Source organism: Pinus tabuliformis, chromosome Q, assembly GCF_031772625.1.
Source record: "Pinus tabuliformis cultivar Carrire ecotype Pingquan chromosome Q, CPIR1, whole genome shotgun sequence".
In the NCBI taxonomy this organism is placed as follows: domain Eukaryota; kingdom Viridiplantae; phylum Streptophyta; class Pinopsida; order Pinales; family Pinaceae; genus Pinus; species Pinus tabuliformis.
In genome coordinates, this window is record NC_142296.1 from 312170482 (window position 1) to 312242570 (window position 72089).

General features: G+C 42.4%; 2 protein-coding genes across 2 annotated transcripts; both read left to right on the forward strand.

Moving 5' to 3' along the window:
• The first annotated feature begins 19461 nt into the window (after positions 1–19461).
• Positions 19462–36208, forward strand: LOC149219457 (uncharacterized). The gene is made up of 3 exons (XM_089386825.1): positions 19462–20101; positions 20184–20290; positions 35936–36208. Exons 1-3 carry the CDS (start codon positions 19462–19464, stop codon positions 36206–36208), a joined length of 1020 nt encoding a protein of 339 aa, XP_089242951.1.
• Positions 36209–40371: 4163 nt separating this feature from the next.
• Positions 40372–41727, forward strand: LOC149219458 (uncharacterized). The gene has a single exon (XM_089386827.1). It carries the CDS (start codon positions 40372–40374, stop codon positions 41725–41727), a length of 1356 nt encoding a protein of 451 aa, XP_089242953.1.
• The last annotated feature ends 30362 nt before the right edge of the window (positions 41728–72089 follow it).

Here is a 72089-nt window from a genome sequence, read left to right on the forward strand (position 1 = left end):
CACTTTAACCGTCTCGAGTGAAGTGAACCCCCCGGAAAATCCAAGTGAGTCTAGCAGATGTCTGCTCCAGGTATAGTGGGATCTTCCCTCCACCGTCACCTCGGTAGAATCCTAAAGATAATGGTCACTAAGGTTACCAACAGCAAAAAATGCACCTGGGGGAACAGTCTACACTCCGACAGCACGTAAGGGCAGAGTATCAAGCTCAATCCCCTTGCCAGATCCTTGAAAATAATCCAAGGTTTACCGACAAGTGACCCCTGGCTCCTCAACAATGGTTAATCCGAGGTTTACCGTTTGTAATACGTGCGTGTCTGGCGTCGTTCCCAACGAGGGAGGATTGATCCCCTCACTGGTTCGGACACGAGCTCGTGCTTCTCCTTTAAGAGGAGCTTTCCCAGAGTACAAATGAAACAGTTGGATTTATCCTACCACAAGATAAGCTACTTGTTTGGTTTTGCTGTCTTGGAGAGTTAATTACTCTCCTACTCCAAGACACTAGCCTGATCTATATTGGTGTTTCAGAGCCCTAGTAAATAAAAGTTACTAAGTTGATTTTACTTTAAGCGTTAATTTTATGGCTTTCTTTAAGACAAAAAGGTAGTGGAGATGAAACTGATGGTGTGTAGACTCGACTGAAATCCACTAAAAAGATGCACTTAGGATGATTTACACTAATTTTTCTTTTTTCAACGAATTTCCTAGCTAAGAGAGTTGGAAAATGCAAACTCAATATAAAAACAACTTTCTTGGCAAGGACAACAAAGAAAGAAACTCTTTATCTTTTCAAAACATACGACACATGACCACTATTCACTTCATGAAAATTCCTTTTTCTTTCAAAGACACAAATGCTACCAAAGCAAACTTTCCTTCAAAAGATATTTTTGTATTTTTTCCTAATTAATAAAGCATGCAAAACTTACTTTAACAAAAATCAAAGTTAAAAAAGCTATGGCAATCAAATCAACTCAATTTCACTCAAAATCAAATCTAAGAGAAATAAATATAAAAGTAAATCTAACGAGTCAAAAGCTTACTAAAGATGATTCCTGGATGTTTTACTCAGTCAAAATGTAACTAAGGACTAGTTAATGCAGAACCAAAAACTAGTAAAAAACAAAAATCGAAATCTTTTTGTTCTTTTCTCAAGAATAAAATTCAAAGTTCAAACAACAAACTTTTTCGAGATTCGCAAAGAGAAGACACAAAGGTAGGTCTCTCACAAGGGTGATTTCTATGACAGGCCCGACTCCTAAGAGGACTGAACAAAACCAAGGAGATCCAAAGTTTGACAACCTCTAACGCCAAAGTCACTACAGGACCAGTTAAAAATCAAACCCTAAGGCAAAATCCCTATGAATTTCACTAAAACCCTCGACACTGACGAAACAAGCTTAGGTGAAGATTTATGGCAGAAAACTAGTGGATATGGGAAGAAAAACAAATTAAAAACAAAAAGTAAAAGGCAAAAAAGAAGAAAAATGAAATTTTCTTAGTTTTGACAGGGGTACGCAGGCGAACTGTTTGCACAGGTGCGGGTACGCTCTGTGCACAAAGCGACAGTGCGTATAGGTACGCACTGTGCTCCACTCAGAGGCTGCGTACTTCTAGCAAAACAAAGAAAAACTAAAATCTAATTTAACCCTAAGCTAGCCCACCCAAACACACAGTCAGACAGCCAAAAACTAGAAAACAAATAACTTTTCTCAGATCAAAAGTTCATACAAAGGAAAAAACATTCACATTAATGGATTCCCCAGTATGGTCGCCATTTTGTCATGCGGAAAGAGTCGTTAGTGCGGACACAACTGACCTCCCTAGAAGCAAAAGCTTTCTAGTGACAAACAAGACAAATAAAGCTACCTTTCTCTAAACATGCATTGCAAATACAAGTAATCAGGGGATCTTTAACATACCTTTAGTCCAACGCTTTGTAGTAGTCCAGCCTCGCCGATCCGGATGAGCTCCTCCTTCTCTTCGAAACCTGCATTCACTAACAAGCCAAAAGATTAAATAGCACCTGATAAACTCATAAAACAATACATATCTATCATATAGACTAAGGAGTATATGAAACAAACCATGAATAATAATCTGTTGAGAAAAATAAGTTCATTTGCATTAATAGGTAACAAAAGGAACCATTACAACCTGAGCCTTGGTGTTGTGCAAGTCCCTCCTAGGGTCCAGCAAGAGTTTTCCTTTACTTTGATCAGCTCACCCACTCTCAAATAAGGCTAGGAAAGGATGGGAATCTCTCCTCTCAAGCTTTACAAGGGAGTCCTAATTCCAGCAACATCTACCCTTAGGAATGTTCAGCTTTCAACCTCTCTCCCTTTGGCCCAATGCCTGTATTTTTAGTGCTCTAGAGGAAGTTATTCAGGTCCACCATCAACGGGATAAACCCCTCTTTGGATGGGATAGCTCCCCTCTTGATGGGATAAGTTCCTCTTTGGTAGGGATACATGAACCATCTGGAGGCGCTTCATACACGTCAAACAAGCTTCTAGAATGCTCTAGAAATGACCACAAGTAACTTTTTTGGAGTGAAACTTGCGTCTTTTGACCTTTACAGGAGTACGCACCCATTGCTTTACATACAGAGCTTACAAGTACGTAGGTATTGTGAACTTGGAGTGCGTACACGCAGGTAAGGCTAAGAGAAACTGCGTACCCAGAGATATATAGATTTTTAATGACTTTCTCTCTTTCTTGAAGTTTGACATGGAGAGCAGAGGTATGAGGCTTGCCAAGGAGGATAGTATGACAGTTGATGGAGCCATACTAACTGCAAATAGTCATGGTGACAAATTTTAGTGTAACAGGTATATGAAACCAACACAAATTTTTTTTTTCAACTTTTGTTTTAATGGAAACAATATTCTTTGGATGAACATGATGGAGACACTATCTCACTGGTTTGACATTGGGATACATTTTAATTTCATGTTCAACTATACTAGAGTCAATACCTGACATCTCCTCATATGACCATTCAAATATATCTCGGAATTCACAAAAAAGGGAACGATAAATATCAAGTTCTGATGGAGAGCAAGATTTGCCAACATGAATGTTTTCTACAACTTTAGGTTTGGTCAAAATATTGAAAGAAATAGCTTCTTCGATATTTGACAAGTTTCGCTCAAAATCTACTGTATTTATAAAAACAGAATTCGAAAGAAAATCAACAACTGAAGGGTGGTTAAGTTCATTTGAAAAATCTTCTATGTGATCTGGAAGATGGGAATGATGATGATAATCTTCCCATGGTTCTTCTTCCGTCATCATTGATTGGATGATTCCTTCATTAGTAGAAAATATATGTGAAAAAGGATCAAAAGAAGTACCATATTATAATGAACGATCTACCCATACAATTGGCAAAGATGGATTTGGGTTCGCTGCGCAAGCTAGAAAGGTTGATTGCTATGCAAGCTCAATGAGGCTTAGAGACATAATTTCATTACGACTATCAACTTTAGGACTATTGGCAATCTTTCTTAAATCAGATGAAGTGAAAGATATCATGTTGCAAGTCTCAACTTTTGCCACTCCCGCCATGTTTGATGGTGACGGTAGTGAAAAAGTACCCATTAGGGAAGAATCCTTGAAGAGACCTACACCAATGTTTTGAAGAGATAGCGGGGGTCCGTGAACTAATGGAATGCTTCTAGTAGCATGTGAACTATACGCGAAGAAGGCAAACTGATCGGTAACTGTGATTCCTCCCTTATGAGGGAATGAAATTGTACAAAAGTATGTCGAAACCATAGCAACCATAGCATAAACCCATGGTCTTCCTAGAAAAATGTTGTACTAAAGGGATCTGTCAAAAACTTCAACTTCAACAATTACTGGTTTTCCCCCTAGTTCAATTTGGAGATTACTCAAGATTCCACAAGGTGTATATGTGCGACCGTCAAAAGATTTTAACGTTGTTGGTGAACGTGACAAAGGCGGTGAACCATTTGTTTTCCAGCAATTCATTGACATAATACAAGTAGATGCCCCCTCATCAATGCATTTACTTGAATTAGGAATGCTAATTGTGCTGGTAATTGTGGCGTATAACCCGCATGGTTGAAAACCACAAGATTGGAATCCGTTGGATCGATTCCACCAATTGCTGATAACAAATCCTGCTTTTGAGAGGGACAATTTTGAAGCACCTCAAGCATCGACATAATAGAAGGTGATTGAGCCAAATATTCTACTATGTTATAGTTTTGTGTTTCTTGAGCTCGAGGGTTAAATGTTGATTTATGTACAACTCCCTTAGGCGGTTTTATTGTTAACTCTAGTGCGATAGGTGGTGGAATAGGATCAAACGAAGTCAAAGTTGAAGGATTAGGTTAATCAGTGGCCTGGTTATTCGATGATGATGGCTTATTTCCATAATATTTACTTCGTGTTGACACAAAAACATCATTTTTAGGCTTAGAGGTGGATAACATAAGCACTTGGGAAGTGGAAGCATGATCTGTAGCAACCATATGTGTCTCCGGGTTCGGAAAAGGATCAGTCAACACTGTGGATGTATTAGAAGTCTTAAGAAGCTTTGAGACTTCAGAGTGGTGAGGACAATCTCACGTAAAGTGCTCATCATTACAGATTAAACATGGGTAGCAAGGTTTCCTAGCCGAAGGAGAGGAAGCAGATGATTTCTCTTAAGGGTGATTATTTTGTTTTTTCTTATTTTTCCCCTTCTTCTTGCTTCCTGGTTGCTTTTCATTCTTGCCTTTATCAGATGAAAAAGCATTAATTTTGGAAGTAAGAGTGTTATCAAATGCATTTGAAGTTTGATTGGAAATGGCAAGTGTTTGACCAGATGGTCTACCTACTATTTGTGTTTTTGAAGAACCAATCACATCGTCAGCGACATGAGAGTCCCTACTCGATGGTAGTGGAGGAATAGTGAAAGCTGGTCTGGGTGTGTTACACAGTAATTTGTCACTACCTTCCTGTCAGTCACCCTACTGTGTCAATCACTAAGCTTCATGCCTTCTGAACTAGCCCAAAAACCCATTTTCCTAAAGTTTTATTCATCAGCGCGTCTGTTTGCAAAATACCCGCGATGACTGGCGCTCCATAGTGTATTCCGCGCGCTGCCATCTCGGAAGGACATCACTTTTCCGCGCTGGTCGCCAGCGCGCCTTTCCCGTGTTCTTCCGCGCTGACGTGACTTGTCCAGTTACTGATATGTGCTGACGGCGCGACAGTTTCCTCATTATCCGCGCTGATCCAGTTTGGGCGAATTCGTTCAAACAACCAGCCTTCCAGATCTCTCCAGGCTTGGTTGTTAGCTTTGTGAATGTCGACTCCTTTTTATGGCATGTCTGTTCGACCCTTTGCAACTACTCCCCTTGAAGATAAGCTCATCCTTCCACCTTTTTAGGAGGCTCCTTCTCCTATATAAACTTCCACCATTACCATGAGCAGCTAGTTTTTTTGATAGTTAGAAACTAGTGGGAACTAGCTAGACTTAGCTTGGATTGCACAGAGCTTGTAGTGCTCAGATTGCTGCTATAGGTTTGGTGTGTTAGGAGTGGAAGTGATTCATTGCTTGGGGAAGTTTGTTTGTGACATTTGTGTGAGAGAGAGAGAGTTGTTTGTCTTGGGAGAACCATCCTCAAAGGTGAATGCTTGAGATACATGCTGACTGATCCCTCCTGAGAAGTTTATCGACGTCAGAACATTTGGTTGTACTCTTCTCTATTCTGATTAATAATAGATGACTGCTATTATTGTTCCATTCTCGTTTGTTTATGCAATGGATAAATGTGAATTATGTCTTTTCTGACTGGCATATAGTTACTTTTACTAGATTTCACGCTTGCGTTTGCCTTCTCTTCGTGTGTGCAGGTGTCCGTTCGCGGGGATCGCGGAGGACTGTGACCAGCCGAAGCGGAGGAGCGAAGGAGACATCTCTTCGTCCAACGACAGTGCAGGAATCCAAGTAGGTGCTCTTTACTTCTTGTTTAAGTGTAACTAGGAACATGCGTGGCAGCATTGTGTGATTGTTGCTAGACCCCTATTGGGCTAGTAGGGATCGCCTCTATCCGTAGAGGGGATTTACCTCTCCAACAATTTGGCGACTCCACTGGGGATCAGCCTTTTTGTCTTTTGAGTCCACTTTTGTGTTTGGCTTTGATTGATCTCTTTGTGGGTTTTTGGGATTGTCTTTTGTGGCTTATGAACTTTCTGGGTGTTTCTGGAAAGCGTCTTTATTATTAAAAAGCTCCTGCCTTTGGTTTGGGAAGTTTTTGTTTTGGCTTTCCTTGTTTTTTACTCCCAGCGCATTTTATTTCGGAACAGTCGCGCTGACATCGCGGCCCTGTTCTTTTGGTTTTCTCTTCATCGCGCCTGTACGTCTAACAGTCGCGCTGACCTGGTTTTCAAGGGCAGCGCGCTTTATTCGTGTTCTTCCGCGCTGACATCGCGCCCCCTCTTCTTTTCGATTTCGGTCATCGCATCTGTGTGTCTTATATCCGCGCTGACCTCGTTTGTCCTAGGGCAGCGCGCTTTTTCCCTGACTTTCCGCGCTGACGTCGCAAAGTTGCTGAAGGCCTCCCCCTGTCAGCGCGAAGTTGCTGAAGGCTACCCGCGCTGAGCCTGAAAAACTCTTTTTGTCCAAATCGACCTCCTGAACCTCTTGCTGTGACTTTCCCTTCTTCTCCCCGCTTGTCTGATGACTTGTTTTTCACTCTCTGAACTTTGAACTGTTTGATTACGGAGCTCAACTCCATAGGGTTTCGTTTTGCTTGGTTTTAAGTTTGCAAACAACTTCCCTTCTAGCTGCTTGGTTCACGTTTTCATCCTTACTTTTGCGATTACTGGATTGTGTTTGGGTCTCTAATTGACTGGTTGCGACTCTGGTCCGTCGGATGTTTGCTTTTCTCTATTTGATTTCACGCTCTGAACCCTAGGACATCTAGCGGCCGTGTGTGTGTCAAGCCTCCCGCAAGGATCCCTGTTTGCTTGATTGACCAGCTCGTTCTAGACTCGCTTTTCGCATTTTTTCAGTGATTGTTAGAGTGTATTGGTTTGTGCTTCCAAGTGATCTTTTCCGCTTCCTCCTTGCTTGCAATCCTTGCTTGTTTTGCAGAGCTTAGATCACATAGCTCGTGCATTGCCTTGTTTCCCTTTGATTTCGAGACTTTGGTTGAGTGTTTTGGGAACTTCGTGTGCTCTCATTAAGTAGTTTACTTGGTGTTCAAGTTCCTCCAAATTCCTTTAGGTGTGTTATGTCACTAAAAGAAAATGAATTAGTAGCTTATTTTAAAATTCGAGAAGGAAAAGAACATTTCATTGATTTCCATTTTCAAAAGAAAAGTTTCCATTCCTCGCTTTAGTTGCATTTAGCTACTTGTTTGTTTGTTTTCGTTTTGTTTAAAAAATTCTTTGCCCTCTCGTAGCTAGAATTCATCGAACGAAACGAAATTCTTTTGCATATAGATTGCATCTAAGTAATTGTGAGCGAACATACGATAGAGCTTGAAATCGAAACTTAATCTCAAGATCAACTATAAAATGAACCAAATGAATCTAAAAACGCATTGGAACTAAACGCAAATATTTAGAGGTCTAGGTTAGAGACGTGTTCCGGCGTCTTAAAACATAGTCACTGTTGTTTCACATTAGGTTGGGTGATTCCTCCTTCTGTGACTCGATAGTGGTCTAATACGGACTGCGCTCCCACGTACCGTCGAGTATATAGGGAGACCCCACTAGGCTTTTATCCTTTATCCATAGGAAGCCGAGTCGGCCGCCCTACAATTCGCAATGCAGTGAACACAGCATTCACGAAGATTGACCACCCGTACCCTAAAAAGTATTCTGTGGTTTTGCGAAGAGTTTGGCACACCCTCTACCTAGAGTTCCAGAGCAGTCACTTTTGATCCTTTTCGGACTCCCTAAATGAAAAGGTGCCTGTGAGCGTCTTGTCACTTCGTTCTCATTAAACATTCGAAGGAGACTGGAGTCATCTTTTCGTCCTTTTCTCGACTCCTGAAACATGAAAAGGTCAAGTTTGGTTCTTGTGTCTTAAAATTAATTCGGCCACGATAACATCACCTGATTAGATCTCGTGTGCGTTAGCTTGAGTAGGTTTCGTTTTCGTTTGCTATGGCAACTTTTCCGGGATTCACTAACCCAGGTTCCCCATCTGATGGGAATCCAGGACAATTCCCTCCTCTTGGGAATGTTGGTGCTCCGTATATGGCGACGTTGTCCCTACCAGGGTTAACTGTCGGGTTGCCTGTGTGGTTGTTTTCAACCTCTTTGGTCCCTACCGTATCGGCTGTTAGTCCATCAGTCCCTCCACCTGAACAACATCATGTTGATCCTAAGGTGGATCTCTCCCCTTCGACGCCTACTTCTACGTCGTCCTCTTGTACTTCGCCTGGTGAAATTCTCGATGAAAGTAACCAGGTGGCTAAGAAGAAGAAGAGGAAGACCAAGAAGAAGAAGTCCCCTAAGGGAGAGCCTACACACACAGTTCCCCTCCTAAGTCCAGCTATTCACTCCAGTACACCTGAAGTTGGGTCACCATCTGCTCCTCCACGGAAGGTTAAGTTTCCTTGTCGATTATGCAGGGAGGACCATCTGCTTCGTGATTGTCCTGGCATTCCCAGGGTATTAGAAGTTTGGTCTCATGATCCGACCCACCCCTCATCGTCCATTGATGATCATGGCGATGCTACCTCATCAGTTGGGAATGGTAAGGAGAAAAGGAAGTTTCGAATCCCCTGTCGACTTTGTGAAGGCAAACATCCCCTTCACCTTTGTCCACTCATGGATAAAGCCTCTGCTGTGTTGGAAAGTCTTGCTGCTCCTCCGAATCCACTTCCCGCTGGTTATCAGCGTCTTTCTACAGCTGTAGATCGCGCCCTTGTTGACAAAGAGATTGTTTCAGATTCCTCTTTTGTCCAAGCCCCTCTTCCCGAACCTGGCTGTTCCCAGTCTGTTCCAGACCCGCCGTTGGTCGGAAAGAGTGTTGATTCGAGTTCACCTCCTCTCAAGCACTCTGTTTCGGAAGAGCAAAATTCTCATGTTCTTCTCGTCTCCTCAGATTCTCCTGAGCTTGATAAAGGTTCTCCTGAAACCTCTCCGGAGAATTTAGATTCGGTTCTTTCGGAGCAGGGGGGCAACCATATGGTTCCCCCACCAAGTAGTTCGGTCATCTCCTTTGACTGGAATCGTTTGACTGCCCCTCCCCTTCCGTCCCATGTGCCTTTCTGGGTCACCGCCTATGCTTGCAGTAAAGCGCTGCCCGGCACTGTGTTAGACGAAGGAGCATCGGTTAGTCTCATGCCCGTTACTACTTGGCGAGCTTTGGGTTCCCCATCGCTCGTACCTGTCGCGCCGCATCTCACCGCGTTTGACGGAGGAACGAGTCAGCCATTAGGGATCCTTCCAAAGTTTCCTATTACTTTGGGGGGCAAGACTGTCTATATAGACATCTCAGTTACCCAAGGTTCTTTAGACTTCAGTCTTCTCCTTGGTCGTGATTATGTGTATGCCATGGGAGCCCTTGTTTCTTCACTTTTCCGTGTGGTTTGTTTTCCACACGATGGAAGAATCGCGACGTTCGATCAATTATCGTTCGTTCGTCCACAAGCCCCTCCGGCGCACTCATCCTTCCCTCCCGTTTTCATCCACAAGTTGCATCTGCCTCGCCGCAAATCAACTACGTGGCCACCTACCCCGTGCCCGTACCCAGTGATGACACCATCGTGCATAGTGTCCTGGGGGCATTAGGTCCTGATTTCCAAGATGTCGGCCTTCCCTCCGGAGCCACTTTCTTGGGGGCCTCCACTTTCCGTTCATTCTGATGAGGTCTGGTCGGAGCATAGTTCTTTTCCGGTGTCAAGCTCCTTAAAAAATGAAACTAGGTCTGGTCGGAGCATAGTTCCTTTCCGGTGTCAAGCTCCTTAAAAAATGAAACTGGGTCTGGTCGGAGCATAGTTCGCTTTCCTGTGTCAAGCTCCTTAAAAAAATGAAACTAGGTGTCGGAGCATAGTTCCTGATCTTGTGTCAAGCTCGTTAAAAAATGAAACACGGGTTATGAGGATAGTTCTTTTACTGTGTCAACCTCATTAAAAAATGAAACACCTCCCTTTCCAGATCGAGTCTTTTGATTAAGATCTCGTAAAATACAAGTCGAGTCTTTCATAGATCTCGAGAGTGAACCTTCATTCCATCCACTTTGTTGAATGCAATGAAGCTTGGGGGGCATGTACCTCGATTTTCATTATTATGCTGGGGGGCATGCAAACTTATAACAAGCATAGTTTTTCGTTTCAAGCTTGTGTAAACATGAAACATAATCCAAGCAGAGTTCTCCATGGTTCAAGCTTGTGTAAAAATGAACCCATACCCGATTTATATCTCGTGATTGCTATCTTCATCCGCTAAATTCTGCTAGATGAGCCTTGGTTGTTTTCATTCCATCGCCACCATCTCTTTGGCCGATCATATGCTTTCACTTGGTTGTTTTACCTTTCCTGAGGGACCGCAGTTATGAGTGGTTTTGTTAGCCAGCCTCTTGACCATTACATGTTTTGAGCAGTTCCACCATTGCCGGAACCAGTTGCTACCTTTTATACCACTCGTTCCTCTAGGACGAGTCGCCTTTAAGCTCTTTTCTGACTCGTAAAATATGAAAAGATTGCCGAGTATTTTTCCCTTTTTGACTCGTTAAAGAGAATAAAAATGGAGGTCTGCTTTCAGCTCTTTTCTGACCGTTTAAAGATGAAAAGATTGCCGAGCCTCCTTTCAGCTCGTTAAAGGGAACGAGAGGCGGTCATTTTAAGCCCTTTTTTCGACCGTATAACTTAAAAAGATTGCCGGGTGTTTGTCGTTTCTCACTCGTTATTGGCTCTAAAACGACGTGTCTTCGACCGCTTTTTTACTTTTTCAGGTCAAAAACACTATTTACGAAAAGTACTCCTCGATCGTAATGGTCGGGCGGTTCTTTCGGGCATTGTTTTATACTTTTTCGGGCTCGAGAGACACAACTGTACGAAAAAGGACCCCCTTGGAGTCTCCTTTTCCGCTGTCTTTTCAGACTCTCTAAATAAGAAAAGACGCCGAGTTTTTCCTTTGTCAGGCTCGTTAAACATTTGATGACATCGGGTATTGTCGAAATGACGCTCCTCAAGCATATGCTATCCCCGTCAAGCTTGTCATCCAAAAATAATCGGGGTACCTGCCAGAAATGGTGGGGAAAATGGAACTGTAACTGTAGTCGTGTAGGCAGTATGTCGCTCTTGAACATGGCACTCTTTTGCTTCGTGTCTGGGTGGGACCATCTCATCTTATCTTTCACTGGCCTCCGTGGGTTTGGGTTATCCTATTTGACCTCTCATCTGCTTATTGCCCTGTCACCATGACCCTTACTCATTTGATGTCAAATACTGCCAAGCCCGCCACAGTGCCGCCGATATGTTCAAGAGAAGTTGACTTCTGTAATAATACAACCTCATCTGATATCTCACACAAATCATTTTTTTTTCCTCTGTCTCGCGTCGATGATGTGGGAAACATTATGGCCCACCCTCGATCAAGGTCACTTCCTGTCGACTTCAACTCATTATCCGGGAAGGCGACTTAGAGACTCCCTTCAGGTGCCTTAGAGCCTGCATGCCTCAATGGCAGGTTCTTCGTGTTCGACGAGAGGTTTTCATCATTGGCCTCCGATCGGATGATTCCGTGGATGTTCGACACCAGCTCATTGATTCACATGCCGCGGATTGTACCTATAGTACCTTGAGGGCCATTGTCATTATTGGTGGTACCTCTCGCGTCTGTTAACAGTTTTCATCATTGACTGGTAATCAGACGATGTTCATGCATGTTCGACTTCAACCCATGTATTCACATGCTTGAACTTGTACTTTGTTCGGATCGGGACGGAGCGCAAGACCCTGGATCCGTGTCTGTTGTGGGCCAGGTTGCGATTTTGTGGATGATCATTACATGACTCATTGATGGATGGCTGCGCCCATACCTGAGTCTTCATGGATGGCTGCGACCATACCTTATCATTATTATGGTCTCTTTAGCTGGGTGGCTGCGTCCATTCCACAGACCTTTTCGCATGTCTTTTGGATGGCTGCGCCCATGCCTAGACTGCATGTACTTGATTATCAGAGATTTTCGGTCCTTCCTGGTGGTGTTCCAGTTCGGCGTGTGTTGTAAAGCATTTCACCCCTCCCACTCTCTCGGACTTCATGCTTTAGGGGGCATCTGTTACACAGTAATTTGTCACTACCTTCCTGTCAGTCACCCTACTGTGTCAATCACTAAGCTTCATGCCTTCTGAACTAGCCCAAAAACCCATTTTCCTAAAGTTTTATTCATCAGCGCGTCTGTTTGCAAAATACCCGCGATGACTGGCGCTCCATAGTGTATTCCGCGCGCTGCCAGCTCGGAAGGACATCACTTTTCCGCGCTGGTCGCCAGCGCGCCTTTCCCGTGTTCTTCCGCGCTGACGTGACTTGTTCAGTTATTGTTATGTGCTGACGGCGCGACAGTTTCCTCATTATCCGCGCTGATCCAGTTTGGGCGAATTCGTTCAAACAACCAGCCTTCCAGATCTCTCCAGGCTTGGTTGTTAGCTTTGTGAATGTCGACTCCTTTTTATGGCATGTCTGTTCGACCCTTTGCAACTACTCCCCTTGAAGATAAGCTCATCCTTCCACCTTTTTAGGAGGCTCCTTCTCCTATATAAACTTCCACCATTACCATGAGCAGCTAGTTTTTTTGATAGTTAGAAACTAGTGGGAACTAGCTAGACTTAGCTTGGATTGCACAGAGCTTGTAGTGCTCAGATTGCTGCTATAGGTTTGGTGTGTTAGGAGTGGAAGTGATTCATTGCTTGGGGAAGTTTGTTTGTGACATTTGTGTGAGAGAGAGAGAGTTGTTTGTCTTGGGAGAACCATCCTCAAAGGTGAATGCTTGAGATACATGCTGACTGATCCCTCCTGAGAAGTTTATCGACGTCAGAACATTTGGTTGTACTCTTCTCTATTCTGATTAATAATAGATGACTGCTATTATTGTTCCATTCTCGTTTGTTTATGCAATGGATAAATGTGAATTATGTCTTTTCTGACTGGCATATAGTTACTTTTACTAGATTTCACGCTTGCGTTTGCCTTCTCTTCGTGTGTGCAGGTGTCCGTTCGTGGGGATCGCGGAGGACTGTGACCAGCCGAAGCGGAGGAGCGAAGGAGACATCTCTTCGTCCAACGACAGCGCAGGAATCCAAGTAGGTGCTCTTTACTTCTTGTTTAAGTGTAACTAGGAACATGCGTGGCAGCATTGTGTGATTGTTGCTAGACCCCTATTGGGCTAGTAGGGATCGCCTCTATCCGTAGAGGGGATTTACCTCTCCAACAGGGTGCATTCAAGATCTTTTCATAGAGCTTGCCAGACTGTGCATAAATCAAGTCCAAATATTGGGCACGAGCAATTAATTACTCTTCAGTGACAACTACACCTTTCGCCACATCTTCAGTGATAGATGGCAACAAGGATTTTATAAACCACTCAGCTAAAAGCTGATTAGGAACATAAGTTTTGACCATTTGACGATGACGACGCCACTCATGAATATGATCAGAGATATGAGTAGCAGTAGTCTATTTAAAGTTGGTCAATAGTTCCGTTCTAGTTTCATATTGTATGGGTAACTGGAAGTGGGTCAAAAATGTGGTAGCTAAATATGTAAAGTTATCAAAATAAGCTTGTGGTAACTCAATGTACCACTTCGCAGACGGACCAGTAAGCATTCTATGGAAAAGACGTAGTCTAACTGAATCATCATTCAGGGAGTTTGATGAGCACCATAAATGAAAATTCATGACATGGTTGGACGGGTCTTCTCCAGGGTTTCCATTCAATTTCAGAATATTGGAAGGTAATTTATGGGGAATCACCGGCCACCAAGGTGCATAAAGAATTGGGTCATTGGTAAGTCGGTTTAGATCTGGTAATTCAAGTGTTGCAACAAAAGGAAACTATCTATTGAGGTCAGGTTGAGCATAACCCGGGTAAGATGGAATTGCCTGGGCAATAGGCCTTTGCATATTAGCATAAGGCATCTGCTGCTAGTAACCTTGATAGGGGTAAGTTTGTTGAGTAAATCCGGTATAAGGTGGTTGTTGAGCAATAGGATACATTTTCTGTTGTCTAAACCCATCATAGGATTGTTGACCAGGACCTGGGTAAACTTCTTGTTGAGCAAACCCAACATAGGCTTGTTGACCAAGTCTAGTATGAGGTTAGTATTGCTGGAATTGCTGTTGTTGATATTGGGGCTTCTAAGGCTGTTGAAGTAACATTTTTTGTTGTTAATACCATGGTTGTTGATTTAATGATTGTTGCCCACCATTGTAATCTTGACCAAGTTGTGAATACACTAAACCGGTGTAAGTCTGATTCATTCTAGTAAAAGGTAAACTGGCCTGAGCTTGTTGGACTCCAGGCACAAGTGGTTGTTGTAAAAATTCCTAAGAAGGCTGAATTTGTAAACTTGAAACTTGGGGGTCTGAGGTTGAAGGACTATCTTGCTTAGGTTGAGATACAATTAACTGAGCTTGTGACTGCGGTAAAGCTGTAACAACAGGCATAGTAGGTATGGATGAGACTGATTGCATAGGTTGTGATGGATACATAATCCTAGGTTGAATGAGCATTGTTGGCTGCCACTAATAGACAATAATTCTAGGTTGACCTAAAGATGATGGAATACCGACATGTGGTTTCTCCCCAGAAAATGGAGGATAAGGAGATTGTGCATATTTTTCTCTGTATGGGGGTAGTCCAATGTAAAGCGGATACATCGGACGGTAACCAGATGAACTAGCTTCATATTGACTTGATGGGTCTAGCTGTTCAGTATCCATTAATGAAGATCCAGATAAAATTGCTGTAGAGGACATAGGTGAAGACCAAGGGCTAGAAGCAACACCTGAGTGGGTTCCAAATAAATATTGGTAACTCGATGGGATAGACGGAACAACATAAAAATGTGACTCAGGTGTCATAGTAAACATCGAAAAGGTTGCGACAAAATATTTTGCCGTAGCTGTAACAGATGGTATAGTCTGGGATGTTGACTTTGCCATAGTCAAATTTCCAAATAAATTTCCTAACGAATCAACCGGTTTTTGAAGGTAATCAAGATCAAAAGGAGTAGTAAAATGAGGAGTATGAGGATATAGATAAATTCCAGTTCCAAAATGGAATGGAGTTCTGGGTGTTTCTTCCTGAGGTCCCTCTTCTATTGAAATCAAACTAGGTGGAAGGATTTCACCGTTAGATCCGTAATAGATTTCTAGTATTTGTTACTGAGGTAAAGGGGAAGTCTCAACAGTTACAGATGTTTGAGGATGTATCAGTTGATCTTCTTCCGTTATGGTAACAATTCCTGATTATTCAACTTCAAGATCCAAGTGTTTTGGGAAAAGAACAACGGGTTCAGGTTGGGATTCTTGAACAACTTCTGGTTCAGAAGTAACTTTTGTTTGAATGGTGATAGGTTCAAGAACAACTTCTGGTTGAACAAATTCAGGTTCAGAAGTAATTTCTTGTTGAACAAATTTTGGTTGAGAATCAACTTCTTGATGGAAAACTTGGGTTATCGTTTCACTAGATTCAGTTCTAGTGTCCTCAAGTAATTGTGGAGATTCTACTTTAGTAACAGATGTACCAGTAATTGTAGGAGTAACTAGAGTCACAATACTTATCGGTATAGGTGTTTCTGGTAATTCAGATGAAGAACTAGAAGTTTACAAAGTATTGGATTCAGTTAAACGAGACCACTTTGACTGGATAGGTGTAGCTTCAGGAAATAAAGGCGGTTTAGTCATTGTTGGAGAGGTAAATCCCCTCTACGGATAGAGGCGATCCCTACTAGCCCAATAGGGGTCTAGCAACAATCACACAATGCTGCCACGCATGTTCCTAGTTACACTTAAACGAGAAGTAAAGAGCACCTACTTGGATTCCTGCGCTGTCGTTGGACGAAGAGATGTCTCCTTCGCTCCTTCGCTTCGGCTGGTCACAGTCCTCCGCGATCCCCGCGAACGGACACCTGCACACACGAAGGGAAGGCAAACGCAAGCGTGAAATCTAGTAAAAGTAACTATATGCCAGTCAGAAAAGACATAATTCACATTTATCCATTGCATAAACAAACGAGAATGGAACAATAATAGCAGTCATCTATTATTAATCAGAATAGAGAAGAGTACAACCAAATGTTCTGACGTCGATAAACTTCTCAGGAGGGATCAGTCAGCATGTATCTCAAGCATTCACCTTTGAGGATGGTTCTCCCAAGACAAACAACTCTCTCTCTCTCACAAAAATGTCACAAACAAACTTCCCCAAGCAATCAATCACTTCCACTCCTAACACACCAAACCTATAGCAGCAATCTGAGCACTACAAGCTCTGTACAATCCAAGCTAAGCCTAGCTAGTTCCCACTAGTTTCTAACTAGCTGCTCATGGTAATGGTGGAAGTTTATATAGGAGAAGGAGTCTCCTAAAAAGGTGGAAGGATGAGCTTATCTTCAAGGGGAGTAGTTGCAAAGGGTCGAACAGACATGCCATAGAAGGGAGTCGATATTCACAAAGCTAACAACCAAGCCTGGAGAGATCTGGAAGGCTGGTTGTTTGAACAAATTCGCCCAAACTGGATCAGCGCGGATTATATGGAGGCTGCCGCGCTCTCAGCACATAACAATAACTGAACAAGTCATGTCAGCGCGGAAGAACACGGGAAAGCCGCGCTGTGCGTCATCGCGGAAAAGTGATGTTCTTCCGCGATGGCAGCGCACGAAATACACTGCGAGGCGCTGGTCATCGCGGTTATTTTAGGAACAGACGCGCTGATGCACAAAACTTTGGAAAAATGGGTTTTAAGCCAGTTCAGGGATCAAACACTTAGTGATTGTGACTTCTGGACACAGCAGGGTGACTGACAGGAAGGCAGTGATAAATTACTGTGTAACAGATGCCCCCTAAAGCATGAAGACCGAGAGAGTGGGAGGGGTGAAATGCTTTACAACACACGCCGAACTGGAACACCACCAGGAAGTACCGAAAAATCTCTGACAATCATATACATGCAGTCTAGGCATGGGCGCAGCCATCCAAAAGACATGCGAGACTGGTCTATGGTATGGACGCAGCCACCCAGCTAAAGAGACCATAATAATGACAAGGTATGGTCGCAGCCATCCATGAAGACTCAGGTATGGGCGCAGCCATCCATCAATGAGTCATGTAATGATTATCCACAAAATCGCAACCTGGACCACAGTGAGCAAGGATCCAGGGTCTTGCGCTCCATCTCGACCCGAACAGAGTACAAGTCCACACATGTGAATACAGGGGTTGGAGTCGAACATGCATGAACATCGTCTGATTACCGGCCAATGATGAGAACCGTTAACAGACGCGAGAGGTACCACCAATAATGACAATGGCCCTCAAGGTACTATAGGTACAATCTGTGGCGTGTGAATCAATGAGCTGGTGTCGAACACCCACGGAATCATTCGATCGTAGGTCAATGATGTAAACCTTGCGTCGAACACGAGGAACCTGCCATTGAGGCATGCAGGCTCCAAGGCACCTGGAAGGAGTCTCTAAGTCACTTTCTCGGATAATGAGTTGAAGTCGACGAGAAGTGGCCTTGATCGAAGGTGGGCCATGATGATTCCCACATCATCGACATGAGACAGAGGTATAATAATTTGTGATGAGATAGTGAACGAGGTTGCATTGTGGCAGAGGACAACTTCTCTTGAACATATAACGGCACTGTAACGGATTTGGCAGTACTTGACATCAAATGAGCAGCGGATAGGATGATGACGGCAATGAACAGATGAGAGGTCAAATAGGATATCCCAAACCCATGGAGGCTAGTGAAAACGAGATGAGATGACCCCACCCAGACACGAAACAGCGGAGTGCCATGTTCAAGAGTGACGTACTGCCGAGACGACTGTAATCAAAGTTCCATTTTCCCCACCTTTGCAGGCAGGTACCCCGATTATTTTTGGATGACAAGCTTGACGGGGATAACATATGCTTGATGTGTGTCATGTTGACAATATCCGATGTCATTGAGTGTTTAACGAGCCTGACAAAGGAAAAACTCGGCTTCTTTTCTTGTTTCGAGAGTCTGAAAAGAATGCGGAAAAGGAGACTCCAGGGGGGTCCTTTTTCGTACAGTTGTGTCTCTCGAGCCCGAAAAAGTATAAAACTATGCTCGAAAGAACCGCCCGGTCATTACAACCGAGGAGTACTTTTCATGAATAGTGTCTCTGACCGGAAAAAGTAAAAAAGTGGTCGAAGACACGTCGTTTTAGAGCCAATATTGAGTGCGAAACGACAAACACCCGGCGATCTTTTTGGTTTAACGGTTGGAAAAAGAGCTTAAAAACGACCGCCTTTCGTTCCCTTTAACGAGCCGAAAGGGAGCTCGGCCATCTTCTCTTGTTTAACATCGGAAAAGAGCTTAGAGACGACACTTTGGGAATCACATGAATTGTGGACTGTCATGACCAAGCTGCGATACCTGTACCTGCACAAGGGCACTACCCGCATAAATCCATTCGATATACGTAAAAAACATATTGAAACATGCTTGAAAACAGAACCAAGGCTAGTTTTATGGCTAAAAATGGTAAAAACCCAAAAAATATGGTAATTTAGGAGTTTTTACTATAAATATGGGGGGGTAATAAGTCATTTTTACCATTTTACTATTTGGAGTGCGAAGAACGTGGAGAAGCCAAAAAGTTGACGGAGCGATTCCCAGCCCATCCGGAGACCATTTTCAGATCTGCTTCTTCCAGGTAGGTTCTCATTCCTTTGCCCTGCATTCTGGTTCATTTTAGGAGTTTTTTAACGGGTGAATGGGCCCAATTGGGCATTTTTTATTTGCATGGGTGCGCCCTCGGTCAGCGCGGAAATTGCCCACGGGGTCGCGCTGACCGAAAAATAGCCAATGTAACCAACTTCGGGTCAGCGCGGAAAAGGCGTGTTCTTCCGCGCTGACCTCGCATTTTTTACACAGAGCCGCCATTGTCATCGCGGCTGTCCCTAAAACAGCCGCGATGGCGCGGAAAAGTTTTGTTTTTTAATAAATGAACGTAAATTTCTCCATGAAAACAATTCTGATTGGTTTTTATTGTTCATGCAGGACATCATGGCCTTTCAATGGCAAGAGAGAGTTCACGATGTAGAGGATGTGGCTGCTTGGGGAGACGTGAATTGCTGCAACGCCATGCGGGCGTGCGGATTCATGAAATTCTTCCTTACGCCGCGTCTGAGGGCCCAACATGATCTGCTGGAGCTGCTGATCAGGGCATGGAACCCGGTGGACCAAAAATTCACCATCCGTGGTCACGACATTGAGTTTGACCACATGGATATCTTTTTCTTGACTGGGTTGTCGCGCCGAGGTGCGAGGCCTATCTTGGAGGGGCAGCGACCTAGCGGCGGTACTCTGGATGACCTGATGGCTGAGGTTTGCCCGGGGGCGGTGAAAACGCGGAGTGGGAAGTGCTCGATCCCCACAGTGAGAGACATAGTGCTGCGCACCATCCTGTTCATGGTGACCCGGGCGGCAGGTAGCATGGCGAATCACGAGGCGTCCAAGACCCATCTCCTACTAGCTCTCGAGTGCCTCGAGCCTACCGTGTTTGATTGGTGCACGGCAGTGGCCAACAACATGAAGAGGCAATTGAGCAACTGCCGTCGTGGGGAGACGAAGCAGTTCGGCTATGGATCGATCCTGGTCCCGCTCATTCTGGAGCGAGTACCAGCCATGCGACTGCAGTCTATGGCTGTGGATGCCCCCAGAGATCCTCGAGAGACGAGGGCCTCACGGTGGGCTCGGATTATGCCACGTGGGGGTGGCGGCCGACCACATAGCTGGGGGGCATTTTTCAGAGACTGGTTGGACCAGCAGGAGATCTTCGTACAGGATTGGCCATATGCGGGGATGGATTTCCGCAATGATCCTGACTTGGTGCTGCCTCCGGGTGAACAGTGGGATGATGCAGGTATGACACTTTTTGTCTTTTGAGTTTTGTATTGTTTTTAAATTTTTTATGTACATGTCCTAATAAATGTCTTGTCATGCAGATGTGGGGCCTACTAGACCGATTGGCCTGGCTGCCACGGCACGGAGAGAGGGCCCGAGAGCCGGAGCTTTGGCCTTAGCCCCTCCAGGGGCCAACACACCAGAGATTGTGGCTCGCAACCTTGAGGGGTTGCTGGAGGGGGTGCCGGACTTCCAGGGGGTTGAGGAGGTTCCTGTGGAGCATCAGATCCACACAGTGGGTGTGGAACCCAGAGTGCACCGCCTTCTGAGGTGGGTGGCACGAGCGGCTGCGTACTACAGAGAGCACCATCCAGCCGATTAGTCACCTAGGTTTTATTTCCACTGTTTATTTTGAGACATTATGACTCAGATGTATTGAGATTTTGGGACATGTACTTCTATTTTTGAGCGCCTCAGTGCGCCACACGATATGTATATATATACATACCGATTTTTGGATGAGTCGTTGTTACATGTGATGATGTGTTATCTTGTGTTATGCGTTTGTTCAGTACAATTTGTGATCTTATGTATGAATTTGCACGACACTTGACTCATGGATTTTATATGTTTAATGCAAGCTTAAAAACACACACGTGCAAACTATGCTTGAAATGATTTATGTATGCTTATTCTTAGATGGATCTTTTACATATGATGATGTGTTTCATATGTTACGCGACTGTTCGACACACATGTTATCTGATGTATCTACTTGCATAACAAACGACCCATCGTGAAATATGCACATATTTTATTTTTATGAAAGCTTGAAAACACACATGATAATCACGTATGCAAACTATGCTTTGAACAATGGATTTTATTTTTGATGCAAGCTTAAAGGCACGTATATACATGCAAACTATGCTTGATAGGAAAGGAACGGGCATGCCCCCAGCATCGTGTCTCAATTCGAGGTACATGCCCCCCAAGCTTCAAGCCATTGAAAATGGGTTGAAGGTTGACAAAATGGTTATTGCGCTCGAATTGCACGAGCTTATGTTTCATTGTTTTAACGAGGTTGACACAGGTAAAAACTATCCTCGGGCCGCCGTGTTTCATTTTTTAGTGAGCTTGACACAGGAAAGCGAACTATGCTCCGACCAGACCCAGTTTCATTTTTTAAGGAGCTTGACACCGGAAAAGAACTGTGCTCCACCAGACCTGGTTTCATTTTTTAAGGAGCTTGACATCGGAAAGGAACTATGCTCCACCCAGACTTCATCATAATGAACGGGAAGTGGAGGCCCCCAAGAAAGTGGCTCCGGAGGGAGGGCCGACATCTTGGAAATCAGGACCTAATGCCCCCAGGACACTATGCACGATGGTGTCATCACTGGGTACGGGCACGGGGTAGGTGGCCACGTAGTTGATTTGCGGTGAGGCAGATGCAACTTGTGGATGAAAACCAGGAGGGAAGGAGGAGTGCGCCGGAGGGGCTTGTGGACGAACGAACGATAATTGATCGAATGTCACGATTCTTCCATCGTGTGGAAAACAAACCACACGGAAAAGTGAAGAAACAAGGGCTCCCATGGCATACACATAATCACGACCAAGGAGAAGACTGAAGTCTAAAGAACCTTGGGTAACCGAGACGTCTATATAGACGATCTTGCCTCCCAAAGTAATAGGAAACTTCGGGAGGATCCCTAATGGCTGACTCGTTCCTCCATCAAACGCGGTGAGATGCGGCGCGACAGGAACAAGCGATGGGGAACCCAAAGCTCGCCAAGTAGTAACGGGCATAAGACTAACCGATGCTCCTTCGTCTAACACAGTGCCGGGCAGCGCCCTATTGCAAGCATAGGCGGTGACCCAGAAAGGCACATGGGATGGAAGGGGAGGGGCAGTCAAACGACTCCAATCAAAGGAGATGACGGAACTACTTGGTGGGGGAACCATATGGTTGCCCCCCTGCTCGGAAAGAACCGAATCTAAATTCTCCGGAGAGGTTTCAGGAGAACTTTTATCAAGCTCAGGAGAATCTGAGGAGACGAGAAGAACATGAGAATTTTTCTCTTCCGAAACAGAGTGCTTGAGAGGAGGTGAACTTGAATCAACACTCTTTCCGACCAACGGCGGGTCAGGAACAGACTGGGAACAGCCAGGTTCGGGAAGAGGGGCTTGGACAAAAGAGGAATCTGAAACAATCTCTTTGTCAACAAGGGCGCGATCTACAGTTGTAGAAAGACGTTGATAACCGGCGGGAAATGGATTCGGAGGAGCAGCAAGACTTTCCAACACAGCAAAGGCTTTATCCATGAGGGGACAAAGGTGAAGGGGATGTTTGCCTTCACAAAGTCGGCAGGGGATTCAAAACTTCCTTTTCTCCTTACCATTCCCGACTGATGAGGTAGCATCGCCATGATCATCAGTGGACGATGAAGGGTGGGCCGGATCGCGAGACCATACTTCTAGTACCCTGGGAATGCCAGGACAATCACGAAGCAGATGGTCCTCCTTGCATAATCGACAAGGAGACTTAACCTTCCGCGGAGGAGCAGAAGGTGACCCGACTTCAGGTGCACTGGAGTGGATAGCTGGACTTGAGAGGGGGACTGTGTGTGTAGGCTCTCCCTTAGGGGACTTCTTCTTCTTGGTCTTCCTCTTCTTCTTCTTAGCCACCTGGTTACTCCCATCGAGAATTTCACCAGGCGAAGTACAAGAGGATGACGTAGAAGTAGGCGTCGAAGGGGAGAGATCCACCTTAGGATCAACACGACGTTGTTCAGGTGGAGGGACTGGCGGACTAACAGCCGATACGGTAGGGACCAAAGAGGTTGAAAACAACCACACAGGCAACCCGACAGTTAACCCTGGTAGGGACAACGTCGCCATATACGGAGCACCAACATTCCCAAGAGGAGGGAATTGTCCTGGGTTCCCATCAGAGGGGGAACCTGGGTTAGTGAATCCTGGAAAAGTTGCCATAGCAAATGAAAACGAAACCTACTCAAGCTAACGCACACAAGATCTAACCAGGTGATGTTATCGTGGCCGAATAAACTTTTAAAACACAGGAACCAAACTTGACCTTTTCATATTTCAGGAGTCGAGAAAAGGACAAAGATGACTCCAGTCTCCTTCGAATGTTTAATGAGCACGAAGTGACAAGACGCTCACAGGCACCTTTTCGTTTAGGGAGTCCGAAAAGGATCAAAAGCGACTGCTCTGGAACTCTAGGTAGAGGGTGTGCCAAACTCTTCGCAAAACCACAGAATACTTTTTAGGGTACGGGTGGTCAATCTTCGTGAATGCTGTGTTCACTGCATTGCGAATTGTAGGGCGGCCGACTCGGCTTCCTATGGATAAAGGATAAAAGCCTAGTGGGGTCTCCCTATATACTCGACGGTACGTGGGAGCGCAGTCCGTATTAGACCACTATCGAGTCACAGAAGGAGGAATCACCCAACCTAATGTGAAACAACAGTGACTATGTTTTAAGACGCCGGAACACGTCTCTAACCTAGACCTCTAAATATTTGCGTTTAGTTCCAATGCGTTTTTAGATTCATTTGGTTCATTTTATAGTTGATCTTGAGATTAAGTTTCGATTTCAAGCTCTATCGTATGTTCGCTCACAATTACTTAGATGCAATCTATATGCAAAAGAATTTCGTTTCGTTCGATGAATTCTAGCTACGAGAGAGCAAAGAATTTTTTAAACAAAACGAATACAAACAAACAAGCAGCTAAATGCAACTAAAGCGAGGAAAGGAAACTTTTCTTTTGAAAATGCAAATCAATGAAATGTTCTTTTCCTTTTCGAATTTTAAAGCAAGCTACTAATTCGTTTTCTTTTTAGTGACATAAAACACCTAAAGGAATTTGGAGGAACCTGAACACCAAGTAAACTACTTAATGAGAGCACACAAAGTTCCCAAAAACACTCAACCGAAGTCTCGAGATCAAAAGGAAACAAGGCAATGCACGAGCTATGTGATCTAAGCTCTGCAAAACAAGCAAGGATCGCAAGCAAGGAGGAAGCGAAAAAGACCACTTGGAAGCACAATCCAATACACTCTGACAATCACTGAAAAAATGTGAAAACGAGTCTAGAACGAGCTGGTCAATCAAGCAAACAGGGATCCTCACGGGAGGCTTGACACACACACGGCCACTAGATGTCCTAGGGTTCAGAGTGCGCAATCAATAGAGAAAAGCAAACATCCGACGGACCAGAGTCGCAACCAGTCAATTAGAGACCCAAACACAATCCAGTAATCGCAAAAGTAAGGATGAAAACACGAACCAAGCAGCTAGAAGGGAAGTTGTTTGCAAACTTAAAACCAAGCAAAACGAAACCCTATGGAGTTGAGCTCCGTAATCAAACAGTTCAAAGTTCAGAGAGTGAAAAACAAGTCATCAGACAAGTGGGGAGAAGAAGGGAAAGTCACAGCAAGAGGTTTAGGAGGTCAATTTGGACAAAAATGAGTTTTTCAGGCTCAGCGCGGGTAGCCTTCAGCAACTTGGCGCTGACAGGGAGAGGCCTTCAGCAACTTTGCGATGTCAGCGCGGAAAGTCAGGGAAAAGGCGCGCTGCCCTAGAAGAAACGAGGTCAGCGCGGATATAAGGCACACAGACGCGACGACCAAAATCACAAAGAAGAGTGGGCGCGATGTCAGCGCGAAAGAACACGAATAAAGCGCGCTGCCCTTGAAAACGAGGTCAGCGCGGCTGTTAGACGTACAGGCGCGATGAAGAGAAAACCAAAGAACAGAGTCGCGATGTCAGCGCGACTGTTCCGAAATAAAACGCGCTGAGAGCAAAAAACAAGGAAAACCGAAATAAAACTTCCCAAACCAAAGGCAGGAGCTTTTCAATGATAAAGACGCTTTCCAGAAACACCCAGAAAGTTCATAAGCAATAAAGACAATCCCAAAAACCCAAAAAGAGATCAATCAAAGCCAAACACAAAAGTGGACTCAAGAGACAAAAAGGCTGATCCCCAGCGGAGTCGCCAAATTGTTGGAGAGGTAAATCCCCTCTACGGATAGAGGCGATCCCTACTAGCCCAATAGGGGTCTAGCAACAATCACACAATGCTGCCACGCATGTTCCTAGTTACACTTAAACGAGAAGTAAAGAGCACCTACTTGGATTCCTGCGCTGTCGTTGGACGAAGAGATGTCTCCTTCGCTCCTTCGCTTCGGCTGGTCACAGTCCTCCGCGATCCCCGCGAACGGACACCTGCACACACGAAGGGAAGGCAAACGCAAGCGTGAAATCTAGTAAAAGTAACTATATGCCAGTCAGAAAAGACATAATTCACATTTATCCATTGCATAAACAAACGAGAATGGAACAATAATAGCAGTCATCTATTATTAATCAGAATAGAGAAGAGTACAACCAAATGTTCTGACGTCGATAAACTTCTCAGGAGGGATCAGTCAGCATGTATCTCAAGCATTCACCTTTGAGGATGGTTCTCCCAAGACAAACAACTCTCTCTCTCTCACACAAATGTCACAAACAAACTTCCCCAAGCAATCAATCACTTCCACTCCTAACACACCAAACCTATAGCAGCAATCTGAGCACTACAAGCTCTGTACAATCCAAGCTAAGCCTAGCTAGTTCCCACTAGTTTCTAACTAGCTGCTCATGGTAATGGTGGAAGTTTATATAGGAGAAGGAGTCTCCTAAAAAGGTGGAAGGATGAGCTTATCTTCAAGGGGAGTAGTTGCAAAGGGTCGAACAGACATGCCATAGAAGGGAGTCGATATTCACAAAGCTAACAACCAAGCCTGGAGAGATCTGGAAGGCTGGTTGTTTGAACAAATTCGCCCAAACTGGATCAGCGCGGATTATATGGAGACTGCCGCGCTGTCAGCACATAACAATAACTGAACAAGTCATGTCAGCGCGGAAGAACACGGGAAAGCCGCGCTGTGCGTCATCGCGGAAAAGTGATGTTCTTCCGCGATGGCAGCGCACGAAATACACTGCGAGGTGCTGGTCATCGCGGTTATTTTAGGAACAGACGCGCTGATGCACAAAACTTTGGAAAAATGGGTTTTAAGCCAGTTCAGGGATCAAACACTTAGTGATTGTGACTTCTGGACACAGCAGGGTGACTGACAGGAAGGCAGTGATAAATTACTGTGTAACAGTCATTGTCCTCCACGAATGATGAGGTAAGGGTTGATGTTCCTCCACAATTGCTAATTGATTTTATTACAAAGAAGAAATAAACAAAAAGGGGTCAGCTAGGCAAAAGGATTACCAAGCAACTGTGAACTACAGAATACCTCCTGACGAACCGAGAAGTACGGACATGCAATCTCCCTGAATGTTGTGTTCAGTGTATCACAATGTACAAGGTGGCCAACTCGGTTACCTAAGGATGGATAGAGACCTACTGTAGTCCTCCCATATATACCCAAAAGTACATGGAGGCCAAATCCTTGTTAGCGCTGTCTAATGCGAAACCGCACAGTGAGAGCATTCCTTTATACTTTACGTACTGTAACACCGCCCTATATACTTGAAGGTACGTGGACGAGCTATGATATACTCATGTACATGGAATGAGGTATCACACTCGGAATGTATCACAGACAAGTTAGCGACAACTGCTATGTTTTACAATGCCAGAACACGTCTCTAGCCTAGAACCTCTAAATGTTTCGCGTTAGGTGACAATGCTCCATTAGGTTAATTGAGATTAATTTTAAGTTGATCTTGATTAAGAATTTTCCTTTCAAGTTCACCATGTGATGTCTTTGAAATTCCATAGAATGAAACTAATATGATAAGAATTATTTTCATTCAATTTGAACAATGAAAGCCTTAGCTAATAGGGATAGAGCAATCAGATTCTTTTAATCAAAGAACAAAGAGCACATCTATGCAATTTCCCTAAACTATTCCTATAAGCACACTCAAACGTTTTCAATGCACAATGCAAGTTTTTCTTTAAACTAATGCACATACAATCAATCAATCTTTTTGCAAGAATGAAGACTTTACGATAGTTCCTTTTCGAAATAAGTGAAGACTTTTACTACACTTTCTTTTTAGCAAAGATTAATTGACTATAAGCTAACTTTGACAGTGAATTGATAATGATAAAGAAATCATTTAAGAAACACTAAGAAATCAAGGAAAAAGTAGGGTTAGGAAGAGAAATACAATTTGATTTCAGAGACACAACAATTATTGATCTTTTAGCAAGCAAAAATAAAAGGAAATTTGGAAAAAAACCAAGCCAAAGGTGGGATTTTTGACCTAAGGAGGATTAGCACAGCCCTGAATGGGAGAATGTTCACTTTAGAGCACTGTCTTGAATCCATGGGTGCTTTGCAATGCTCTATGTCCTAACCAAGCCTGCACTGGTGTCAGAGAGGCCATTCAAGCAAAATTTTTGACCAAAAAACACTTCTACAAGGTTGAAATAAGATCAATGGAGGTAAGCAAAGTCTACTAGGGTATAATAGGATGAAGATAAACTACTTATAATGATGACTATTCCCCAGTATGGTCACCAATTTACTATGTGGAATTTTGCATCTACGGATAAACACAATTTCCCTAGGTGGGTAGCTACACCTAGAACAACAGATTTAAAGAATTTAGCCTTTTCCTATAGAAAATAAATAAGACAAGGGACCTAATTGTTATATTCCACTTCCCTTTGTCTCCTTTGAATAGCTCCCGTTGCTCCTTCTCGAACTAAATCCGCTCGATAAGTACCTGCAATCATAAACATAAGACAAAAACCAATCAAAGCAAGAGATCTATCTACTATAAGCAAATGGAATCGAAAGAATTTACACATATAATCATCATACATAAAGAAAAGAATATGGGAAAATGTGTAAACAACTTTATTAAGTAGAAGGAAGAGTTATAAACAAATAAGTCTAATCCCATGTCACTCATCCAGCTTGAGTTCCATCCTTCATCACACCAAAAGCACAACACTCTGGCAACATAACAATACTTGGTTAAAATTTCGAACCTCAAACCAATAGTATCTCCTTACAAATTCTCGAAGTCCAACCCCTGATCACTATGATGAGTGCTTAATTTATAGGGAAATGGAGGTGGTTTTGTCATAAATTAGGCATTGAATGGATTTCCAATTTGGGGGTTAGTTTCCATGGAGGAAGGGATGAGAGGATAGGAGGTTATTCGATTCATTCCCTATCCAATTTCGATCTCATAGGAGAGGATAAGAGGTGGGAATATTCTATAATGGTCTAGAATGAAAGAATACTCCCAGAACCTTATGAAGATTTCGCTCAATCTCACCCAACGCAGGTCAAAGTGGGCCTAGGTGCTCTGCAGTGCATTTACCCCTGACCAGGCTGGGCTAGTCCCTCAAGGATTCAATTCAAGATGTATTCATGCCATGAAACTCTTAGGGCATCCATTGTGATGTAGAAACAAAATTTGGGTTTGATGAGCCCTAAAAGTACTAATCTGAATGATAGGAGTGATGTGCCCAAATAGACCCCTAAAAATATTTCTTTGTCATGCGAGTGTTGGGATATCCAAACCTCAATTTCATCATTCATTGGTATTCCTTCCACTCAACGAAGTTTTTCTTATGCATACCCCACCAGTGGGTAGGCGTAGTGCCAGATCTAATGCCTAGAACCGATGTTCTTCTGGCACCTCCCTTTCGAACTTATCCAAAACAAATTAACATCATCTAAACCATCATAATGAGGTAGATTTCGTACCTCCGTGGACACGCAGCGAAGCGATTTTGTCAACATGTTGTGGCGCAATGAGGAGACTTCATGTAATCTGTTCTGCTAATGCTCAAGCTCTTCATCAAAATCTAAGGTGCAAGAACTATCTCTATCCCATTAAGTCATCCATCTTCTATGGGATTAATCCAATCCTCATCAAGCGCGATGATCTTATATATCTGATGCAGATTGTCTTCTTCTTCATACTTGCGAACTGGTTCTATGTATCACACACCTTCATTTGGATTGAATTGAACAATAACTCAGAGAGCCTTTCTCTCAAACATCATTCTACGATTTTTAATATTAATGACCACATCCATGTCAAAGGCCCAATAGCATAGGGTAATGATTACTATCATCTAGTATCTCGATTACTTCAAAGTCAGCCAGGGCAGCGACTCCTTCAATATCCACCGTAACACCATAAATGCACCCCATAGGAATAATCTTTTGTTGATTTTCCATACGTATCTGGATAGGATACCACTGTAGCGCAGGCCTTCCCATTCTTTCCCAAGTTTGTTTTGGTAACACATTCACATCAGATCCTAGGTCAAGAATTACCTGATCCATTTCGTATTCTCCAATCTGCGTAGTTAGCCTCATTTTGCGAATCGTTCGTTTCTTGTTTTTGCCCACTTTTCATACAACACACTATTCTGGAGGAGTCTTGAACTTACCTGTACAATTATCAATCAACTCTTGGAGCCCTTCTACCATATTTCTATCCCATAATAGATTCATACAAGTCTTTAGAACGGTAGCTAATAGCGAAGGATCTACGTCCCGTGCTTAATCGGTTTTGCCCATATTCTCTTGACTTTTAGAGGTAGAGACCTCAACGAAGCTATCTTTGGCTTCCATAAAGGTTTCCTTAGCTCAAGTTAGATCAAATCCAAGTTCCTTCTCAGTAGACTTGCATACGCATCTGTCAGTCTTTGACTACTTTCCTTTATCTTCTCCTATGGCAATACCACTTTGCGTTACGATATTAATACTAGGCTCTTCTTCACGAGGCTCCACTCTCATAATTTGAATATTCTACGTAGTTGTTTGGGCCTTATTATCATGCATATTAGTTATTAGTATCGAGCAATATTCTATAACATGATCAAACTATCGACAATATTGACAAGATGGATGCGTCAGGTTCTGACAGTCACATGAAAAATGGATGACTTCTCCACAGTTATAACAAATGATTTGTCCGCGACCCCTTCAAGCCCCTCCTTCTCATCCTCTTCCTCGGCCCTTGGATTTCTCCACACGCTGCACCCGCGCCCTAATCCTGAGGCTGATTTTCCATCTGCATTCTATACATAGGGGTCCGTTCCATCATCAGTTCGTAGCTTCGACAATTGCGCTCATCATGCCCAACTGACTTACATAAAGTACAAAATAACCACTGCGGTGTCTACACAAAATTTTGTAGGAGATGTCAGTTATTAGTCGCATGCTTCCTAGCTATCTAACAAATAATGCACCATAAGGCTACCACTACGCTCAGTCCAACGATGTTTTTGGGTTTTAAAGGGACATGACCCTCCCCCAATGAGGTAGTTATTAGAAACAGGGCAGTGGTCCTTGTCATGATTTTGCTTGGGTTCCTATTTTCTGTTGTGACAATGGTAATCTCAGATGCGGTAGGAGTGAAGCAATGTACCAGTCTCTATGTTGAGTATCTGTAATGGTCATATTAGCCTACTAAATTAGACATTTTAATCTTTGATCAAAGTCCCACGCAGACTCGTTTACCCTCTACTAGATTTCCTTGAGCTCTGTTACAGACTAGGCCTGATATTTGGGCTTCTTGAACTCACTATTCATCGCTTGTTGGGTCTCTAACATAGTCGTGTTGGGATTATCTGTGCAGAATTTGATGTACCAACTTAGCACTCTATCCTACAGTGCTGTGACTAGTTGTTCTTTCTTCATATTGTCGTCAGTGATCTGCTGTGCCGTTCATACAACATTTGCGACAAACCAAAATTGTTCAGGGTCTTCAGTTCCCACACCCTTAAACACAGGCATATTCATTATATTCACCATATTAAATGATGGAAGGGGAGGTGGAGGTGGAGGCAGAGATTGAGGTGGAGGTGGAGTGGGTGGATGAGGTATCTCCGTGATACCCCAACCTACGATCTGTAGTGTGGTTCACGGTGTTCTTAGAATATTACCTTCATCGTCACTATCAGAGGATCCTAACATCGGATTGTATTCAGAGCCTGATTCTTCATTCCTCCTGAATGCTCTCCCACTTTGCGTAGTCCCAAACATCAATTTAAAGGCATAACCAGCTTTTCACACAATAGAATTTTAATCCAGGTCTTCAAAGATTTCAGGTACTTACCTCTTGGTCCTTTGAAGAACCTATGATATGCTTCACTGTAGCTGGTGAATGTATTGATCGCAAACTCAGTAATGAATCCTCCCAGAATACGATTGATCTAGTGGTCAAAAACCTGTGAAATGTTATTCTTTGAAGCCTCTAAGCACTTTACCAGTTCTGGGGTCCATACAATAGGGTCGTCAAGCTTCCACGTACCCTGACTATCTACTAACTTGGAAATCCACTCATGTAATTCACATGGGAAAGAGCAGAAGAATATTTCGTGTTCGTCTGTGAATAGGTATCTATTCAACCAATCTTCCTTCTATAAGGGAGGATTTCTATTCTCCTAAGCTGCAAACACGTGCAACTTCCAATCGATCCACTTTTCAATCTCTTTCTTAGTGGGGAACCATTTATCACACATCCCTTAGCAAGATCCCGGTCCCGACAACGGAACCATTTGTTGGCTTGTGGGGGCTTGACCCAGGTTCAAAGTTAGCTGCGAAAACCAACAAAACCCTAAACTAATGGCCCTTTCAGAAACAAACCATGCAACGCAGGCTGTAGTCTCACTCAAAGTAGTATTGGGGAATGACAGAACTAGGTTTCTACATCCAGAGGTCTGTGTGATAGGTTCCTGCGTTTCCTAGGGTTTAGTTTTGTCTTCTCGAACCCTAACCCTTCCGAAACAGATAATTATAGTAACTCACTTACACAACATCTATACCTTCGTGTAGGCCTTTAATTATTCATAACATGTATAAATTACACTGATCTACCACTTTCGTGCATAAGATAAACAATCATTCCTATAAATTGCATTACAGAGTGAAAATACAAAAAACAATAGAAGTAAAAATAAATACATAGATGCACAATTGTTGCATCAAAACTGCCTTTTTAGATATATTTGTTCAAGTACATATCTTTTTCCCTGTGCACTCAAGTGCAGGGGCCCGCGCACTTAGCCTGCAGAATTACCAAGGTCTCTGCACACTCAGCTACAAGAGCCTTCCCCTTCGCCTAAGTACAAGAAACAAACTTTTCTTGCCTTAACTTACTTGCCCTTAAAATGATTTATATCAATTTATTACCTCCTAGACTCACTATGACTCTTCTATTTATACCCTTTGCTTTTACAATACCATGGTCAGTGGACCATAGGCAGGTTTCAAAACCTTCTTATCACCTAACCATCTAAGGGAATAAAGCCCCTTTGACTCTTGCTATCTTCATGCTTCGCTTCCACAAATCGTAGAGACTTTACATCTTTACAAAAAGGACTTACAAAATTTGTCAAAATTTAACCCCCGGGACCCCCAGGGACCCGATCCCAACAATTTTTTATATAATGTTAAAACTCACATTACTTATTTTTATAATTAATAATAGTAATATTAATTCAAAGAAAAGTTATTTTTTAGTTAATTTTTATGTTTTTATGTTTTTTTGTAATAACTTGGCAATGAAAAATGTATCATGAAGTAAGTGTTTTGATATTTATTATGGATTGATGTCTATTAGTGTTTAGCAACTATTTAATGATAAAATATGTTATTGTGAAATATCTTGGAAGGTGTACCAAAAACACTTCACTTAAGTCACTAGGTGACAAGTGACCCTAACAACAAGTTGATGGCTGTTAGCGATTCAGATCTGCAATGAAAATGGAAAACCTCCAACAAAAGTATAGAAAATCTAGAACAGAAAGTAACAATATAAAATATCCAATGCGATAACCACTTTGGAAAGAATTTGAATGAATAAATCTTTTATTAATAGCACCTGGTGAAGGAGATCTACAGATAGGTCTGCAAGTCCCCCTCTGTGGGATGGGTCCTTTGATGTCCTTGATGCTTCAGAAAATGATTCTCCCTCTTAATATGTGAAAAACCCAGACAAAATGTGGAGAAATCAAATGGGAGCTCAAAGAAAAAGGCAATAATGTTGACGATGATTATGATCATGGTGAAGAATGAATGAAAAACCCTCCCATTTATAACAAAGTATGGAGTTAATCTTGAAAATGGAGAATAATAAAATGATATTAACCAAATTTAGATCTAACCACTTGGAATGCTTTATTATATTTACTGGAGAGGGAAAATATATTTAAAATGGTTAAATATCTTTATTTATAAATAATTAACAAATAAAATGATTTATTAATTATTTTGCGAGAATTAAGAATGGTGTGAAAACAAAATAATTATTAAATAGTGATTTAATAATTATTCTAATAACAAAAATAAGGAAAATTAAATAAATAATGATTTATCTAATTATTCTAATGGGGGTTTTTTGGATTTAAATCAGAAAATAATTTAATAAAAGTGGTTTACTAAATTATTTTCCACAATGAAAGTTATTTTACTATGGTAAAATTAAATCTACATGGTGTATTTCGATCCACCTAGCTAGAAATGGCTAGGTGATCATTTTTTGGTGATAACAGATTGCCTCCACACGTATGAGTGTTAGGAAAAAATTGTATGACTGAAATATGTTGTAGATTACACTTCCACAAGATACCAAAAGGGGAGTCAAAGAGAGAGAGAGCTGAAGCAAGTCAAGGAGAAGAAAATAATGGAGGGGACGAGACCTACTAAACTGATAGAAGTGTCCTTTTATGTGGTAGTACATGATCTCAAATGAAGTGGGGGAGGCACACACATACCTATCGATATAATTGCGTACAAGGAATAATGATGAGCCCAACAATGTGGGACTGAGCTACAAAGTACATGACACATGATACATGATACGCTGGTGTTAATGGATTAGAAAATAATACAATGGGTCCCATATACATAATGCTCCTGGAAGAAGATAGGCCATGACTGAATACAATAACATCTGAGTACATGAGACATAATGCCCCTCAATCTGACATGGGGAGAGGAGATCACAAAGAAGGAATCCCTGCTGAACAATAAAGGGCTCTGAAGATCTAGATGTATCTTCTGAAGGAGGCATGCATGCTATGGGTGCTATAAGCGGCGGAAACTGAACCCATGACATTTGCGGGACTGCATCTGAGGCTGGATCAACATCTATGGTCATTCCGGCATGTGGGGGGCTTCTTGAAGGGCCATCCCCCATGAGATTTGAATCATATCACACACACCTGGGAATCACTGGGACAATCATCTAGAGCACAAAATCATCAAGTGTACGAATCTCAATCATGCGACAAGGCGCTGATGTTGAGCACGTGAGAAACAACCAAGTCAAAGGGAAATAATGAGTCCCTTTTCTTTATCCGAGGCATCAAACAAAGATGGAAACTGAGACCAAGGTACACCACCATGCAGGCTACTCTTATGGAATAAATGTGCAGAGGTCGATAGAAGAGAGCCTTCCAGAGTTAAGGCAATGATGAATCCTCAAAAAAGGCACGAGGGAACATAGTAGAGTAACTGATGGAATAACCCTAGGGATGATGATGGAATGAAGCAAGATGGGTAGCAGACATATGACTTCACTTGTTAGAGCATAATAAAAATGGATGACTTGGTAGCGAATGAATTGAATTTGGAGGGGATGGTTGATGATGAAAATGGGGGTTCGACAAAGATAGAGTAGACTTGCAGATGGAGGAAAAATATGAGTCAAATGGGAGGAATGCGACACGATGACAAATGAAAAAATTTAATGGGAATCAAGGGGACTCATAGCAGAATCCATAAGTACAAGGGTGACGTATCTTGGATGCTCTGAACAAGAGTGACTCGATGAAGCTGCCACATGGGGGAGGCCTGGAGGGAACCATGAAATCATGATTAAATGATGGTTACCCATGGTGAAAATTGAGACATCAGTCAACCGGTTGAAAGGTAAAGTGGTACCAGAGTATGGGTGGATCAAATGAAGAGATTCAAAATTAAGAGATGGCAAAGTGAGACCTTGTGGAAAAAATGGCTTCCAAGTGAAGTTTCAAATTGCAAAAAAAAAATAGATACCCATTATAGAAATCAGTGAGAGATTTCCAACTGTGCTGACAATTTGTCAAATGAAGCTACGATTTGGTTACAATGGGTGAGGGAAAAACTAGGCTTTTTCCTATAGAAGGGATTTTTGCCTCCAAATCCAATTCATTTGCTATGTATAATTTGGAGAGGAGTAAAAGGCCCTAAATCTTATGGAGATCTCAGCAGACAAACTGACCATTGGAATCAAGATCTGCAAGTTGGAGGTAGGTGGCCTAACCATACTCACCATTTTTTGTGGATTAGATTTTCAGATTAATGCTTCATCTATTCGTGGGGGGCCCTTGCTCATCCTCACAATCACAACGCACTTTTGGGGGCTTGATATGTGCTTTTGAGTGCAGAAATGGGGCCCACAAGTGCGTCTAGTGCAGTTTTGAGGGAAAAACTACATTCTGGGCTAAGAGGATGGGTAGGACTAGTGGTGTGATGAAAGCTGAAGAAAAGTACTGGTCATGAATGCCTTTGACTATTGAATGAAAAAAAATAATGGTATTTTTCAAATATGGTAGAGTTAAAGATATTATGGCGAGAATGAGATTTGGATTCCCTTCATGCTGAGATTCATGGGAATCAAGTAGTGAGAGGGATGTTGGCATGAAATAGTATGCTGAAGTTCTTAGAGAACCCCATGGTGAGGGCTCGTGAGACCTTGTTGTAGAGGATAGTGAGTTACTAGGACCTAGATCAGGAGGCCTTTGTAGTACAGGGGCACATGATTGAGATCATGATCCAAGACATATATTTTTTGACAGGACTGCCCCCTTGGGGAGGTAGAGGAGATACATCCAGTGCTGCCTCATGGGAGGCATATAGATGAGTTTGTTGATCACCACTGTGTACTGGGGAGTCATGAAAAGGGCATGTCCATACATATAAATGAATTGGAGAGGCTTGAGACACGAGCTAGAGCCGTAGCGGTGCTACAAATATGTGGTAGCCATGCCTTCCACCATATCATTGGAGGGCAGATGACGCTGGTGGAGAGTGTACTGGGAGGGACCTACTATGGGTGGCTCTATCTATAGAGTGTATTACGTCCAGGGAACGGGGTATGGCTCCGATACCAGAATAGGGGTGACCGTTCAATAGAGACTAATAATAAAGATGAGCAGACAATATAATAAAGCCTTGGTGCATTCGAACTTACTTCTGATTAAATTCGAAGTTTCCTAAACAACAGATCTGAGATAGGTGACTTCTCCTCAACCGAACATGCACGCACAACATGACCTCTCTCTCTCCACGGGTCTTCAAAACGCCTTCGCCTTACATCTCAAGGTTCTTTTGGATACAGAAACTATCCTCAGACAGGCGGCCCAGTAGGCTTCGATATTAACAAAAACAAGCAGAGTACATAAAGCTTATTACAACAAGAGATCTCAGAGTTCTCTATCAAGCGATGATCTTGAACTTCTATAGACCCTTTCTTATATAGACTTCCTAGCGAATCTAATCCTAGCTAAGAGATGACGTAAAAGCGGAAATTATTGAGGGTCCTGTCGGTATTTCTTTCACCGACGGTGTCTACTCAATCTTTTCCAGTACAATGATTTTAGCTACAACATGTGACCACATTATCACATTGCTAGCTAAAGATTCTACCATGGTCCCATCGGACTCCTATCTGAATCATAGTCATTGTCATGATCAGAAGGATCATGTGCTGGCTCATACTCATCGAGTATCTTCTGGTAGTGGCGTTCTATCAGCCAGTTGTATTCTTCATCGATATCTGCTGCTGGGTCCTAGGCATCTGCCAAATCTTCTGGGAAAGTAGATGATGTTAATTTTTCTTTGGCATCTTCATCTAACATTATTGTCCTCCTTGATGCTGCTTTTGAAGATTCTTCCTTTTCCGTATTTGTCTTTATCCTGTGGAGGCCCAGTTGTTGAGGTGTGTACATGGCTTCTTGTTTCTCCCACTTGTTAAGAAAAGGTAAAGCACTGATCTCAATGTCTAGAAAAGAATCTTTAAAGACATTTCTTACTATGGGTGACCTTTGCACTGCCAATTCGATGCCATTTAAGAGTTCCCATTTAAAAATTTGAAACATATTAGTTGAACTCTCGATTGCATATGAGACCCATTGTTTGCAATTATTACTCATAAAATCTTTGTGTTGCCAGCCTAATTCGAAAATCATTGATGTGCAGATCCTTTTAGAAATCATCAAAATTATTATATGGATGACATTGTTATTCCAATTAGGTGAGAGAACACTGATGGTTACCAAAGCCTTTTGATTAACCACAAATTTTAGTACTTTGGGTTCTCCTTGTAAATCATCCATTTTTTGCAGAATCTGTAGTTTTTCTTCCAGCTTTAAATTTCCAAATTCATGGAACCAACCAGCATGCTGCTTAATCATTTCTTCATTGTTGTTGGTTTCAATTTCTCCTATCCTTTCATGGCTGAAAACCTATGCAAACGGATTGGGATCAATACTTTCTCTTCATCTGAGGCTGTGAAAATCCCAAGGGGATGAGAAAGTTCTGAGATATTGCATCGTCCGTTGAATGCACTGACATATCCTGGTAGTTGGCTTTTTCTACAGAAGCCCTCTTTTATCTCCCAATCAGCAAATCCTTCAAATATCTTGTATTGAGGAAAAGTGTCATTTGCTGCATAATTCTCATCAAACCTTTGTAAGAAAGAGGCTTCCAATTCTTCAAAAGTGTTGGGAATTCTTAAAGATAAAATAAATTTTCCTAATTCAGGTTTTATAGGAATTTCTTCAAGATCTAGAAGTTTTGCTCCTGTAAAAATGCTTAGAGAAAAATCAAGTCCTCCAATGAGCTGATAAAAATTTAATACTTGGAGGGTCTAGATCATTTTGTCAATGTATATGCTAGACCATAGATCAGATAAACTTCTGAAAAAGAGTTTTATCTTCATATTAGGCAAAGGATATACCTTTACCAGAGTATCGTCTAGGCCCAGAGAAGTACCTATATTCTTTGATTGCCATGCTTGGAATTTTCTTATCCAAGTATTTCTTTTCAGTCTCATTCCTACAAATTTTTTTATTTCTTCTGCAAGGTGGTGTGCATGTCCTTCAAAAATTCTGAATCTATCAACAAATGTAGAAAAAGTGTCGTCCTGTGGACCTTTACCTGGAATGGTAAAGCATGAACCTGTACAAGTCATGAATGCTTTATTCATATCCCTGGTTAATGAATCTGTTAGGAAATTTGAATTACCTGGGATCCACTCAACTTCAAAATCGAACTGTTGGAACCAAATTTGCCAAGCAAGAATTCTTCCCTTTGCAATTTGTCTTGATATTTTTGCAGATAGAAAATATTTGAAATTCTTAGAGTCTGTTTTGATCAAAAAATTTACGGGAGTAAGATATAACTCAAATCGTTGTATCCCGTTGAATATAGCCAATGTTTCTTTTTCGGCTATGAAATAATTCTTTTGACTGGGTGTAAATTCACCCAAAGCATAAGCACAAAGTTTTTCTTCACTGTTTTCTCTCTGTTCTAAAAGAGCAGCTGCCCAAAAATCTAAAGAAGCATCAATTTGGAGTATAAGCAAACCATCACCTGGTGGCTGGAGCTTTGGCAGTTGTTGGCATTCTGCTTTCAATTGTTTAACAACTGTTGTTGCTTCTTGTGACCATCCCTGTTTGAGATGTTTCCTGATCGGCGCTGTTTTCTCTGTCAGATTTGGGATATACTTGTGAAGATAATTCAAAACTCCTAAGAATCTTTGAATCGTCTTGGTATCCTTCAATTCATCGGGAAACTGTGTCAATTTGGTTAATACATGAGGTTGCATTTGAATTGCACCATTGACAACATTAATTCCCAGAAAATCAATACTATCTTGGAATAAAGACATTTTTCTTTCTGACAAAACTATACCATGTTGCTGAACTTCTTTTAGAAAAATTTCTAAATGCTCTAGATGGGTTTTTACATCTGGACTGTGAATGAGAATATCGTCTATATATGTAACAATGAAATCATATTTAGCAAAAATAAAATCCATTCTTCGCTGGAAGAATGCAGGGGCGTTTTTCAAACCGAAGGGAACAACCTTCCACTGGTAAAATCCGGCTGGACAAATAAAAGAAGTTTTATGCTAGTCCTCTGGCTGGATCTGAATCTGATAATACCCAGACTTCATGTCAAATTTACTGAATACCTTGCTATGCTGGATTTTTTTCATTATTATCTCAGGTCTTGGCAATGGATAGTTAAAGCTCTGATATAGTCTATGATTGGTGGATACCCCTGAGTTGAAGAAGACCTGTAAGCAGCTAATATGAGTGGCTATATCTTAGATCTAGACAATTCTTCAAACCCTGGAGAGTTAATCCGGATTTGGATAGGAGATTTGTATCAAATGCAGGTTAATACAAAATTGGATAATGTATCCATCATGGTCCTAGCATAAAAACGCATGACTGGTATAGTCTATGATTGGTGGATGGGACCGTCAGAAGCAGAAAGAAGAGCCGTTATGGAAGTCAGACTATCCACATTGGAATTTTTGTTAAAAACACAGTTCGTGCCAGAACCAATTCATGAGAAGAAGCAGTGAATAACTGATCTTAGTCGGATGGAATTAAAAGATTTGAAATATCTTGATCAATTCAGTAAAGATTTCATGGCTAAGGTTTTTAAGGCTAATCTCTCAAATGATGTGGCTCAAAAAATTTCATTTTTGTCAAAATTACCAGGCAATCTAGGAGACCTCATTATGAAAGATCTAGATGTATAGAACAAAAGCCTAGATCAAGTTTATTGGGTTGACCTTCTTTTTCGAGTTACAGAGAAAGTTAAATACTTATGCTGGCAGAAGAGGGCGCATGACATCACACCCAGTTCAGATGTCTGCAAAATAATGCTAACATGGACACCTTTCAGAAAGAAGAAGAAAACAAAAAGGTATGGTAGATTTAAACCCAAGCGAGTCTCAAATCCAAGAAATCCTTTCCATAGATATAAATTTTTGAAGAAAAGATCAAGACCCAGAAACAACAACTGTTGTTTCATCTGTAAAAAAGGACATTTTGCACGTAAGTGCCCACAAAATTCATCAAGTAAGCTTAAATCTTGTATAGATATAGAAGAATTTCAGGATGATTGGTCAATTGTAGATTCAAAGGATGATATTTCAGATGTATATATTCTAACTGAAATATCAGATGCAGAAGAGGAAGAAAATGTTCAGAAAATGAATATTTATCCATCATGTTCTGATGATGAATTTTCAGAAGAAAACCATTACAGTGAAGAAGAGAGTGACACTGACATTGAAGTCACAAGTGAAACAACAGATGACTCAGATGATGAATCTGCAAGTGCAGTATCATTGTCAGTAAAACAAGGTAAGCGCCCTGTGTTACCTTTGCCAGAAATAAATGCTTTTTTCCCATTTGAGAAAAGAACAACAGCGTCAACCAGTCTGCCACAACCAGAGATCAAGAGAACAGAAGAAAATACATTGTTAAAAAAGATAGTCAAGACTAATAGCCTTATTTATATCCTGGTTCAAGTTCAAGTAAGAAATGAGTGGATATCTGTAGATGCATTTATTGATACCGGTGGATCTAATAATTTGGCTAGACCATCTTTATTTAAATCTCTATGGAAACCACTGCAAAATATACTGGTTTCAGAAACCATTGGAGGATCTGTTAGTTTAACTCATTATGTAGACAATATTTCTTTGAAAGTTGGGGGGAGTATTGTTAAGATCTCTGCAATACAGCATTTTGATCCCTCAGCTAGTTTAATGTTGGGAATGCCATTTTTAAACTCTGTGCTTCCAGTGACAATTAGCCAAGATAAGCTGATTATCAATTTGAAAAAGAAAGCTATTTCTGTCCCTAGGTTGTTTATTGCAAACTCAGAAGCAAGACATGAAAATAGCCAGAAAAGAATAGGAGCCAGAAAGCCAGTAAAAGATTCTGATGATTGGCAGGAAGTCCTGCAGTTCTATGAAGCAAGAGCAGAATCTAAAACAAAACAATTGGCATGCATAGATCCCAATTGGTCTACAGAACAAGATGATATCCACAAAATACTTCTAAAAAGTTGCTCGGAAAACCCACAACAGTTTTGGGAAACAGAAAGTCCGATGCAAGAAATTATAACCTTGCATGACAATGGAGTCAAAGGAAAACTGATTCCCTGCACTCCCTCAGATGAGCAGGAAATAAAGAAACAGATAAACGAATTGCTACAAATGCAGCTCATTGAGCCAAGCGAGTCCCATTATGCTTGCTCAACATTTCTGGTAAGGAATCATTCTGAGATAGTTAGGGGTAAACCGAGAATGGTGATAAACTATAAACCCCTCAACGCCATCACTCAGAGCTTTAACTATCCATTGCCAAGACCTGAGACAATAATGCAAAAAATCCAGCATAGCAAGGTATTCAGTAAATTTGACATGAAGTCTGGGTATTATCAGATTCAGATCCAGCTAGAGGACCGGCATAAAACTGCTTTTATTTGTCCAGCCGGATTTTACCAGTGGAAGGTTGTTCCCTTCAGTTTGAAAAACGCCCCTGCATTCTTCCAGTGAAGAATGGATTTTATTTTTGCTAAATATGATTTCATTGTTACATATATAGACAATATTCTCATTCACAGTCCAGATGTAAAAACCCATCTAGAGCATTTAGAAATTTTTCTAAAGGAAGTTCAACAACATGGTATAGTTTTGTCAGAAAGAAAAATGTCTTTATTCCACGATAGTATTGATTTTCTAGGAATTAATGTTGTCAATGGTGCAATTCAAATGCAACCTCATGTATTAACCAAATTGACACAGTTTCCCGATGAATTGAAGGATACCAAGACGATTCAAAGATTCTTAGGAGTTCTGAATTATCTTCACAAGTATATCCCAAATCTGACAGAGAAAACAGCGCCGATCAGGAAACATCTCAAATAGGGATGGTCACAAGAAGCAACAACAGCTGTTAAACAATTGAAAGTAGAATGCCAACAACTGCCAAAGCTCCAGCCACCAGGTGATGGTTTGCTTATACTTCAAACTGATGCTTCTTTAGATTTTTGGGCAGTTGTTCTTTTAGAACGGAGAGAAAACGGTGAAGAAAAAAGTGAAGAAAAACTTTGTGCTTATGCTTCGGGTGAATTTACACCCAGTCAAAAGAATTATTTCATAGCTGAAAAAGAAACATTGGCTATATTCAACGGGATACAACGATTTGAGTTATATATTACTCCCATAAAATTCTTGATCAGAACAGACTCTAAGAATTTCAAATATTTTCTATCTGCCAAAATATCAAGACAAATTGCAAAGGGAAGAATTCTTGCTTGGCAGATTTGGTTCCAACAGTTCGATTTTGAAGTTGAGTGGATCCCAGGTAATTCAAATTTCCTAACAGATTCATTAACCAGGGATATGAATAAAGCATTCATGACTTGTACAGGTTCATGCTTTACCATTCCAGGTAAAGGTCCACAGGATGACAGTTTTTCTACATTTGTTGATAGATTCAGAATTTTTGAAGGACATGCACGCCACCTTGCAGAAGAAATAAAAAAGGTTGTAGGAATGAGACTGAAAAGAAATACTTGGATAAGAAAATGCCAAGCATGGCAGTCAAAGAATATAGGTACTTCTCTGGGCCTAGACGATACTCTGGTAAAGGTATATCCTTTGCCTAATATGAAGATAAAACTCTTTTTCAGAAGTTTATCTGATCTATGGTCTAGCGTATACACTGACAAAATGATCTGGACCCTCCAAGTTTTAAATTTTTATCAGCTCATTGGAGGACTTGATTTTGCTCTAAGCATTTTTACAGGAGCAAAACTTCTAGATCTTGAAGAAATTCCTATAAAACCTGAATTAGAAAAATTTATTTTATCTTTAAGAATTCCTGACATTTTTGAAGAATTGGAAGCCTCTTTCTTACAAAGGTTTGATGAGAATTATGCAGCAAATGACATTTTTCCTCAATACGAGATATTTGAAGGATTTGCTGATTAGGAGATAAAAGAGGGCTTCTGCAGAAAAAAGCCAACTATTAGGATATCTCAGTGCATTCAACGAACGATGCAATATCTCAGAACTTTCTCATCCCCTTGGGATTTTCATAGCCTCAGATTAAGAGAAAGTATTTATCCCAATCCGTTTGCACAGGTTTTCAGCCATGAAAGGATAGGAGAAATTGAAACTAGCAACAATGAAGAAATGATTAAGCAGCATGCTGGTTGGTTCCATGAATTTGGAAATTTAAAGTTGGCAGAAAAACTACAGATTCCGAAAAAAATGGATGATTTACAAGGAGAACCCAAAGTACTAAAATTTGTGGTTAATCAAAAGGCTTTGGTAACCATCACTGTTCTCTCACCTAATTGGAATAAAAATTTCATCCATATAATAAGTTTGATGATTTCTAAAAGGATCTGCACATCAATGATTTTCGAATTAGGCTGGCAACACAAAGATTTTATGAGTAATAATTGCAAACAATGGGTCTCATATGCAATTGAGAGTTCAACAAATATGTTTCAAATTTTTAAATGGGAACTCTTAAATGGCATCGAATTGGCAGTGTAAAGGTCACTGACAGTAAGAAATGTCTTTAAAGATTCTTTTCTAGACATTGAGATTAGTGCTTTACCTTTTCTTAACAAGTGGGAGAAACAAGAAGCCATGTACACACCTCAACAACTGGGTCTCCACAGGATAAAGACAAATACAGAAAAGGGAGAATCTTCAAAAGCAGCATCAAGGAGGACAATAATGTTAGATGAAGATGCCAAAGAAAAATTAATAGCATCTACTTTCCCAAAATATTTGACAGATGCCCAGGACCCAGCAGCAGATATCGATGAAGAATACAACCGGCTGATAAAACGCCACTAGCAGAAGATACTCAATGAGTACGAGCCAGCACATGATCCTTCCGATCATGACAATGACTATGATTTAGATAGGATTCTGATGGGACCATGGTAGAATCTTTAGCTAGAAATGTGATAATGTGGTCACATGTTGTAGATAAAATCATTGTACTGGAAAAGATTGAGTAGACACCGCCGGTGAAAGAAATACCGACAGGACCCTAAATAATTTCCGCTTTTACGTCATCTCTTAGCTAGGATTAGATTTGCTAGGAAGTCTATATAAGAAAGGGTCTGCAGAAGTTCAATATCATCACTTGACAGAGAACTCTGAGATCTCTTGTTGTAATAAGCTTTATGTACTCTGCTTGTTTTTGTTAATATCGAAGCCTACTAGGCCGCCTGTCTGAGGACAGGGGAGTAGATGATGTTGTCATCATTGAAATGAAAGTTGACATTATGCAGATGAAATACCAATGGTAGTTGTTCATTTTGGATAAATTTATGTTCACTCTTCTTTAAGAAGATCCCCACTACGTGACCTCATGTTCAGATCTGTGATGGGGGCCCACAAGAGCCCAGTCAGGGAAACTACTAAGACGAGGAGTAGGAGGGGTGTTACAGGGAAAAGTGTCTATGCAGAACTGCTAATCCCACTAAGGTGTGGTAGCTACCTTAGAAACAAACAAAGTAAAGCTACTTTCATTTTTCCTTTATGAAAGATAGATGAGAGAAGAATAAAGGAGACCAAACTCTGTCTTGCGCTTAGCTCCTAGTTCGATTCCTCTCTCTTCTGATAGTCCTTTGCTACTTGCTTCCTTGTACACCCAGCTTCACAGAGTACCTGTAGAATCAAAGCATCATAACACTATACAAGAACATGGATCTATTATCATAAACAATCTAGGATCAGATGTAAATTGACCATACAAATGTATAAAACATAAACGACACAAGAGTATGGAGGAAAACTTGAATAGCTTTTATTGATAATCAAGAAAGAGCCAAGAGAGTTACAACCAGTTGTTCTGACCCAGCATCATCCTATCAGCAAGTAAGCCCTTCTTCACCTCATGCAAAGCTTAGATCACTCAACACTATGATGTTGCCTCAAGAAACTAACAACAATTCCTTACAAGATGCAAAATTCCCGTCCCTGGATCTCTGGGATGAGGGATCCATATATAGATATCTGTAAGGGAGATGAGTCAGCTTGTGATTTGATTAGTGTCTTCCCTCTGATAGTTCTTGCTTCCACTTGGAGATTGATGATCTCTTACTCATCCTTGGTCGAATTCAGAGAGGCAAGTGTCACAGGAGAAGTTTCTGGAAGATTCCATGCCTCTCCACCTCGCGGATTGACACTGCCATTTGTCACTTCTCGCCCATCGCACCCCATAGAAGGGATTTTTGAAATTCAACGCACCCACAGAGTGTACTTAGGTGAGATGCAACACACTTTGCCTATGGAGCAGGTGAAATGATCCTGTTTTGACCAGTTCTGAGCAGTTTCTCATGGAGAACTTCTGGGAGAAGCTGTAATCAGTTGACCTTGTTCCTTTAGGGGTTGGAACAACACTTTTAGGGACTTGTGAGCCCTTGTTTTATGGACATTTTATGCTTGGTGTTGCAGTGCCCAAAAGTGTCTATAACAGTTGCCCCCTAAAGCATGAGGTCATTAATCTTTTTTGATGTCGGGTGAAATGCTTTATCATGAGGATCCAAAGTTCTTTCAAGCTAGGAGGAGACCTGTAATAAGATACAATACAATACATTATCTACATAATATTTTCATGATCTAGCTGAGGCGGGCATTCCCATGCTCAACTTTATAAATTCATTTTCATGTACATAGGACAGACAATCGTCTGAGTGTAGACTGATGATTCGGGTAGAGCCATCATCCCTTTGATTGGATGATTATCTGTGCAGCAATGATGTACATTTGATGTATTTATTTCCCTGAATATATATCGCAGCCCGGATGGATAAAACTAGATCCGGGGTCTTCAATCTCGTTCGATCTTCACTCGAAGTACAAGTCTATCCATGTGAGAGATGTTCTGGAGTTGAACATGGAAAGACATCGCCTGATTACCAGCCAATGATGTACGCTGTTAACAGGTGCGAGAGGAATCACCGATAATGATAATGACCCTCAAGGTACTGCAGTACAATTCATGTGGTGTGAATAAAGGACTTGGCATCGAACACCACGCAAAATCTTTCGGTCGAAGGCCATTGATGTAAACTTATCACCGGAAGTGAGAAACTTGCCATTGAGGCATGCAAGCTTCAAAGTACTGGAAGGGGTGTTCCTAGATCGACTTCTTGGATAATGAGTTGATGTCGACAAGAAGCGATCCGTCATAGGAGGGCCTTAATGAATCCCACATAAATGAAACGAAACGGAGCAAATGATTTTAATGGAGGTGAAAACGATCTGGTGATATAAGGTTCAGGGTGGCGGTCATGAAAGAATGGAGCGTAAATGTATTACAGCGGGTGAGACACAGGTGAATTCTCTAATTGACTTCTCTTGAACATATCGGCGACACTAACGTGATGGATTGGTAGCATTAACCCCAAATGTGGATGGTGTGATGGGACCATGGTGATGTGACCGGTGAATGAAACAACCCAACCTGACTTGGATGTGGAGTGAAAGTGTCATGTTCAAGAGCGACTTGCTACCAACAAAGTTTCTTCAAGTTTTCTTCCCAATTTTTCCCCAGTCATTGCTGACTAGTACCTCTTTATTTTTTTCAAGCTTGAGGAGGATAACATATGCTTGTTCTATAATTTTCCCTTTGGGGAAACCCATCGCTATGTTTTAACGAGCCTAGCGATAGTGAAACTCGTTCTTGTCTGCTATGGACAAGTTTGTCGCTATTAGGTTTTAACGAGTTTAACGACAAAGATAACTCGGTCCTTTTCAATTTTAGAGAGTTTGAAAAGGGTCGTAAAGGAAACTCCAAAATTCCTTTTTCGTCATCTAATCCCTTTAGTCCGAAAAAGTATAAAACAATACAGAAGGGATGAATTTTTGATACTTTTAACGAGCCGAACAAAACAAGTGCTCGATCTTTTTGTGTAATAATCCCTCAGGTCCAAAAATATTAAAATCTAAAGGAGGGATAGCACTTCCGGTCCCTTTAACGAGCTGGAGAGGCCAATGGCTCGGCAATCTTTTCATATTTTACGAGTCAGTTGAAAAGATCTTAAAGGAGACTCGTCTTTGAGGAACGAGTGATAAAATGGGGTAGCAGCTGATTCCAGGTAAGGTTTGGAATTTTCCAATCACGGCAGTGTTACAAGGATGGCTAGCGGGATCACTCTTCACAGCTGTTCCTCAAAAGGGGTAAACAATCAAATGGAGGTGAATGATCGGCCAATACAAAGTGGAGGTGATGATGGGAACACGACCAAGGCTTTAAAGTCTGAAGTACTACATTCATGATGATTATTTACCGAGAATTGTTCATTTTTTAATGAGGTTAAACGTAGGGAGAAACATTTGCTCATGACTTATGTTTAATTTTTAACGAGCTTGAACTATGTGCTAAAATTGCTCGATTAATCCAGTCGTATAATAAGAATGTCTCATATATGAAAATGACAATTTTTAGAGTTTTTCCCCATATCCTTTCTTTATGCAAGTTAGGAAACGACCAATCCTACGAGTTTAAAGGGTTAGAGGACCTACAAATTTAAAAAATAAATGGTTGCTCTCCTCTTGCATGCCAAAAGGTTTGCATGCCCCCAGGTATAAAATAAAGTTTCAAGGTCACCTTTTATTCTAGCGACAAAACATTTGTTTTATCAAGAAAGGTCTACCTCTTTCAGGTTACCAAAGATTGTTCTATTCATAGTGCAAACAAAACACTTCTTCGGTGATGTCTAGCGAAATAGACAAAGGTGAGACAATCCACTCACATAACTTTGACGAGGGAATCTTATTCCAGCCTAACCCCCTTTCCAATCACAGATGGGAGTACAGACTAGTCATATATCTCTCATGGAAACCTACCCTATACCCAAAGTTTTCTTGCCGAAGCAGACCAGGGTGCATGCCCCCTGGGTTTCATTCATGTCCCCTGAATCACTCGCGCTCATTGGGTGGACAAATTGGGGATTGATGAGACATTCTTTGTGTGAAAAGACCATTTAGGGATGGTATATGACTATTTGCTATGTGTGATCTGGGAAATGAAATTTGGTCTACGTGCTTGACCACTCTTCCTTCGTGCGGAAAACACATTACTCTAAAGAGTGATGAGACAATGGCTCCCATGCAATAAATATAGTCTCGTCCAAGGAGTAGATTATAATCCAGGGGTCCTTGGACTACCATTACGTTCATGTGAACGGTTTTCCCTCTCAATGTTATGGGCACATTGGGAAGGATCCCTAACGGTCGACTGGTTCCTTTGTGAAAGCTTGTTAGATTTCTCATCTCAGGCAAAAGCGATGGCAAACCAAGCGCTTTCCAAGCAGTTGAGGAAAGGATACTCACAGAAGCCCCTTCATCTATGATGGTACCGACCATAACCATTCTATATATTTGAGCAATGATTTGGAATGGTACACTAGCTGGTAAACGGGGTCTGCCTAGTTGATTCCAGTCAAAGGAAACAACTAGGTTGCTTGGAGGTGGGACTGAATAGACGGCTGGGTACGATTCTGACGAACTTCCTTCCTGCGGTAAAGGAATGGGTAAATTTCCCCCATGTTCATCGGAGTCTGTGCTTATGAAAAGAATTTGGACGGTGTCATCCTTATTCTCTTCTGTGACTGTATCATCTGAAGATGGAACCTCTGAAGGCAAGACCGGGTCAACTGCCGCCTCGACCTTTTGACTTTCGTCTGGTATGGGTTCAGATGGTTTGTCTTCAATGATAGATGCTTCGGCCGACCACCTGGGTGGGTCAGCCAGATTTTCAACTAGCGACGGACTCGGCAAGAGTTTTTTATATCCAGGAGGAAGTCGTAACGGTGAAACCGGATGATCGTCCAAAACTCTTTTAGCCTCGTCTAAGAAGGGACAACGGTGGACGGCATGATCGCCTTCGCACAGTTTACAAGGAAATCTATATTTTCCTTTTTGTCCTGGGGCTTCACTTTCACTAGTCGACGGTGTGTTTTCAACATGATCATCAGAGGTTGATGACACCGGGTTGTGCAAACGAGGAGACTAGTCCCTTAAGATCCAAGGGATGCAGGGACAATCTCGATGATAGTGGTCTCCTTTGCAAATGACACATGACGATTTAGGCTTGGTCGGTGGAGTATGTGGATTTTTGCTAGACGACGCTTGGTTGCCCCCTTTCGCTTTTGGCTCCTTCTTCTTCTTCTCTTTCTTCTTCTTTTCCTTCTTCTTCTCAGGTACTTGATTTTTGGCTTTACCATCCCCATCAAGCGAAGAGGAAGGAGGAGAGGAAGAATTGGAGGAAGTAGAAGGTTGGTGGGTAACTCTGGAATTGTCTAGTTGCTGACTTGATTGTTCAGGAATTGCAGTGTTCTGAACGACAGAGGTTGAGAAGAGCCATACGGGCAAGCCGATTGTCAATCCTGGAAGCGACAATGTGGCCATATGGGGTGCACCAACATCTCCCCAAGAGGAGAAGGTACTAGGATCTCCTCCAAGGGGAATTCCTTGGTTGGTGGACTCCATTCTCTCAACCTAAGACCAACGTAGGAAAGGTGATGATTATTCCATTTAAAATAAATTTTATACGCTTTGACACAACTTGTTATTTCAATTTTAAAGAGTCGAGAAAAAACAAAAGATGACTCTAGTCGCCTTCGATTTTTAATGAGCCTGAAGTGACATGTGCTCAGATGGAACTTTTCCGTTAAGGAGTCTGAAAAGGAATGAAAGGGACTGCTCTGGAAATCTAGGCAGAGGGATTACCAAACCAATCACAAAACTGCAGAATACTTTTTACGGTACGGCAGTCAATCTTCCCGAATGCTGTGTTCAGTGCATTGCGATCGATAGGGTGGCAGACACGACTTCCTATGGATAAAGGATTAAGCCTATTATGGTCTCCGAAAATATACTCGACGGTACATGGGAGCACAAGTCTGTACTGGCACTTATCGTCTCAAAGTGGAGGAATCACCCAACCAACAGTGAGAACAACAGTTACCAGGCTTTACGACGCCGGAATACGTCTCTAGCCTAGACTTCTAGATGTTGTGCGTTAAGTTCCAAAGCGTTGTTAGATTCATTAAATTTATTTTATAGTTGATCTTGCTTAAGAAATTTTCCTTTTAGGTTCACCGAGTGATGTAGATGTACAATTCCTAAAATGCAATCTAAGATGATAAACAGTCTTTTATCTTCTTTGTGCAATGAAAATCCTAGCTACTAAGGAAAGAAAGACAAAATTCTTTCAACAAAGAGCAGAGAGCACACACTATATGCACTGTCCTAAATCAAACCAATCAAACAGTATAAATGCAAATGCACATGCATGTATTTGTTTTCAGCCTTCTTAATATGTGAATGATAAAAAGAAAGCTAATGCGCAAATCTGAATTACTTTTCAAGCGACAATTACTAACAAGTTTCTTTTCAAAATAAAAAATGAAGACAATCACAACACTTTGCGATTTGGAAATGAATACTTGCTTTCGACACTAGGAAAACTACAAATTCAGATCAAATACAATAGTAACAGGGTAATCGACTACCAAGAGCAATCAGACTCTCTTCTATGACTGAAAACGACACTTGCGACACTTTCAAATCAAGAAACGACGGTACAATTACGTTACTTTTTTGCAAATGAGAACTGAAAATGACTCAACAAATACACAAAAACATTTACAGTTCTTTTCAAAATGGAGGTGGAATATCAGCAAGGAAAAGGGGTTTCAAATAGAGGTGTACTGACCATAGGCAGCAAAATTCATGAATAGAACTGAAAAGAATGAACACAGAAACCAAAATTGAGGAACAATGCCTAGTCTGATCAGCGCACCTGTAACACAGTGAACTTGAAATGCAACGCACCTACTACACTCGGGAAGTGTGCTGAATTTCAGATTCATAGAATAGAGACTGCGTTGGGCCAGAGACGAGACTTTGCTTGGGTTCCGGGTCACAGTTTGCGGTTCAGTTCAGGGATTTTGGCTGAGCAAGTGGTAATCAGTAAATCAACAACATGGGTAGATCTAAGGAGGTTAATAGAGCCACCACAAGGGCAATTAGAGAGTTTGTAAATCAGTTGTTTAATTCATAAAAAAAACCCGGAGATTGACTGAAGCGACATTTATCTACTTTGCATTTGCATAGCAAATGCAGTTCGAAAGCTACCTGGCTCAACTTCAGGCTCCGTCTGTAAGTTTATAAAGTAAACAACAAGGTAGATAAACAAACAACCTAGCCACTCCCCAGCGGAGTCGCCATTTTGTTACAGGGAAAAGTGTCTATGCAGAACTGCTAATCCCACTAAGGTGTGGTCGCTACCTTAGAAACAAACAAAGTAAAGCTACTTTCGTTTTTCCTTTATGAAAGATAGATGAGAGAAGAATAAAGGAGACCAACCTCTGTCTTGCGCTTAGCTCCTATTTCGATTCCTCTCTCTTCTGATAGTCCTTTGCTACTTGCTTCCTTGTACACCCAGCTTCACAGAGTACCTGTAGAATCAAAGCAGCATAACACTATACAAGAACATGGATCTATTATCATAAACAATCTAGGATCAGATGTAAATTGACCATACAAATGCATAAAACATAAACGACACAAGAGTATGGAGGAAAACTTGAATAGCTTTTATTGATAATCAAGAAAGAGCCAAGAGAGTTACAACCAGTTGTTCTGACCCAGCATCATCCTATCAGCAAGTAAGCCCTTCTTCGCCTTATGCAAAGCTTAGATCACCCAACACTATGATGTTGCCTCAAGAGACTAACAACAATTCCTTACAAGATGCAAAATTCCCGCCCCTGGATCTATGGGATGAGGGATCCATATATAGATATCTGTAAGGGAGATGAGTCAGCTTGTGATTTGATTAGTGTATTCCCTCTGATAGTTCTTGCTTCCACTTGGAGATTGATGATCTCTTACTCATCCTTGGTCGAATTCAGAGAGGCAAGTGTCACAAGAGAAGTTTTTGGAAGATTCCATGCCTCTCCACCTCACGGATTGACACTGCCATTTGTCACTTCTCGCCCATCGCACCCCATAGAAGGGCTTTTTGAAATACAACGCACCCACAGAGTGTACTTAGGTGAGATGCAATGCACTTTGCCTATGGAGCAAGTGAAATGATCCTGTTTTGACAAGTTCTGAGCAGTTTTTCATGGAGAACTTCTGGGAGAAGCTGTAATCAGTTGACCTTGTTCCTTTAGGGGCTGGAACAACACTTTTAGGGACTTAGAAGCCCTTGGTTTATGGACATTTTATGCTTGGGGTTGCAGTGCCCAAAAATGTCTATAACAAGGGGGAGTCAAGCGAGTGTTCTGACCTGAGTTTTTCACTCATTGGGATTAGATGCCACTATACACAGATGAATATCCATATAGTGGCATGAACTATCAAGGCGATCTTGACTTCCACTTCCACTAGGAAGAGCATGGGACCCATATGGTAAGTGAAAGTTGCTATACATTGGATGCATTTATAGTTTAAGAAATATTTAGTGTGGTACTGATTTCTAAACTTTGTAGTATATATATATATATAGCACCTGTGAGGCTGGCAGGATACACGAGACGAGCCGCAGCGCCTGGTGCTATAGATCAGGGTGATACGTCGTCAGAACAAAGACTAAGTGATGGTGTCTATTGGAGGATCTCCAATGCAGATATGACATGCTACTACCTGGGGTTTCAGACCATGGCTGGCATGATCTGGAAGATTGATATATAAATGAGTGCACAAGTCTTCCCCTTGAGTGGTGAGGAATCACACGACGACTTGCGATGGCTGGTCAAGCAGTATGAGATCTATGGGTTGGGGGAATGTAGCCATTGGCTTGGGAGCCTCTAGATGATAGTGATTAGGCATAGGGACATGTGGGTCCCCATTTTTTTTTGTTGATAACATGCGAGTGAGCATGTTAGATGTATTTAGAGTAGTGGACTAAAAACACTGTATTACGATACATATTTATGATTATGCATCTTTTTGTGACGATTGTGGTTCGCCATTTGTTTGATAAATGACAATTTAGAATGTTATTAGCAATGTTATCTACATAGTGATTCTGGGCTCTAGGAACATGATTGAATGAAATGGATTCAAATTCATACGCCAAAAGATTAACTCATAGATATTTTCTAAATAAGACAGGATTATGCACATGATAAACACCATTCAATTGCATGATAGGTAGCAAGGAATTGAGACAAACATGAAGGTGAAGGATGCAACGGTCAAAGGAATCAGCTAAAATACCTATCACAACATCATATTCAACCTGGTTATTGGTGGAAGATCCAATGCAAATGTCGTTAGAGTGGACTAACAAATGAAAGGGGGTAAAAATGGCACAAGTTTCCGAGGCAAGATTCTTAGTGAAGTGACTCACATCATTGAAAAAAATGATATAAGGTGTGGATGATGGATCCATTTGAAAGACACAAGAAGTCAATATGTAAGAATGTGGGGGATGCAAAATACCTAAATGCAAGAATAAATAAATAGATACACACATTTGAATGGGAAACTTTCTTAAGGTAGAGTGCATTTATAGGATTGGGAAGGATTTCTCCTTATGGATCCTCTAACGGGTATGTCCCTATTGTAGCGACTATAGCCACCCTCCAAAATTTTGCCTTAGCCTGTTTTGGAGCCTCCCTACCAATCTTCACAACAGCTTGCCTTTCTTTGTCAAGTCCTCAAGCTTCAGTGTCTTTCTTTCTCAGTGGCAGCCTGTCAATCACAGTTTGACCTTTTCCCCTCATAGGCTACTCATTTGGACTTGGTCCAACTACAGTCTGCGTAGCTTCCTAGTGAAATTTACACATTTCTGGAGGGAAACCAACCATTCCCTATAACAGCCTTCTGGGTTCTAGGATTGTGCAATCTTGCCAGCCAGCCCTCCCAGCAGGAATTGTGCAATTTTTCCCATCAATAGGCAGTTCAGCCCAGGATTTGTGTAAATCTGGGCAACAGTCAACTATTGGGCCCAGAAATTGTGCAATCCCCTTGGGCAGTCAACCCAACTTACAGTTAGCATTGCACATTTTTCTCTAGCAGTCAAACAGTCTCTTGTATCTGTAGCTGAGTTGATCGGTTCCCTCCGGGACTAAGCAAAACTAAATTTCATGCATAGGCTACTTCTCCCAAGGCAACATGCAAAGGAATACCTTGTTTTAGGGATCTATGTTTAGTATTTGGAGGTTACATGCAAGGAGTAATTTCAAAACCTCCCTCCAAGTTTTGTTTCCCCTAGATTTGTGGCATGCACGTCATAACCTTGATGTTATCAAAACTCATCAACTAGAAACTACAGAGCTCATTCCTCACATCAACCTAGTAGCTCTGACATCCCACATCACATATAGGAGTAATTGGCACATTCAACTTAGCTGTTTTGGGGTAAGCTCGCTTCCCATGCCTTGTGCTGCATTTCTATTGCTTTTTATGTATTCACTTGTGCGAGTGCTGTTTTATTGATTTCTTTGAAAGTATACTACCATTTACATGTATACTAGCTGCATCTAGATTTGTTTCATTTTTCATTGCTATCTCACTGTTGTCGCATGCATGAAACTATTTTGCATAGATATTTTCCCAACCAGTGAACTGCCTCACCCACATGCATGTTGATTTATTTGCTCAATCCTCCATTCATGTTTTTCATGCACTATTTATCACTTCTGCTATCACTTAGTGCCGCCATGAATTTCATCAACTTACTTGCTTTCAATTTCCTGTCGGCGAGTCGGTCCAACCTTGGCCTGGTCTCTGCCTTCACCAAGGCTGCATTGTTCAATCTGGATAAGGAAGGCTCACCTTCCCCTCCAAATTTGTGCATTCTGGCCCAACACTAGCCTCCTGGACTGAATTGTGCATTTCTGGAGGTCAATGGCTGCTTGACCCAATAATTTGTGCAAATCTGTCCCTGGGCCAACAGTCTTTCCCAGCTAGAATCGCGCATTCTGCAATCCTAGCAGCCAACTGCCCAACTGAATTGTGCATTTTACAGTTCCAGTTATTTAGTCTCCCAGCACCCTAAACTGTGCCTTGTGCAGTCTTGGTAGTCGGTCTCCTGACCTCCCACCCGAAATTGCACAACCTTCACTATCATTCACCTAGGTATGTTGCAGGTCAATTCTCATGTTCATTTTGGTTTTCGACTGACATATTTCTTGCTATGAGTGTTTCCATGTGTCTAGGTATCACAAGTGTTCATCTACCTCTCAGCAGTACAGGTACATTGGTTTCCAAGAGAGTAGAGATGAAGACACCATTCATAGCACACTTGGGGATGCAATCGATCAAGTGTCCATGGGCTTACCTACTCACGAAGACATAAAGTTTTTCATGGACAAGGAAATTAAGAAACAAAATCACAACAAGCAACATCATGAAAAATAGTTGAAGGCAACATACTGAATGTAGCGAATGCAGTTAACGCAGCAGATGTAAGAGGAACGTTGTTGAAAACATAGAGACGGAGCAAAGATGCAAGATCAAGTAGATTGACTGATAATGAAAGCAAATTTGGAGACTCAAACTATGAAGTGAGTGTTGGCTTGATGGGCCCTGACCCAGGTTCAATGTTAGTCAGTCAAGAAAATCCCTACACTACTGGCCCTTTCAGCATCAGCCCGTGGGGTGCGGACTGAAATCTCACCCAAAGCAGTATGGGGGGATGCAAGAACCAAGTTTCTGCACCTTGAGATGGTCATGATGTTGATCTACACTTCCTGATCCTACCTTCATGTAGATCGATAAGCCTTTAGGGATTATCAATGTTCCTTCTCTTCTGTCCTTCAGTACCTCCGCGAAGGTACCCGATTGATCTTCGCACAGCCCTAACTAGAGGTCTAGGCATTTATGCACCTCTGTGGCTACGTTACTGTGTAAGTTCCCAAGTTATCCTAAGTGTTACCTACTCTACCATGCATTTACAATTATCTTCACGTAAACCTATATTCTTGCTTGCATTCAATTAACAGATATAATCAAATACATTCGCGCATCAAATAAGCATTATAATGTAAACCTAGATCGTAACATAATATAATCAGATGCATTAAACAGAGACAAAATACACAGTGATTGTAGAATACTTCTCTTTATTGATATCTCAAGTTTAGTACAGACTCTATCCACCCTGTGCACACAACTGCAGGGGTCTGCACACTCAGCTGCGGACTTCCACCCTAAGCCTCTACACACTTAGCTGCAGAGCCTCTACCTATGCTAAGACCCTAGAATGCTTAGAACTTCTTACCCTTTTCTTCTTACTTCCCCTTCCTCCCTTTTTATACAATCCCATGCTCTGCGGACCATGGGTAGATCTTTACAGCCGACATGAAACTTTACAAAACAAGGGTGGACAACCCTTTATGACTATTGACATATTTGCGCTCCATGAACAAAAAATGCAGAGAGTTTACTTCTTTATTACAAAATTTGGGCCTTCTGCCCCAAAACATGGGATTTTAGCCTGAAAAATGACTCTTGGGGGAACCCGTTCCCAATAGGCCCCCAACACAAACATGGTGACTCGCCCTCGAGTCACTCTGCAGGCGTGGAGATCTTGGCATGAAGACCCCCCAGCTTGACCTGTACGACTGCTACCTCCGCAGTGCACTACGTGACCGCCTGCTTTATCTCCTTGACCACTTGCTCTGTCACTAGCTCGACACTTTCATCCTAAAGCTTCTGCTGAGTCTCCTACAGACGAGCCAACTTGAATTCAATGGTGGTCGTGATGAAGTAAGCCTCATCCAACCAAGGCTTCAAATGCGCCTTCAGCACTGCCTCTTTGTGCTGAGCTACATCTACCTATTCCTTCAATGACTTGGCCTCCTACAACTTTGCAAGTCTCTGCGTGATGGCGACAATACATGTTGTCCCTTTTACTTCGTCGTAGCACTGCTGCAGCTCTCACGCCTCTATTTCTAGCCTATGCACAGTAGGGTCTTCTTGTAAGCTGGTTAGTACTTCGAATCACTGTTCGAAAAGCATTGTGTAGTCTGCCACTGCACTTTCTACTGCTGCTATTGCCTCTGTTATAGCAGTCGCATGCTGCTCCTTGAATTCCGGCGGAGTTGAAGGCTGGGCCTTCAAATGCAACTCTGTAGTTTGGAGGTTCAACTCCAACTGAACCTTTTCCAACTCTTTGTTGGCGTCACGCACCCCCGTAGTGAGTTTGGAAATGTGCACATTTACGAACTCATCTTCAGGAATGGCCAACTTCGGGACCATTTAGCATGCTTCCTCCACGACCTGGACTATGCGCTTGTTCTTGTTGGTCATGTCGTTTGTAGTGGCGATGGAAGAATCTCGCTATACGTCCATCTAAGCATTGTAAATATTCTCCTCACTGATCACCTGCAAAGAGCGCTGTTCGCGGGCCCTCAGTTCCCGATAACTCCATCTTGCAGCAGGTAGAGCGCCTCACTAGGAAGCACTGCCAAGTTCAGCCCTACTCCCTTGAGGGCACTGACTGCGGCCTATCAACTTTGGTCTCTATTTTTAGTGCTCCATCTGGCAGCACTATGGCTTGGGAGTCCCTCAAATGCAGCATCTCGGTGGCTTCTGAAGTACCAATGGCCAAACTGGTGGATGCTGTGCTAGTCTGTGATGCCCGGATTTGTAGTTCTCGCAGATTCACCTGAATGGCCCCCAACACCTACTGCTACTGCTGCTACTCAGACTATTACAGTAGTTTAGCGGTGACATCCCGCACTGTATCTCCAATGTCATTTAGATCCCCCTCTATTAGGGTGATCGAATCTACATACATCTTGCTAGCCTTAGACTTCTTCCGCGGCCCTACTTTTTCTTGTCCCCTTGGATGCCTGATATGGAATGAAGGAATTTGTGGGTTCACTCCTCCATGCTCTATATAGTCGTCCTCTTCTTCCTCTGCCTATGGGGAGGGTGACTTCTCTTTGTCAGAGCTGCACTCCTCTCCTCCTGTCTGTCTGCCTGTCTCCTACGTGGCAGCACAGTCTGCCTTAGCCTTACCCTCAACCTCATTTCTCATTTTCTCAGCCAGCTGCTCCATCTTGAGCTTGGCTTCTTCCTTCTTCCACTGCGTGACTGTCTTGGTAGATCCTGCAGTTAGGTCTGAGGCAGTGTGCCATTGTGCTGGTTAGATGTCAATGATCACTTGAATCACATCGTCCGTCGCCAAGTAGCACAAGTTGTGCCACTCCTGCTCGGGGTCCTTCCACACCCTTATTGATACATGGTGGAAATCAGCCTTGAATTCTTCGTACACCTGCAATTTATCAAAGATAGTAGTCAACAACCGTACCTTACATTTGATGGCCATGTGCACGTTCATCTCCATCAAGATCCAAAATATCTTGCTGTCTTTGATCCTGTGAGGATCCTTAGTCACCCACAACAAAGCGTACTTTGTGGCCTCAGGTAGGTTCAGTGCAACCAAGGGAAATTGACTATCTTTAGGTAGCTCCCAGGCTACTAGCACGATGGACAGTAAGAGCCACGCATAGTGGAAGGTCTTACTGAGATCCTACACCTTGCGACAGTTCACGAGGAACTCACCGCAGAGGTAGGGCACCCAATTAAACTGAACCCCCTCTGCGCATTGGGCTGCTAGAGCCACGACGGGTGCCAGTAATTCATTAGAGAGACACTTCTGCATGATCTTCCCTGCCAAAAATATGTGTGGCCACTTTGACCGCAGGGTCAGAAATACTTGTAATAGCATAGCCGCATGGCTTCTTTACTAATCTGAACTTCTTCTTCATTGCCTCCACAAGGGTTTTCTCGCTTGACTTTCCATCAAACATCATGGCCAAATTCTCCCTTGAGTATGGCAACCTCGTGATCTGATGGATCAGTCTATCAGTGATGGGTATTGGCTCCTCTATCCACAAACACCCATCATGCACCAAGCAAAACAACTGCTTGATTACCAACAAGGTAAGGGGTGTGTGATTATAATGCGACACCCATAGCAGGTTGAGTAGGCCTACCTTATCCACGACTTTGAGCCACTTCCATGGTTCCAACGCCATGATCCCGGTGGTCTTATGGAAAACGTGGTGCATTAGATGGTCTGTCACCAAGTGAGGGAATTGCTTGTTGTCAGCTATGTCCCACTCCTCCAATTTCAAGAGTGGAATCCACCCCAAGCACGGTCCTTCAAAAACAATCTGGTCTGGCAGCAGAGGTGTGTATAAGGTGATCTTTCTCTTGTCAATGTCCTTAGGCACCTTGGCCTTTCCCCTATGCGGAGGGACGTACTCAAGAAATTTAGTAATGGGGTCAGACCCCTCAACTTCAACGTCCTCCATTTCCACCCCAAGATCCTCATCATCCATTGGGATATCCTCAATTTCATCCTCCTCCGGTTCTAGGTTAATTGTTTTTCCCTTTTATTGTGCGGTGGGCTTGTCCTTCGGCAGGTTTCTCCTAGGTGACGCGTGCACCGGCTGCGGTGTCGCGACCTTCTTTCCTTTATTTCTTTTCGCACTCTCCTAGGTCAGAGTAGGCCTTGGTCTAGGTGACTGTGGTGACTTGGGGACTTCAACTAGTATCTCTGCAACCTCTGGAGTAGCTCCCTCTGCTTCCATAACAACCTCTAGCACAACCCCTTCAGCTGTCACTGCTTCCCCAATATCTATGGTTTCTGCCAGTGTCGACATGATGCTATTCAATAGTTCTTGTGTCTCCTTTGGCAATTTCTCAAATGCTAAACTCACTATCAAGGATTCAAATAATTCACGGTTCATACGTGCTTGAGAGCTCAACAACTCAATGCTAAAAATGCCAAGTGTTCTTTGTTGGGAAGCCACATGTAATTTATAGGCCATTTTGAATTCAAATCAGACCGTTCCCCTCAAAATCGGTTCATTAATGCTAGATTGGTGGTAGATTTTTAAGGATCTTTCCCATAAATTTTGTCTTAAATGCCGCCCCCTCTCCATTTGGGCGTTTTTTTGTTATCAAATCATGAATAGTGACTTTAACGGTCACTTTCTGGTTGATCTGTATGGTTTTTTCCTAGGTAGCACAACCTTTTGTGCGCTTGTTCCCTCATCACACAGTTCCCTCATCGCACAGTTCCCCAACTCGAGTAGTGTAGTTTATAGTCCCGCGCCTCCTTTCAGCTGCCTGGAGCACTAAGAATGTGCTACCTTCATATAGTCACCTAGCTAGATCACCAGTGTTTGGCTTCAATCAGCTATCATTCAGCTTTCCTGGGAAGGGATCCCCATTTAACTTAACCAACTGAAGTGCTCCACTGTCAGTAATCTCTTTGATGACAAAGGGCCCCAACCAGTGCATCCTAAATTTCCCTGGAAATTTATCAAACTTTCTATCATATAATAAAACCAACTCATTTACCTTGAAGGTGCGCAGTTTAATGTGGCGATCATGCCATGCCTCTTCACCCTCCTTTTGAACTTGTTGATGAAATCCAGCTGGAAATCGATCTTCCTCAAGCTCTGCTAGCTGTGCGAACCTCTCTTCCAAGGCTCCATGGTCTGCCATTCCTGTGGGTGCTGCTATGCGTAGACTAGGTACAATGTATTTCATTGGCATCAAAACTTCTACGCCATACATGAGTCTGAAACGTGTTTGCCCAGTGAACTTCTTGCAAGTTGTTCTGTAGGCCCATAGTACCGCTAGTACGTGCAGATCCCAGTCACTTCTCTGATTATTACAGACCTTTGTTAGTGCGTTCTGCAGTATCTTATTGAAGGCTTCCACCATCCCATTGGCCTGTGGGTGATAAGGTGTGCTCTTCTGATGATACACCTGAAATTCTTCTATCAACGTGCTGATTGTTTCATTAAGAAAGTGTATACCGTGATCGCTCATCAAGATCTTTGGACAGCCAAATCTTGTCAATACGTATTAAAAAAGAAACTTTGCTACTATTGCACTAGTACAGTCCTTCACAGGTTGCACCTCTGCCCACCTAGTCAAGTATTCCATCGCGGTGATGATGTACCATGCACCTGTCTTCTTTCCCGGAGGCTGAATTGGGCCCACAAAGTCGATCGCCCATTTCTCAAATGGTTGTAATGTCACCTGTAGAATCAAAGTCAGTTCATCCCTCCGTGATGGCCTGCCAGTCCTTTGGCATGTGTCACAGGCCCTACAATATGCTTTCACATCATTATGCAAAGTTGGCCACCACAATCCAGCACGTAAGAACCTTCTGCGCTGTTGCTTTTCTTGCATAATGTCCTCCTGCAGCTCCTCCATGAGCCTCTGCGAGGATGCTGCTTCTCTCAAAGTTAGGTACATAACATCTCAATATCTCTTCTGACCCCATTTTTTACAAGTGTCCTATAATGATGAAGAAGTCTGATGTGCGCACTACTAACTCCTTCTTCCACTAGCTTGTATACCCTTCTGGAGCAGTCCCCATTGTCAGGAAATGTATGATATCTTCAAAGTGACTGTTTGCGACGTGCACTGCAAAGAGCTACGCATCAGGTAGTCCTTCCTCCAAATTAGTGGGCTCCTCTCCCATTTCGATGTGCGACAAATGATCTGGTCCCATGTTCAATCATCCAAGCTTCACAATAACTTCAAAATCATACTCCTAGAACAACAAAAAGAATTTGTAGATATGCCCCCACAACACAGGATTATTGACTAGGTATTTCAAAGCATAATGATCTGTATACATCTTAAAGTGTCCACCTAGCAAATAGTGCTTGAAATTTTGGAGCGCGTATACCATGGCTAGTCCTTCGTGCTCTGTAGTGGAATAGTTCTTCTCAGCCTTGGACAACTTCCTGCTCGCGAATGCTATAGGATGTTCTAGTTTCCCCCTCGCCCGCCTATGTCAGCACGACCCCAAGTGCAATATATGAGGCGTCCATGTGCACATGAAATTCCTTCTTCCAGTCCGGGAAGACTAGGATTGGTGTGATGACCATTTTCTCTTTCAACACGTCCAATCTCTTTGGCATTCATCACACCAACAGAACGTATCATCCTTTTTCAACAACTTCTCCATGGGTGCGGTGATCTGGGCATAGCTCTTAATGAACCTCCTATAGTACCCGGTATGCCTTAGGGTTTCGTGCAACTGTTTTACATTCCTTGGAGCCTCCAAGTTTATTATCACCACGATCTTCGTGAGGATCTACCATCAATCCATGTCTGCATACCACATGCCCCAATAGGATCTCGAAAGGGACACAAAACAGACACTTATTTAGATTGAGCATGATCTGATATCTCTGACATGTATCTAACATTAAGGGCAGACTTGCCACATGACGCTTGACCAATCCAAACACTGTCCAATTGTCAAAGTACACCTCCAGAAACTTATGAATGAAGTCTTTGAATGCCGCAATGACTACGCGCGAAAAGCTTGCTAGCACATTCTTCAGCCCAAAAGGCATTACAGTATACTGAAAACATCCCCATTTCATCACAAAGGTCATCTTGCTTCTATCCTCAGGCATTATTTTGATCTGATGATACCCATTAGTGAAAGAGTATGCTTCTCGATCGCCTACATTATCTAGGACCTTGTTAGTGAATGGGGTTGGGAAGGGGTCATGCACACAAGCATCATTTAGTTTTCGTAGATCCACGCATATCCTTATTTCCTCTTTCTGTTTCTTTTCCTGAACCACTATCGGGCTTACCCAATTGGATTCTTCCACTGGTTCAATAGTTCCTGCCGCAAGTATCTTATCTAACTCAGCGCAAATCCTTTCCTTATACTTAGGATTAAGGCAGTAAGGTATTTTTTTTATAGGCTTCACGTTTGGTTTTAGGGTGATCTTCATGACACCCAGATCTCCTATTATCCCTTTGTTGGGTGCGAGATCCCTCAAGGGAAGTTTTGGGGCTAATAGCCCAGATTTTGGCTAAAAAGTGTAAATCTTATGTAAAGACTCCACATTTTGTGGGTGCGGAGAGCGAAGTTGTAAATGAGTCATAGAGTTGTCTGCCCTCAGTTTTGTAATGTAATGTCAGCTTTAGAGATCTACCCATGGTCTGTGGACCATGGGATTGTATAAATAGAGCGAGGCTCTAAGTTGTAAATCATGGAGTTAGTAATAGAAGGGGAATGATGATGGAATAGAAGGATAGCGGAAGATCTACGTGTAGAGTCGAGTCTTTGGGTCGTAGAGTAGGAGAAGGCTCTACAACTGAGTGCGTAGGGTAGGTTGAGTCTATAACTATTGAAGCATTAATAAAGAGAATTTTTGTACCATTCCTGTGTATTTATTTAACTATTTTCCGCATTGAATGTATTGGGTATAAATTACATTTCTACTGTTTATATGATGCACGAACATATATGATTGTGTTGATTAAGTAAATGTGAGATAAGGTATCTGTTTAATAGAAGATAACTAATAAATGTAAGAAATTAAGTAAGATACATGGTGTAAATTGGGGAAATAGCGCAGATCGCTGCCCTAACAGTGCAAAAGCATCTCAACCCCTCGTTAGGGCTGTGCAAAAGGCGATCCTAGTAGATCGTGAAGGTCTCGCAGGTCAAGATAGTGCGCTAAGTGACCTACGCAAAGGTATTCACAATTGGAATAAATCGACCCCTTAGACATCTCGAGGGAGTGGAAACTTAGTGCCAACATCCCCCCATACTACTTCGGGTGAGACTTCAGTCTGCGCATTGTGTGCTAATGCCGAAAGGGCCAGTAGTGTAGGGATTTTTTTGGCTAATTAACTCTGAACCTAGGTCAGGCCCCATCAAGCCAACAAATGGTTCTGTTGTCGGGACCGAAATCTGCATAGAGATGTCTGATGTCGTCTCATTGGAATCCAACTAAGAAAAAAATTGAAGGGTGGTTGGACAGGAGGATTCATGAGTTTGTGGCGTAGGAGAACATGAATCTGTGATTGACAAAAGAAGAGTGGTTAGACTGCTACTTGTACATAGAAATCCATGAGACCTTTTTCACATCTTTCCCTACTGAGTTGTATGAGTGGATCACGAAGCTAGCAGATAGCCAAGGAAGGTGGAAGCTCGATGGTCCTATTGTGTGGACCCTAGAGTTGGTGCGCAGATTGGAAGCATCAGAGGATCAGATCGTGCATGTTGTTGATCACTGGCTCGATTGGATTATAGGAGGATTCATTACTGAGTTCGCAGTAGATACTTTAGTCAGCTATAGCGAGGCAGAGTGACACTTTCTCAAGGGACCACGAGGTAAGTAGGTAAAGTCTCTGAATTACTTGGATTAAAATGCTATTATGTGAAAAGAGGGTTATGCAATTACCTTAATGTTTGGAGCTACGCAAAGTGGAAAAACCTACTGAAACGAAGGAAGTAAGGGACCAGAGAATAGTCCTTTGATTTCACCTCCACAAGGGGACGAGGAAGATCTCGTGAAAGTCTCTCCATGAAGTGCGATCCATTTGATAAGGTAGAGGATTCTACGCATACCACCCCCACCCACACTGCCACCAGCTTCACCACCATCACCTCTATCTTCACCCGTACCACCTCCGCCACCACCGCGACTCAATATGGCAAGCACACTAAAATTTCCTGTGTTCAAGGGATTGGGAAATGGAGATCTAGACTAGTTTTGGTTCATGGTAAGAGCCGTATGCGAAGCGTAGAGAGTTATAGATGATAATATAAAGAAAGCGATGCTGGTTAGTGCTTTGCAGGATCGCTCTATGACTTGGTATATTAAGCACTCCAATGATAATCCAAATGTGGGAATCGTGGATATCCAAGAAGTGCTAAACAGAGGATTTAGCAAGCCAAAGTTTGAAGCATAGTCGATCATTGGGTTCAAAGAAATCATGATGCTACCAGGAAAAAATCTTTGGGAGTTGGATCAGAGGTTGAAGTGTATGATTCACAAAGCTAGTATGAATATGATGGATGGACAACATTGCGAATGGTTTGTGGCATCGCTAACACTGCATTTAAGGAGTGTGCTATCGTCGCAGAAGTTAACGACTCAGGCAGAGGCCTTAGAGATCGCGATGAGGCTGCATGAGACCTCGATGTAGGATCCTAACTTGGGAGTTCAACAGATCCACACACAGTTGAAAAACTTATGCCTTGAGATGCAGAGTCTAAAACAGGACAGGACAGCTCGCCCGGAAGTGCGCGAAGAGGTGTGGTGTGTAAAATGCAAGGGTCAGGGTCATGATAAGGACCATTGCCCGATGTTCACAAATTACCTCATTGGAGGAGGACTGATGCTGTTAAAATCAGAGGCACAAGCAAGACCTAGCATGACACCTACTTTGTGGTGCGTGATTTGTTAAATAGGAGGGAAACATGCTACAGACAACTGCCATTTGTTACAAAAGTATACACAAAATTCACAGCAATTGTTCTGTAACTTTTGTAGATCAGTGGGACATGATGAGCACACTTGTAGAAGCTATGAGTTAATGATGGATAGAACTCCCACGTATAGTTCAGGCTGAAATGCGACCCCTAGACCATAACATAGGAGTGGTGCGAAAAATATTTCAGAGGCGCGGACGAGGCCGAGGTGGAGGAGGGCCTGGAAGAGGTCGCGGACAGCTGATATGCTACAATTGCGGAGGGCTAGGACATTATTCCCATGATTGTACGAACCCAATGCATCCATCGTGTCTGTATTCTACCTTGTTTGATCATGAGATAGAAGATTGTCCTACGCTGATAGATTTCATACGCGACAAGGGAGCGCTACCGCCTCCCCTGACTCAGAACCTGTAGATGATGAGGTCTGAGCCGTGCGAGGAAGATCCGAATTTTAACATTGTGCTCCGAAGTGGAATCACGATGGGAGATGACAAAGGAAAAAAACCGAAAGAGAGTACTTAGGTTCGTAAAGCTCCGGCAAAAGAAGCAGAGTTTGATTTGGAGCACGCTAAGGAAACCTTCATAGAAGCTAAGAAGAGCTTTGCTGGTGCCTACACTTCAGGAAGTAAAGATAGACTAGAGCCAGAGATGGACCCATCTATGCTCATGACGTTCCTGGAAACATGCATGAAGTTACTGCGTGATAGTAAGGCTGTAAAGGGACTACAGGAACTCATTAACATATGCTTTGGGACCACGCTAGGAGAACTGCGCGTAGTCCAAAAGATTGGACAGCATAAGACGAGGACGGGGAGAGAAATGAGGTTAACCATAGAGATTGGAGAATATGAGATGGACCAAGTAACTCTAGATTTAGGATCAGACACGAATGTTCTGTCAAAGCATACATGGGAGTGCATGGGGAGGCCTACGCTGCAATGGTCTCTTATTCAGCTGCGAATGACGAACCAACAGAAAATAATACCCATGGGGCGATTGCAGGGAATCACTGTGTATATTAAGGGAGTGAGCATGCTAGTAGACTTTGAAGTAATAGAGATTGTTGATGACAGAAATCCCTATCTCGCGCCCTTAGGAATTGATTGGGCCACTTACATGAATGGGGTGATTAATCTAAAGAAGCGCAAGATGATTTTTGAGAAGAAGTCTCTGCGCATAGTTATAGCCTTGAACCCTGCTGAAGGATCATGCTATACAGGGCCGGTGCACAACTATGAAAGTGACGATGATTTGGACTACATCTACAAAATAACCGCATGAGAGCAAGATTTGGTAAATCCCACAGTGGACGGCCGGATCTCATGGGAGCACGAAAGCTCCTATATGTCAGATTTTGATGAGGAGATAGAGTGATGGCAGAATTAGTTACATGAGGTAACCAAACTGAACTGTAATATGATGACAAGATCGCTGCGCTGCATATTGATGGAAGTAAGGGATCTACCTACTTATGATGGGTTAAGTGAGGTAGATACTTTCCTAGATAAGTTTGAAAGGGAGGTGCCGGAAAAGCAACGTTTCCAGGCCTTGAATTGGGTATAGGACGCTATACCCATGAGATGGTGGGGTACGCACAAAGGGAGCTTTGAGGACTGGCGTGAATGCAGGAGAATGATGCGCATGCATTTTGGGAAGCCTAAGATGTGACTAACAAACATGTATGATGGACAAGATGATCTGCACACACACCTGGCCAAGTGGATGAAGGTCTATGGAGAAAAGCCACAACCTAAGTGGGTGCATCTGTTCTGTCATACCCTAGTTGTTATACCCATGAATTGGTATATAGAGATAGAGCTCCACCATGGGACAGGTGAATGGGATATCCTACATGAAGGGTTCATGATGACCTTCAATTTTGAGGATGGATGGTGGGACAACATTGATGAAGCACTACAAGAGGTAAAAGCAGCTATCTTTAGGATACCACAAGAGCCGGTAGAATCGATTAAGCCTGAATGGGCTACTTATCTGAGCTATGCTCTGGAATGTTAGAATGTAACTGCTGAAGAAGAAGACAAAGATCTGTGGAAAATTAACATTCCAAAAATAGAAGGCCATCGCAAGGTTGAAGGACCACAGATTGAGAACCCTCACATAACCGCGCAGGTAAAAACGAAGCAGGTGAACATTGATACCGAGGACGAACCTAAGTTTGCAATGCTCGACGACTACTAGGATGATGCGACGGTGGATAAGGTTGCTGAGTTACTTCGCGAGTACCAAGACTTATTCCCAACCAAGTTTACAGATTTAAAGGGAATCATTGGAGATATAGGAATGATGAGGATCACGTTAAAACCTAACATGAAGCCAGTTAAGTATAGGCCTTACCACTTAAATCCGAAATACAAGGAGAAGGTTCACATAGAACTAGACAAAATGCTCGCAGCAGGAATCATTGAGCCGGTGGAAGAATCCAATTGGGTAAGTCCAATGGTGGTGCAGGAAAAGAAGTAGAAGGACGAGATAAGAATATGCGTGGATCTCAGAAAATTGAATGACGCTTGTGTGCATGATCCATTCCCAACTCCATTCATAGATGAGGTGTTGGACAATGTCAGTGGGCAGGAAGCATATTCTTTCACTGACAGGTTCTCAGGGTACCACCAGATCAAAATCGCACCAGAAGATAGGAGCAAGAAAACCTTCGTGACTGAGTGGGGTTTCTTTCAATACACTATCATGTTGTTTGGGTTGAAGAATGCGCCAACCATATTTTCACGCGTGGTTGTTGCAGCATTCAAGGAATATATTCACAAATTCTTGGAGGTTTATTTTGATGATTAGACTGTATTTGGGCTGGTTAAGCACCATGTAGTGAGCTTACACTTGATGCTGGATACTTTCCGAAGATACCAAATCGTGCTTAAACTCAAGAAGTGTATGTTCCTCGTTCATTTTGGGAACCTGTTGCGACATGTGGTTTGTAGACATGGACTGATGGTAGATCTCGCGAAGATTGCGGTGATTCTGAATTTGGAAGCGCCGTGAAGTGTGAAACAACTGGGTGCTAGTCTAGGACATACAGGGTACTACAGGAAGTTCATCAAAAGCTATGCCCAGATCACCGTGCCGATGGAAAAGCTGTTGAAAAAATATGTCACGTTATGCTAGAATGATGAATGTAAAAAAATTCTAGATGTATTGAAAGAAAATATGGTCACTGCGCCGATTTTGGTCTTCCCAAACTGGGAGGAAGAGTTTCATGTCCAGGTTGACACATCGAGTATAACGCTGGGGGCAGTATTAACATAGGAGGGTGGAGAAGGCTTGGATCACCCTATAGCATTCACAAGTCGCAAATTATCTAAAGCAGAAAATAATTATTCCAGCACTGAATGCGAGGGAGTAGCTATGGTATATGCGCTACAGAAATATCGTCACTACTTGCTAGCGGGACACTTCAAAATGTATACAGATCCTTCTGCGCTGAAATACTTGGTCAATAAGCCTGTGTTGGAGGGTTGGGGGCGCATATGAAGATGGCTTTTATTGTTCCAAGAATATGATTTTGAAGTTGTTGTGAAACCTGGAAGATTGAACGTAGGACCAGATCACTTGTTGCACATTGAGACATGATAGGAATCTACTAGTCTGGAGGAAGGATTACCAGACACACAACTCTTTGTTGTGTTCATAGAGGATGGAAATTTTGAAGATATAATCCACTTTCTTACTACTGGAACTGCGCCAAAAGAGTACTCCATCTCGCAGAAGAAGAAACTAGTGGTGCGTGCGACAGATTTCTTTATCATTGTGGGGCACCTATATAATATGGGGAATGATGAGACATTACAAAGGTATGTACCTGAATTTGAACGAAGCAATATCCTCGCAGACGCTCATGGGGGTGCTGCAGGAGGACATTATGCAGGGAGAACGACCGCGCAGAAGATTCTCCGTGTAGGGTTGTGGTGGCCGACCCTTCATTAGGATTCAAAAGCACATTGCAAGGCCTGTGATGTATGTGAAAAAATAGGTAAACCATCGTGAAGGGATGAGATTCCTTTGAGAAGTGGGTGATAGACTTCGTAAGACCTATCAAACCTCAAGTAAAAATGGGCACGAGATATATTATCACTGTGACAAAATACTTAACTCGTTAGGAAGAATCACAACCAGTAAAAGATTAAACAGCTATGAAGTTTCTGCTTGAACATGTATTGACATGATTCAGATGTCCGAAGATCTTGATGAGCGATTGCTGTACACATTTCCTGAATGAGACGATCAACGCACTGACAAAAGAGTTTCAGGTGTATCATTAGAAAAGCACACCATATCACCCACATGCTAACAAGACAGTAGAAGCATTTAACAAAGTACTGGCGACTGCGCTGACCAAGGTATGTAATGCATAATGAAGTGATTGGGACCTGCGCATACTTGCATTATTATGGGCTTATAGGACGACATGCAAGAAACTGACAGGACAAACACCTTTCTGGCTAGTATATGGAGTGGAAGCTGTAATGCCAATGGAATACATCATGCCTAGTCTATGCATAGAAGCACTCACTGGTATGACAAACCACAAAGCCCTGGAGGAGAGGCTCGCGCAGTTGGAGGAACTCGAGGAAGAATGATTGTTGGCAAGATTTCACCAACAGGTACAAAAGCAGCGCAAAAAGGTCTGGCACGATCGACATATTAAGTTGCGCACCTTTAAGGTGAATGATTGGGTGTTACTGTATGATAGTAAGTTTGATGAATTCCCAGGAAAATTCAGAATGCATTGGCTGGGACCGTATGTTATTAAGGAGGTCATAAACAGAAGCACGGTGTAATTGTTAAAGTTAAATGGAGAACATTTCCCAGTAAAAGTGAATGGCAATTGGTTGAAGCCATACACAAGTGGCCCGACTATTTGACTAGCAGATAGAAGCATAGTCTTAGCGCTCCAGGAAGCTGAAAGGAGGCGTGGGACTGTAAACAGGTTCAGGGAAGCTGTTAAGCTACAACAGTCTATGAACAACACGTCTAGGAAGTGCAACGGTCAACTGCTCAGTGCACTTCTGATCTTGCAGCAGTCTAGGCAGAGTTGGGATGTCTCCATGCGAAGATCTCTACACTAACAGAGTGACTTGAGGGTGAGTCACGATGTTTATGTTGGGGGCCTGTTGGGCGAGGATCCCCCAAGGGAAGTTTTGGGGCTAAAAACCTAGATTTTGGCTAAAAAGTGTAAATATGATGTAAAGACTCCACATTTTGTGGGTGCAGAGCACGAAGTTGTAAATGAGTCGTAGGGTTGTCTGCCCTCAATTCTGTAATGTGATGTCGACTTTAGAGATCTACCCATGGTTCACGGACCATGAGATTGTATAAATAGAGCGAGGCTCTAAGTTGTAAATCATGGAGTTAGTAATATAAGGAGAATGATGATGGAATAGGAAGATATTGGAAGATCTAAGTGTGGAGTCGAGTCTTTGGGTCATAGAGTAGGAGAAGGCTCTGCAGTTGAGTGCGTAGAGGCCTAGTAGTCTGCAGCTGAGTGCGCGGACCCCTGCAGCTGAGTATGCAGGGCAGGTTGAGTCTGTAACCATTGAAGCATTAATAAAGAGAAGTTTTATACCTTTCCTATGTATTTATTTACTGTTTTTTGCATTGAATGTTTTAGGTATAAATGACATTTCTACTATTTATATGATGCGCGAACATATATGATTGTGTTGATTAAGTAAATGTGAGATAAGGTATCTATTTACGTGAAGATAACTAATAATTGTAAGAAGATAAGTAAGATACATGGTGTAAATTGGGGAAATAGCATAGATCGCTGCCCTAGTAGTGCAAAAGCATCTCATCCCCTAGTTAGGGCTGCGTGAAAGGCGATCTTAACAGATCACGAAGGTCTCACAGGTCAGGATAGTGCACAAAGGTATTCACAGTTTGACTAAATCAACCCCTTAGACATCTTGAGGGTGCGGAAACTTGGTTCCAGCATCCCCCCATACTGCTTCGGGTGAGACTTCAGTCCGCGCACTGCGAGCAGATGCCAAAAGGGACAATAGTGTTGGGATTTGTTTGGCTAATTAACTCTGAACCTAGGTCAAGCCCCATCAATCTAACACCCTTTTAAATCAGAAAACTTCATGGGAACAAATCCTGATATTCGCAGAGGAGCTCAACGACCTTGTCTACTGTCACATCATCCCAATAGTCCCTAATATTTGCAAATTTTGGTTTCACCTCTGTGTCAATGTTGACCTGCCTGGTTTTCAACGATGCGGTTATGTCAGAATCCTTTATTTATGGTGCTTCAAACTCGTGGTGACCTCAAGTTTCCGTAATATTAATATCTTAGGGATCCTCATCTCCTTCTTCAGTGGTCAAGTTATAGCATTCCAATCCATGCCTTAGCTGGGTAGTCCAATTAGGTTGGATCAGGTCCAAAGGATCTTGCGGTATCCTAAAGATCACTACTTAACCTCCTGTAGCGTCGCGTCAATAGAGTCAAACCCATCCTCAAAGCTCAACGTCATTAAAAATCCCCGTACAAGATGTCCCACTCTTCAGTGCCATGGCAGAGCTTGGTTTCCAAGTACCAATTCATTGGTATGATGTCCAGGGTATGAAAAAACAGATGCACCCATTCAGG

Bases quoted from the DNA above. Each gene is read 5' to 3' on its own strand.
- LOC149219457 (XM_089386825.1), top strand. From the start codon at position 19,462: ATGGATATCTTTTTCTTGACTGGGTTGTCGCGCCGAGGTGCGAGGCCT. The intron at 20,102-20,183 runs GTATGACACTTT...CTTGTCATGCAG, and splicing joins TGAACAGTGGGATGATGCAG to ATGTGGGGCCTACTAGACCG. The intron at 20,291-35,935 runs GTGGCTCGCAAC...ATTTTTTGACAG, and splicing joins GGGCCAACACACCAGAGATT to GACTGCCCCCTTGGGGAGGT.
- LOC149219458 (XM_089386827.1), top strand. From the start codon at position 40,372: ATGAATATTTATCCATCATGTTCTGATGATGAATTTTCAGAAGAAAAC.